At 37.0% G+C, this 72,089-nt stretch overlaps 2 protein-coding genes and 3 long non-coding RNA genes across 6 annotated transcripts; 2 read left to right on the top strand and 3 right to left on the bottom strand.

Moving 5' to 3' along the window:
- Nucleotides 22,450-23,600, top strand: LOC109822411. Its single transcript, XR_002242116.1, has 2 exons — nt 22,450-22,654; nt 23,379-23,600. It is a non-coding gene; the product is annotated as an uncharacterized LOC109822411 (long non-coding RNA).
- LOC109822412 lies at nt 23,787-25,049 on the bottom strand. The gene is made up of 2 exons (XR_002242117.1): nt 24,700-25,049; nt 23,787-24,092 (listed from the first exon to the last, which is right to left on the bottom strand). It is a non-coding gene; the product is annotated as an uncharacterized LOC109822412 (long non-coding RNA).
- On the top strand, nt 35,697-38,424 carry LOC109821556. Its single transcript, XM_020387735.1, has 4 exons — nt 35,697-36,153; nt 36,949-37,566; nt 37,675-37,955; nt 38,060-38,424. Exons 1-4 carry the CDS (start codon nt 35,837-35,839, stop codon nt 38,422-38,424), a joined length of 1,581 nt encoding a protein of 526 aa, XP_020243324.1. The 5' UTR covers nt 35,697-35,836.
- LOC109851215 lies at nt 39,060-39,673 on the bottom strand. The gene is made up of 2 exons (XR_002249721.1): nt 39,422-39,673; nt 39,060-39,334 (listed from the first exon to the last, which is right to left on the bottom strand). It is a non-coding gene; the product is annotated as an uncharacterized LOC109851215 (long non-coding RNA).
- Nucleotides 45,360-63,683, bottom strand: LOC109819892 (myosin-2 heavy chain-like). Of its 2 annotated transcripts, none has more exons than XM_020385859.1 (8): nt 63,544-63,683; nt 62,159-62,262; nt 47,916-51,185; nt 47,573-47,719; nt 47,298-47,456; nt 46,393-46,551; nt 46,094-46,234; nt 45,360-45,999 (listed from the first exon to the last, which is right to left on the bottom strand). In XM_020385859.1, exons 2-8 carry the CDS (start codon nt 62,228-62,230, stop codon nt 45,757-45,759), a joined length of 4,191 nt encoding a protein of 1,396 aa, XP_020241448.1. In that variant the 5' UTR covers nt 62,231-62,262; nt 63,544-63,683; the 3' UTR covers nt 45,360-45,756. The 2 variants fall into 2 exon arrangements, with proteins under 2 accessions (XP_020241448.1, XP_020241449.1); XM_020385860.1 differs by having other exon boundaries at nt 47,916-51,134.

Genomic DNA, 72,089 nt, shown 5'->3' with positions numbered 1-72,089 from the left:
TATTTAATTATTATTTTTAGAAGAGTATTTGTATTTTTCTCAACCTTCTAGAATTTTCTATGATTTAAAAGTTTAAATTTTATATTTATTTAAATAATTTTAATATTTATAAATTTATTTTGTGCAGTAAAAAATTCTAGAATTCATCCGTGTGTTATCAATACTATTACGTATCAATTTGAATAACACGTTGTATTATTTTTACTATTACGTATTATTTCTTATAATACATTGTATTATTATTATGTATTATTTTGTATAATTAGTTGTATTATTTCTATTATTGCGTATCAGCTGTCATATTAATACAACTGGTACGTTTTATTGTATAGATAATTTTCTCATAATTACTTATTTTTAAATATAAGTAATTATATTTTTTTATTAATTATTCTTGTTTAATTGTGTAATTTCTTGCATTATTTCTACTATTACGTATTATATGTTGTATTAGTACAACTTGTACGTTTTAATGTGTAGATAATTATCCGATAATTATTTAATTTATTTTGTAATTATTATTATTTTTAATTAGTTTTCAAAAACCATAAATTTTCCTATATAAATATATATATATATTCTTATGAGTTATGTTTCTCTCTCTTCCCACTCCTTCACCCCCACGAACCCACGAACTCCATCCCTCACGTTCCCCCCTTTTTTTCTCTCTCTCTCCATACGCCGCTCTCCATCGCGTCCAATCTGACCCGTGCTGTCGACGTCGACTTGTTCGACGTACCGAGGCAAGATTTTTTTCGCCTCTCAATTAGATGTTTTTACAATTATTATCGCTTAAATGTTTAGTTAGATATATTAATATTGTTAATATGCATATTTGGCATGGAATGGTGATATATGGTATTAGATAACATTTTTTAGTAATAAATAACAAGATATTTTATTGTATTTATGTTTGAAAATTAACGAGCATGAAATAATAAAGGTATGTGTTGTAATTAGATTTTATAAGATATTAATAATTTTGTATAATTACATCTAAGAATTTACGGACATGAAATGAAAAGTTAGGTGTTATAATTAGAATTTATGAAATATCGTCGAAAAGGAAATAAATTAAAGGTAATTTATAAAATAGGGAAATATTACTATTCATGTAGAAAAGAATTAACAAATATATATATTACATAAATATATTATTTTTTAAATTAGTTATAATGAGAAATAGTTTTAAAGAATAATTTTAGAAAAAGAATATTATTATTTATGATAGTATAACTGATAGCCGTAGACACCCCAGTAGTAAGATATTAATGAAGTCTATTTACGTTATATATATATATTACATAAATATATTATTTTTAAATTAGTTATAATGAGAAATAGTTTTAAAGAATAATTTTAGAAAAAGAATATTATTATTTATGATAGTATAACTGATAGCCGTAGACACCCCAGTAGTAAGATATTAATGAAGTCTATTTACGTGTGTTTTTATGCTGTGTAGACTCTGTTCATGCATTTCGTATTTCGTTCGCAGTTATTACTCATGCCTTATGAACTTGTTTAATCATGTTCGACATGTCATGTTATCATTGTATAGAATTAGTTTTATTTATTACCTCTTGTTGTGATTGGGAACCCTAGTAGTTCACGATTTAGTGGCCTCGTGTGTCATGAACAGACCTAGTGACATGTGTGGGTGTGTTGATTGATTTAGGTGTAACCAGAGATATTGTGGACTTTGATTGTTGACTAAAAGCAAGATGAGTTAGGATGGGAAAGTCCTTGTTCGTGTGATCGGATATAACTGTTGATATATCTTCTAGGCTTGCACCAGTGGATCGGTGTTGCCACTGGGGTTGGTTGGTTGAGTCACAGTGGATCAGTGTCACCACTGGGGCTGGTTGGTTGGGTCAAAGTAGATTGGTGTCGCTTCTTTGGTTCATGAATTTATTTGATTGTATGCACATAAGGGATATGTGAACAGTTAGTTATCCGATAAAATGAGCGTTGACTGTGTGAGATGTGAATCAGTGACCTGTTATAAGATAGCTAGTTATATAACCTTGTTATTTGAATGATCTATGAATTCTTATGAGATGTAGGACATTTGTATTTCTTTCATACATAGATCGGAAGTAATATTTAATTATCTACAATTTAAGACATATGGTATATACATGAGGGTTTTCTTGTTTGGATTATTTCGCTCGATGTACTACGTCTCTTGTTGTAGATTTTTAAGTATTAATTTTATCTAGTTGTATAACCTTGTTACTTGGATGAGTATTCTGATTGCTAGTTGCATGACCTCGTCACAGATTAATTTTTGGATTCTTTGATTACTATATACTATTGGTGGATTTCATTTAGTTTTTAGTTTTCCAGCTGCATGCTTCTATTTATTATTACTATTTTTTCCTTGGTCATTTGACCATTTATTTCTCTCATGCAGGATCTTATCGTGAGCCATGCACGCTGACGTACACCTATTTTATCTGGTGTACATCAGATTTAGGAGACGGATAGCCTCAGTTCACAATCGTACATGAGCCAGAAGATTCTTAGCAGGCGTACCTTGCAAACGGAGTAGATGAACAAGCTAAAGTATAGTGGTTTTCTTCTATAGTAGTTGTGGGACATTAGAACTCTTTATCATATTTTTTTTCTTAGTTTGATAATGGATTTTTGTATTTTTAGTAGTACTTTCTTTTATTATGAACTATGTATTTTTATTCTTAGTTGGACCATTTTTATAATAAGGGTATGTTTGACCCATATTTTTATGTCTAGAATGATCTGCTTGATGATATGTTTATTTCTTATTCTGAGTTGTCTTTATATTCTTGCTATTATGATCGGAGACCTGTGATTGAGATTTATGTACTTGATGCTTAGCGTATTGGATTTAGAAGAAAAGAAAAGAAAAAAATGATAGTGTATATTTCTTCTCAATCTAATACGTTACGGACTTGTTCACGTTCTAATTCCCTGGTATTTTGGGAAGCGGGGCGTGACAGTTTTTTTTGGTGGCCCATGCAGGTCACGGCCCCAAATCCTCACTAGTAAGAATATAGTGGACAATTTAGATACATATCATATTTCATCCGTATGACTACGATTAAATTCTTATACTATTATCTTAATAGCTATGTTTAATTCCTATTTTCCCAATATATTGTTTTGATTTTAACCTTATTTTTCTTTTATCCTCGTTTTCCTCTAGAACTATGGTAGGTACGCGTGGCTTTAGTAATCCGTCTAGTAGCAGTGCCCCGCCGCTCGAAGTGGACCCGAACCAGCTTCTGGCGATGATTCAGAGGTTGGTTACTAACCAGCAGCACCTGGCTGGGTAGCTGTACAGGGAGCCTTAGCATCAGCCTCCCCCTCATATAGAGTCCGGTGTTAGGGAGTTCCGGTACATGCGACCGCCTTCCTTCTCTGGTGTTGAAGGACCCTTAGCAGCGGAGGAGTTCCTGAAGGTCACTGAGACTATTCTCACGGTGACCCGTATTGCCCCAGCTGAATGGATAGACCTTGTGGATATTCAACTCACTGATACCGCCCGGATATGGTAGGTAGCTGAGAAGACCCATCTGGAGAGGCCAATCTTGTGGGAGATGTTCACCGAGCGTTTCAACAAGAAGTATTTCCCTCAGTTGGCTCGGGACGAACTCCTACGTAGGTTTGTTGAGCTCAAGCAGGGACGCCGATCAGTTGATGAGTATGAGGCTAAGTTCTCTTCCCTGAATTGATATGCTCCTCATCTAGTTGCAGACCCTACCATTAGGAGGTATCAGTTCTAGAAGGGTCTGGATAAGTATATCATGTTTTCTTTGGCTGATAGAGCACTTGTGACTCAGTATCAGTTCTAGAAGGGTCTGGATAAGTATATCATGTTTTCTTTGGCTGATAGAGCACTTGTGACTCACGATGCAGTACTAGATGCAGCACGCGAGATTGAGAGCATGCAGAAGTAATCTGAAGACCCACATGTGATTTAGAGCAGAACACCAGCAGCTCCAGCCCGGAATATCGAGCGTTCCCCTCCGAGGTAGCAGCAGGCTCCACAGCGACTTCAGATTACTCAGCGCCAGCCACTTTCTCCTGTGCATCCCTATCAGCACCCTAGAGTGTAGACCCGTTGCAAGTCTTCAGTGAAGTGTTCCTATTATGGCCACGCTGGGCATACCCAGTAGGAGTGTTGTAGGCGTCTTAGTCTGTGCAACGCCTGTGGATCCCCAGACCATGTCAGTCAGGACTATCCGCAACGACAGTAGGCCCGCTTGTCCCCACCTCTAGTTCGAGCAGCCCTTCCAGCTCCACCTCGACCTGCCATAGCAGAACCAGCTCAGCAAGAACCCTATCCTCGAGCAGGTCCTTTTCCTCCACCTGCCATAGCGAGACCCCCGAATACTCTGCGTAGCGCAACTGGATTGAGGGGCGGATATAAGAAGTCCATGGATTCAAGGCATCTCAACCAGATCCATGTTCACCAAGAGCCAATCTTGTCCAATCATGGACTGGGGGTTCCAATTCAAACCTCACAATCAGTGAGTAATTTTCCTCGAATCTTCACAATAGATTTGAGAGAGTTCATATCGAGAGAAAGACCGATGCAACAAGTCATTCGTTCATTCAATGTGAACGACTGATTCTTACGGTCCTCTCAGGATGTCAATGCTGCTCATATGCGGCCAAACTGTTGGTGTTCGATCAATTTACGAACGTTGCTTTGCCCAACCAACGACGACGTTCTCACAGGAAGAAGTCTCCAAAGACCGAATATCTTGGGGTCACTATCAATGTGATCGGCAGAGGAAAAGCCTCAGGTCCTAGTTCCGATGACTCTGAGACAAGTCGTTCACCGACCGTCAGACAAATCGCTAATGAGTTTGAAGGAATCTACCAACGCACTCGGATGTGAACAGGAGCCATTCCCCCTGTCAACTATCGGAGTTTAGCCAGAGGAACTAATTCCGATGACGAACACTCAGCCATTGCGGAGTCCCAATCATCAAGCTCTTTCGTTGGGCATGAGAGCTCTGCCCACATGGCAGAACATTCTGAAGACCTTTCAAAGAGACTTGATGAGCAGGAGTCCATGCTCAAATCTCAACAGGAGGCCATCAATGAACTCATGGCCATGTTGACTCAAATCGTCGCAGACAAGGCCAAATCTCAGGAGACAAATTCGCCGCTTAGGCAAGAATCTTCCCGGAGAGGAAAAGCGTCTTCATCCCGACCTCACACAGGCAAAGGGAAGGAAAAAGTGGTTGATGACACGGCTTCTGACCAAGAAGCCCACAATCTAGAATCTTCCTCTGATGAAGGAAAAGAGACGGAGAACGAACAGAATCTCCAGTCTGTCAAAATGGAAGAATTGGAAGCCCGCCTCAATGCTATTTCTAACAGAAGCGAGCTCCAAGAAGAGGGAGTTGTCAGACCCTATCCTGCCGAATGGGATACAGCCCCTTATCCTCCAAAATTCGAAGTCCCGACGCTACAAACTTTTGACGGCACGGGATCACCGAACCAACATATCTATCATTTCAAGTCACAGACTAGGAATGTGATATCAAAGGACGCCATACTGGCTCGATTATTCATTGGCACCCTCAAGGGAGTTGCCTTTGAATGGTTCAGAAAACTACCTGCCGGATGTATCCAAAGGTGGGTAGATTTAGAGAGACTCTTCCTGTCAAGATTCTTTGAAGAGGATACAGAAGTCTCCATCCATACCCTTCTCGCCACTAAGCAGAAGAAAAGTGAGTCCGTCAAAGCCTTCGTCAAAAGGTTCCGAACCATGGCTCTCCAGTGTTCGTCAGGCATGACACAGTCTACCCTAGTGGAGACCTGTCAGCACAATTTGCAAACCGACCTCCTAGCCCGAATCGGAGTTGCAGAATGTCGTTCTTGGAGACAACTAATCTCTCAAGGTGAACAAGATCAAAAGATTATTGCCAGGATTAAAGTTGAAGAACCAAGTAGGCAGGATCAACCTGAGCAATCGGACCAAGCCCAACCTTCACCTGAGCAATCGGACCAAGTCCAACCTTCTCAGTCAGAAGAAGATACCACGACTATTGAAGCTAATCCTCCTCAATAGGATGGCGAATCTACCAAAACTATCACGTTAACAGTTACCTCTGATAGTCCATCAATCTGCTAATCCGTTTCAATAGGATGGCGGGTCTACCAAAACTATCACGTTAACCGTCACCTCTGATAGTCCTTTTCCTCCAAATTCCCCTACCAATTCTCTTCAATAGGATGGCGGGTCCACCAAAACTATCACGTTAACCGTCACCTCTGATAGTCCTTTTCCTCCAAATTCTCCCACTAATCCTCTTCAAGTAGGATGGCGGGTCCACCTTTCTCCAAATTTCCCCACCAATCCTCTTTAAGTAGGATGGCGGGTCCACAAAACTATCACGTTAACAGTTACCTCTGATAGTCAAACTCATCAGATAATGGCCTACCAAATAATGTGCCTCTATTCCGACTTCATGGATTGTGCCCCACTAGGTGATGTGTCTTGTCTATCTCTTTTTATTCTCCTGCTAAGTCTTAATCAAGACTGGGGTTGGTTACTTGGAATCCACAGGATTAAGAGTAACGAATCTTTCACATCGTCGAGATAGCATTACACTTCTGACGATCATCACCCCATAGAGTATGAATTCAGTTTGCATCACTCCTAACTTATCACATTAACAATACACCTCTGACAATCAACTTATCAATCCTCTTCAATAGGATGATAGGTCCTCAAAATTGCTCAAATCGCAATCTTCCCCAGCAAGACACTAAGTCTTTAAAATCTTAGTATCAAAATTCATCGCTTCTGATGATAAACTCATTTAGCAATTCTCCCCAGCGAGACGCTAGTCCCCAAAATCTTGTTCAAATTACAAGTATACAAATCCTGTCACGTTAACACTAAACCTCTGACAAAACCCACTTATCAATCCTCATCAATAGGATGATAAGTCCACAAAGTTGCTCCAATCGCAACATCTTCTCTTGTCACGTTAACATCATACCTCTGACAATCCACTTATCAATCCTCATCAATAGGATGATAAGTCTACAAAGTTGCTCCAATCGCAACACAAATCCTGTCACGTTAACACTAAACCTCTGACAAAACCCACTTATCAATCCTCGTCAATAGGATGATAAGTCCACAAAGTTGCTCCAATCGCAACATCTTCTCTTGTCACGTTAACATCATACCTCTGACAATCCACTTATCAATCCTCCTCAATAGGATGATAAGTCCATAAAGTTGCTCCAATCGCAACACATTCTCTTGTCATGTTAACACTAAACCTCTGACAAAACCCACTTATCAATCTTCGTTAATAGGATGATAAGTCCACAAAGTTACTCTGATCGCAACACTTTCCACTTATCGACTCTCATCAACGGAGCGATAGGTCCATAAAAATATTGTTAGGTTAACATCACACCTCTAACAGTCAAAAACCCTAATGAACTTGTTAACCTTTTTTTTAACAAGAATAACAAGTTTTCATTATAAAATCCCCAGCGGATTAAATATTTTCTGGAATTATCCTAGTGATAATAAAGAAAATTTATGAATTTCACTCTAAGTGAAAATTCACGCCAAGTTAATACTACACCTCTGGCACTTCTAATTTTCTTTTAGTGTTTCAAGTGAAAATATAACACTAATAGCAAAGCCTACGTATTCAATATCGTAGCATGTCGTTATTGATAACGCTGAAATCCATGCCTCACACACATGGGGGACTTTATCCTGAATCCTAAGTAGGGATAAGTCTACGCCTAACACGCGTTGCCGGTTAGTCTTTTACCGTGAAAAGGACATCAAAATCCAGGCCTCACACGCATGGGGGACTTTATCTCGATCCCTAATTAAAGATAAGTCTACTCCTAACACGCGTTGCCGGTTAGTCTTTTCCTGTGAAAATGAAAAAGTATATGTATTCAAAATCATAGCATCAAGTCTAAGAGGGTTCATTCTCTTAGCACAACGTTACATGTGGAACGGACTTAGACAATCCACATGCTAGCCCGACTCAAACGGTAGTCGGTAAAGGCTTATCAAATCCGTTGATGGCTGAGGATTTGCCAAAAATCCTATACACGTTTGCAGGCCCATCAGCTTAATAGATGTGAGCCGAGACTTAAAATACCACAAGGAATCAACAGCTCCAAGATCAGAGTTGAGATCCAAAGTATTCCGAAAATTCGTCCCAGTCAACCACGAACTTTCGAAAACTTTGGAGGGGGTTCTATAGGCTGTCTAAAAATCACAATAGATAGCTGATCCCCATCAAACACCGATGATGGAAGTTACAATCTGACGACTTCCAGAAGGCTATAATTTGAAGACTTTCACGTGGATCGATGAAGGTTACAATCTGACGACCTTCACAACAATTGATAAAAGCTCTAATCAACAGCCTCCACAATCAATATCGGGAGTTACAATCTGACGACTCTCACATATCAGAGAGCTAAAGTAAAGATTACAAAATGACGATCTTTGCAAAACTTCGATAGAAAGAGACTACAAATCGACGGTCTCTTCAAATCAAGACGTGGAAGTCCTCCCCGCGTCCCAGCATCAAGATGCGCCGCGTTCATAGCCACGAACGCAGCTCAAATGCAACTCCAAAAGTTGCAAACGCAGCTCCAAAAGTTGCAAACGTAGCTCCAAAAGCTGCAAACGCAGCTCAGATTCGGCCGCCAACGCAACTTCCAAATCGCTGTAAACGCAGCCTTCAAACGCTGTAAACGCAGGTCACATCCAGCTCCAAACGCAGCTCAGATCCGCTGCCAAACGCAGCTCTTAAATCGTACAAACGCAGCTTCCAAATTGCTGTAAACATCCATTGCCAAACGTAACTTCTAACAAACAGCCAAATGAGCTTCTAGCCGCTGCGTCCGAGCTTTCAGATACTGCGTTCAAGCTTCCAGACACTGCGTTTGAATGCAGAATTCACGTCAGAACGCGGGCCTGCGTTTGACTCGTTCAAACACGAGCTGAACGGTTCCAAAACCGTTTCCCACGATCTGAGGGGATAACAACTCCACTCAGGAGTGATTTAAGGCGCGGTTACATCCCATTAGCCCCACTTAGGAGCGAATTAAGGAGGTGGTTACACCCCTTAATCCCCTATAAATAATTGAAAATCAATTCAGTTCAGGTTGGGTCGGTCTGTTGGAACTTCTTGGCAACAACAGGAGAGATCCTTGGGTAGGCTTTTGAGGAGATTGACGTCATCCCTCAGCAATATTCGGCAACAGGAGCTTTCTTCATCCTTGGCTTATAGACCGATTTCGGTTAAATCAACTCTTTCATAGAGTTTTAAACTCATTCAGAGTTCTCAACAACGTCAAATGGTGAGAAGAAGATCATGTTCCAGTGAAACAAGACGTTGGATCGTCAACGAGAAGCAAACTCGACGCGAGCAATCGAGGGAGGCATCTCATCGCCACCATGAAGAACCCAGAATTAAACAAAGGGGAGAATCCGGATCATTCTCTTCTCTTTTGTAATCAGGAGATCCAATTGTAATCGAGATCAAAGGAATACAAATCAATTTTCCTTCATTTCTTTTTATTACAAATTTTCCCACAAACAGAGGCAGAAGAAGCCCTTAAGGAAGCACATGATAGAACTTGTGGTGCACACCAACCCGGTCCCAAACTATGTAATCGCCTCAAATGATTGGGCTATTATTAGCCAACTATGGCTGCACACCAACCCGGTCCCAAACTATGTAATCGCCTCAAATGATTGGGCTATTATTAGCCAACTATGGCCAAGGACGCGGTCGTGTATGCACGACGGTGCCATGCATGTTAGATACATGACAACTGCATGCACTAACCACCGGAGCATCTACACGCTTCGGCTATATCTTTGCCATTCGAGACCTGGGAATGGACATTGTTGGTCCTATTTTTTCTCTATCAGTCAAAGATGACCACTTTATTTTAGCAATAACCGATTACTTCTCCAAATAAGCTAAAACAATTCCACTTAGAGAGGTAAAGATTAGAAATGTAATTAAATTTATCAAACACCATATTATCTACCAATACTGTATTCCAAGAAGAATCGTGCATGACAACAGCTCTCAGTTTGTCAGCAATGCATTCATCAAATTCTATGGAAAATTCAGAATTCAAGACATCTTGTCGACTGCTTACAATCCCACTACAAATGATTTAGCTGAGGTCTTCAACAAGACTATTATCAAGATCTTGACGAAGCTAGTAAAAACCAAGAAGCGAGATTGGGATGAAAAACTTGGTGATGCTCTTTGGGCCTATCGTACCATGGTCTGCACACCTACTAGAGCAACTCCATATTCTCTATTGTATGGGTATGAGGTTGTTCTCCCCTTGGAAATCTAGATTCCATCCATTCGCATCGCTCTCACAACAAGGATGATGAAGGAAGAACAACGTCAAAAATTTTTGAAGAATTCGAGATGTTAGACGAGAAACGCTTGGAAGTTCAACAATAAATTGAGCTATACCAAGCTAGAATCTCTAAAGCCTTCAATAAAAAGGTCCAACAATGGGTCTTCAAAGAGGAAGACTTGGTACTTGTCATTCGGTGATCAATGAGACTCAACTCAAAGAAGAAAGGCAAGTTTCAACCCAAATGGGAAGGACCGTTTGTAGTATATACGGTCTACTCAAATAGATCATATCATTTGATCACCCCAAGATGGTGATAAGATCACGATACTACTTAATGGGAAGTTTTTTAAGAAGTACTATCCTTAGTATATTCAGGATAACCTATCTGATGCATGCAATTTGAATTGTTGTACATATTACACATATTCATATATATCACTCCGTATCGATGATGGCGGTAATGCACTTCGACGAGAAGTTCCTGGAGAATATTACACATAATATTTTTAAGGATAACCCGACATCAATTAACTATTTAAGATGAAAAGTAACAGTCTGAATAGTTTTTGTTAATCATTATTGAGATGATTAAAATTCTCCCACTGTGATTCTAAGTTCCTTTAGAGATGAAGCACATTTCATTAGATTCAATCCAATTGGAATAAATCTTGTTAATTATTTTAAATCTATCTTGAAACAAACTCCTTGGTTATCAGTATTTCCTGATAACTAGAACTCCTTTATAAAGTGAAATATAATAAAATATTTTCTTTTCTTCTTTCATGGTTAAACTCTTACATCCCTCACTGTGTCTAGGCATTTAATATTCCCACTATTAAAATCGTGACACAATATTCGATATCCCACATTACATTAATTGCTAATCCATAGCAATTAGCAAACCTCTTGTGTTAGGGTTTCGCAAGAAAATATCGTTAAGAACTTGACACCAAAACCCCCACCATGTCCTTATTGACCAGGTGACCTTGTCAATCAACACCATTCTTGTTATTTTCATTACCTTCAAATTCCCACTTGGTCAAACCTTCAAACAGTTAGGACCAATACTAAAATCTCCTCTCGATTCTTTCCATGAACGAGAGGATCACTTAACTTGAACGACCATACCTTCGTACAGTTAGGGTCATATCAAACTCCCATGCGGTCAAACCTTTAGACAGTTAGGAACAATGCCAGAATCCTCTCTTGATTCTTTCCATGAATGAGAGAACCACTTAAATTGGATAATCAAACCTTCAGACAGTTTAGGGTTATCCAAATTCCACCTTTTGCTCACGTGAGGTAAAAGGTCTTTTCTGAGTCAACGACATGTGGCATGACTCAAATTCGATTCTTGGAGTGGAGATCTCACTCTAAGTTTCTCTCTAGATTCTCTAATGCACGTGCATCTAGAATCCTTCGACTCTAAGTTCACGTGAACAAGGAGTCCCCTCCGAAGAGAAAGATAAAAAATACATTCTTTCTTTTCAAAATTGGGTTCGTCTCTACCCCAAGAAGAGACATGTCAGGGTTTGTCTTTGCCCCAAGAGGAGACACAATAGGGTTTGTCTCTTCCCTAAGAGGAGACACAACAGGGTTCATCTCTGCCCCAAGAGGAGACACAACATGGTTCATCTCTGCCCCAAGAGGAGACACAACATGGTTCGTCTCTACCCTAAGAAGAGACACAACAGGGTTCATCTTTGCCCCAAGAGAAGACACAAAACTCCAAAAGTCTACACGTGTAGCCAGTTGTTATTACTGACTTAATGAAACCTAAATCTATGCCTATCATGCTGTTTGTTGGAAAATTTGCAGTAAAAGAAATGAAAGAAAATTGATTTGTATTCCTTTAATCTCAGTTACAATTGGATTTTCTGATTACAAAAGAGAAGAGAATGATCTGGATTCTCCCCTTTGTTTAATTCTGGGTTCTTCACGGTAGCGATGGAGTGCCTCCCTCGAATGCTCGCGTCGAGTTTGCTCTCCGTTGACGATCCGACGTTTTAATTCACTGGAACATGATCTTCTCCTCACGATTTCACGTTGTGGAGAACTCTGAACGAGTTTAAAACTCTATGAAAGAATTTATTTAACCGAAAGTCGGTTATAAGCCAAGGATGAAGAAGATCTTGTTGCTGATCTCCAAAGCTCCAACCGAAGGATGAAGGATCCTCTTTTCGCTGCCAAGAAGTTCCAACAGACCGCCAAGGATGAAGAAGATCTTGTTGCTGATCTCCAAAGCTCCAACCGAAGGATGAAAGATCCTCTTTTCACTGACAAGAAGTTCCAACTGACCGCCCTCCAAAGATCCAGCCCTGATCTGATTATCAAAAATCCGATCCTTAACTCTGTTGAGTTTGTTGTTATTTATAGGAGGATTAGGGGTGTAACCGCCCCATAATCCGCTCCTAAATGAGGGTTTAGTTACCTCATTAATCGGTTGTAACAACCCACGTAAGCCACTCCTCAAATTGTGGGTGAAGAGCGGTAGAGCTGCGTCCAGTGGCGATTTAAGCTGCGTTTGCAACTTTTGGAGCTGTATTTGAGCTGCGTTCGTGACTATGAACACGGCGCATCTTGATGCTGGTACGCGGGGAGGACTTCCACGTCTTGATTTGAAGAGACCATTGATTTGTAGTCTCTTTCTGTCGAAGCGTTGCAAAGATCGTCATTTTGTAATCTTTACTTTAGCTCTTTGATATGCAAGAGTCGTCAGATTGTAACTCTCGATGTTGATGGTGAAGGCTGTTAAACTAGAGCTCTCATCGGTTGTCGTGAAGGTCGTCAGATTGTAACCTTCAGCGATCTACGTGAAAGTCTTCAAATTGTAGCCTTCTGGAAGTCGTCAGTTTGTAACTTCCATCATCGGTGTTTGATGGGGATCAGCTATCTATTGTGATTTTTAGACAGCCTACACATGCATAGTGGATTTTATCTTGGTTCTTAATCAGAGATAAGTCTACGTCTAACACACGTAGCCGAGTAGTCTATTCCTGTAAGAATAATGAAGTCTACGTATTCGATATCGTAGCATTAAGTCTAAGAGAGTTCACTCTTTTAGCATAATGTTATATGTGGAACGGACTTAAATAATATGCATGCTAGCCGGACTCAATCGGTAGTCGGTAAAGGCTCATCAAACCCGTTATTGGCTGAGGGTTTGCTAAAAATCCTATGAGTATTATGCTTATTTATTCTAAACAGAATGAGTAATCATAATAGAGCTTAAACGATCATAAAGAAAAAAAACAAAAGCGAGGCTATCACTCAATGGGCAACTTGCAACGGCAGATTTGCTCCTCTAACTTAGAAAGCTTATCCTCATAAGTTCGCTCAAGCTCCACCTTCAGACCAACTTTTATAGAATCTTCAGTGGTAGTCAGAGTCTTGGTGACCTTCCTTCATCTCTACCAGCCGGTCCTCTTGAGGCTTCATCCTCTCAAGCATTTTATTATAAGCGCTCTCCATGCCAGTCAAGTCGCTTTCCACTATAGCGCGGGCATTCTTGGCGTCCTCAAGGGCTTTCTCAAGGCGGGCTATCTCTGCTCAGTGTGATTCAAGAGATTGGAGAAAATCAGCTTTAGTTTTCTCTTTCTTCTTCAAGCCTACTCTCATCTACTCAACACAAGTCTGTAACCTTTGGAGTTCAAGTTCAGCAGACACTCGGTTGTCACGCCATGCTTTTAAGCTAGATTCCATATGAGCGATTATATATGAAGAAGCACCAGTAGCTCAGAGCTCATTTAACTCTCCGAGTTCTTTCTCTAATAGCACAAGGTCTGCTATAATGGAATCAACCAAATCCATATAGCCTTCGTCCCTGATGCCTGCCATATGTCGATCAAGGAGTCACCTAAAATTGTTGAAGGCCAATCCCATGTGAAGAACCTTGTCAATCATCATGTTCGAGAAAGAAGCGAAGCTATAAAGCTCTGTGCAGATCACAGCCCTATCCGGATCTTCATCTGACATCAAAGCCTTGATATAGTCATAGAGCGATGAAGAAGGCACTAAAAGAAGGACAGAAGATCCTTCAGGTTGGCGCTCTTGTCTCGACCCCGCTAACTCAGTCTCATGAGTTGCTGGAGGTTATTCAAATTCAATAGTGGCTGACACACCAACTTCATCAATTGATCTCATGACTTGAGCAGCTGGGCTAGCCTCAATTCTAGCTGAAGCCTCTATAACCATCGGGTCCGAAGGGACAACTGCTTCGGGTTGGGAGATAGATGGTTGAACCTCAATAACTTCTTGCTCCAAACCCGAGATATTTAAGTCTTGGGGCTTCTCGGTAGCCTTGGGAATAGTAGCTATATCAGCACCAGTGTCTGGTCCTATAATCAAAATTCCCACATGGTTGCCTAAAATTAACAACTGAGTAAAAGTGATTTTGGAATAAGTTTCATACCTGTAGACGAACCAGCTTCCACGGTTAGTCCTGCAGCATGACTCTTACTCAGTTCTGACAGCAAATGAGAAATCAAGTTATGGTCAGACTCGGAGAAAGTAATCATCTGGTCAAAGTCGTGCTCAGGAAGATCTCTAACTATGTCATCATGGGCAGCCTCCTCTTCAGCCAGCTCCCCCATAACAACATCTGCACAAAAAGCCCAGTCGAGCCTCCTCTTCAGCCGGCTCCTCCATCACAACATTTGCACAAAAAGCCCAGTCGAGGATGATGAGTCCCTCCTCCAGTGTGCTTCCAATGCATTGCCAGCTCAACTCCAGTACATCTACAACATATACACAGTATACCAAGGGTAATTTCATGCCAAATTTGCCCTTGGAAGTCCAGCATGCACAGGGTAGTTTTTTTAGGGAATTCAACTGTAATTTAGCTATGAGCTCCTGACAAAGATGATCAGTTCAGCATCAACTCGATGACACGAGCAAGTTCAATTTTTCAAATATCAACACATCAGTTCTAGTTCTTGATTTCGACAAATGGTCAGTGACGTCGCAGTACCAAAAGTTAAGAAACCGAAGCAACTTATGGGTCCTTCTGCACAGTCTAATATTGGGCAAAAGTAGGGCATATCTTATCCAAAGTATTTCAGACACCTCGATTATAATGATCGTAAAATTTAATAATAGTTAAAATAATTTTTTTTAGTATTTTGAAAATATTTAATTATTATTTTTAGAAGAGTATTTGTATTTTTCTCAACCTTCTAGAATTTTCTATGATTTAAAAGTTTAAATTTTATATTTATTTAAATAATTTTAATATTTATAAATTTATTTTGTACGGTAAAAAATTTTGGAATTAAATTATTGTGTTATCGGTACTATTACGTATTATTTTAAATAATACGTTGTATTATTAATACTATTACATATTATTTTGTGTATTATGTTGAATTATTAATTACATATTATTTGTGTAAATCATTGTATTATTTTAATTATTACGTATCAGCTGTCGTATTAGTATAACTGGTACGTTTTAGTGTGTATATAATTATCCCATAATTATTTAATTTTAAATATAGTAAATATATTTTATTTATTAATTATTCTCGTTTAATTATACAATATACCTATATTTCGACTATTTCGTATAAACTGTTGTATTAGCACAACATGGATGTTTTTGTTTGTAGATAATTATTTTGTAATTATTTTAAATTTTTAAATACCCATAATTATTTTATCCCTAACCCAAACCCTAACTAATATTATATATAACTATATAACTGCCCTATACATAAGTGAATAATAGTTATTAACCCACCTATAATAATATATATGATACTGTTATACTATATTACATACGTATAGCTATATAGTATACTATATATATGAAGTATATTATTACGTAATATAATATAATAGCTACTAGTAATAATATAAAATCGCGTAACGCAAAACCTACCTCCATTATCACAAAAAAACGCAGCGCCTCTTCCTCTCCTCCTCTTCTATATTCTCCTCTCACCTCCCGTCTCAGCATCCCACGCCCGAAACCCTCGCCGCTTGCTACCGACCTCCTCTCCGTCTCGTCATTTCGCGAGCAGCCCATGGCCACTCCTCCGTCCTCGGTACTCTCCAATAACCCCCCACGACCACCAGGCCTCCTTCCCTCCATCCGCAGCCACGTCGTCCAGCCAAGTCCACTGCCACGCTTCCTCATCGCTCGCTGCTCTGCTCTTACCCTCCAGAGCTCAGCGCCACCTCCGTACCTGTCCTCGAACCAGTCCCCCTCACGCCCATACGTCTCCACGCCTCCTCGAACGACGCCGCCTGTGCCGCCGCTCAAACCCCTAGCTCCCCGTCGGCCATTTCCTCCTGCCGACCCGCCCAGCCGCTCATGACCGCCACTCCCTTCTCCCACTACGCACACCTCCAGCACCGACCCTCAGCCTCGCACTACTTGACGCACTCCCACGAAACCAAGGCACTACCTCCGACCCCCTGCCGTCGAGCCACCCCCAGATCCACCGGAGATTCCTTCCAGCCACCACCGCCTCGGCGTTCCGCGCCCTCCTAACCATGCACGTTCCTCCTCGTTAGATCCGACCCGCGCTGCCAGCGTCGACTCGTTCGACGCGCCGAGACAAGATCTAGTCGATTAATTAGTATCTCTTTTATAATTATTATTGTTAATTATCTTAGTTAGATATTTATTGTGGTTAATATCATTATTATGGTTAATATGTATTTTTGAATATCTGCATGGAATGATGATGTGTAATACTAGCTTAAATCTGAAAGTTAACAAGCATGAAATGACGAGCGCACGGGTGGAAATTAGATTAATAGTGTTGTTAATTATATTTTTAAGAAATTACGGACATAAAATGACAAGTTAGGTGTTAAAATTTTAATTTATAAAATATTATCGAAAAATAAATAAATTAAAGGAATTTATAAAATAGGGAAATGTTACTATTCATGCAAAAAAGAATATTATTATTTATGATAGTATAACTGATAGCCGTAGACACCCTAGTAGTAAGATATTAATGAAGTCTATTTACGTGTGTTTTTATGCTGTGTAGACTCTGTTCATGCATTCCGTATTTCGTTCGCAGTTATTACTCATGCCTTATGAACTTGTTTAATCATGTTCGACATGTCATGTTATCATTGTATAGAATTAGTTTTATTTATTACCTCTTGTTGTGATTGGGAACCCTAGTAGTTCACGATTTAGTGGCCTCGTGTGTCATGAACAGACCTAGTGACATGTGTGGGTGTGTTGATTGATTTAGGTGTAACCAGAGATATTGTTGTGTCATGAACAGACCTAGTGACATGTGTGGGTGTGTTGATTGATTTAGGTGTAACCAGAGATATTGTAGACTTTGATTGTTGACTAAAAGCAAGATGAGTTAGGATGGGAAAGTCCTTATTCGTGTGATCGGATATAACTGTTGATATATCTTCTAGGCTTGCACCAGTGGATCGGAGTTGCCACTGGGATTGGTTGGTTGAGTCACAGTGGATCGGTGTCACCACTAGGGCTGGTTGGTTGGGTCAAAGTAGATTGGTGTCGCTTCTTTGGTTCATGAATTTATTTGATTGTATGCACATAAGGGATATGTGAACAGTTAGTTATCCGATAAAATGAGCGTTGACTGTGTGAGATGTGAATCAGTGACCTGTTATAAGATAGCTAGTTATATAACCTTGTTATTTGAATGATCTATGAATTCTTATGAGATGTAGGACATTTGTATTTCTTTCATACATAGATCGGAAGTAATATTTAATTATCTACAATTTAAGACATATGGTATATACATGAGGGTTTTCTTGTTTGGATTATTTCGCTCGACGTACTACGTCTCTTGTTGTAGATTTTTAAGTATTAATTTTATCTAGTTGTATAACCTTGTTACTTGGATGAGTATTCTGATTGCTAGTTGCATGACCTCGTCACAGATTAATTTTTGGATTCTTTGATTACTATATACTATTGGTGGATTTCATTTAGTTTTTAGTTTTCCAGCTGCATGCTTCTATTTATTATTACTATTTTTTCCTTGGTCGTTTGACCATTTATTTCTCTCATGCGGGATCTTATCGTGAGCCATGCACGCTGACGTACACCTATTTTATCTGGTGTACATCAGATTTAGGAGACGGATAGCCTCAGTTCACAATCGTACATGAGCCAGAAGATTCTTAGCAGGAGTACCTTGCAAACGGTGTAGATGAACAAGCTAAAGTATAGTGGTTTTCTTCTATAGTAGTTGTGGGACATTAGAACTCTTTATCATATTTTTTCTTAGTTTGATAATGGATTTTTGTATTTTTAGTAGTACTTTCTTTTATTATGAACTATGTATTTTTATTCTTAGTTGGACCATTTTTATAATAAGGGTATGTTTGACCCATATTTTTATGTCTAGAATGATCTGCTTGATGATATGTTTATTTCTTATTCTGAGTTGTCTTTATATTCTTGCTATTATGATCGGAGACCTGTGATTGAGATTTATGTACTTGATGCTTAGCGTATTGGATTTAGAAGAAAAGAAAAGAAAAAAATGATAGTGTATATTTCTTCTCAATCTAATACGTTACGGACTTGTTCACGTTCTAATTCCCTGGTATTTTGGGAAGCGGGGCGTGACAGTTTTTTTTGGTGGCCCATGCAGGTCACGGTCCCAAATCCTCACTAGTAAGAATATAGTGGACAATTTAGATACATATCATATTTCATCGGTATGACTACGATTAAATTCTTATACTATTATCTTAATAGCTATGTTTAATTCCTATTTTCCCAATATATTGTTTTGATTTTAACCTTATTTTTCTTTTATCCTCGTTTTCCTCTAGAACTATGGTTTTCCCAATATATTGTTTTGATTTTAACCTTATTTTTCTTTTATCCTCGTTTTCCTCTAGAACTATGGTGGGTACGCGTGGCTTTAGTAATCCGTCTAGTAGCAGTGCCCCGCCGCTCGAAGTGGACCCGAACCAGCTTCTAGCGATGATTCAGAGGTTGGTTACTAACCAGCAGCACCTGGCTGGGTAGCTGTACAGGGAGCCTTAGCATCAGCCTCCCCCTCATATAGAGTCCGGTGTTAGGGAGTTCCAGTACATGCGACCGCCTTCCTTCTCTGGTGTTGAAGGACCCTTAGCAGCGGAGGAGTTCCTGAAGGTCACTGAGACTATTCTCACGGTGACCCGTATTGCCCCAGCTGAATGGATAGACCTTGTGGATATTCAACTCACTGATACCGCCCGGATATGGTAGGTAGCTGAGAAGACCCATCTGGAGAGGCCAATCTTGTGGGAGATGTTCACCGAGCGTTTCAACAAGAAGTATTTCCCTCAGTCGGCTCGGGACGAACTCCTACGTAGGTTTGTTGAGCTCAAGCAGGGACGCCGATTAGTTGATGAGTATGAGGCTAAGTTCTCTTCCCTGAATTGATATGCTCCTCATCTAGTTGCAGACCCTACCATTAGGAGGTATCAGTTCTAGAAGGGTCTGGATAAGTATATCATGTTTTCTTTGGCTGATAGAGCACTTGTGACTCAGTATCAGTTCTAGAAGGGTCTGGATAAGTATATCATGTTTTCTTTGGCTGATAGAGCACTTGTGACTCATGATGCAGTACTAGATGCAGCACGTGGGATTGAGAGCATGCAGAAGTAATCTGAAGACCCACATGTGATTTAGAGCAGAACACCAGCAGCTCCAGCCCGGAATATCGAGCGTTCCCCTCCGAGGTAGCAGCAGGCTCCACAGCGACTTCAGATTACTCAGCGCCAGCCACTTTCTCCTGTGCATCCCTATCAGCACCCTAGAGTGTAGACCCGTTGCAAGTCTTCAGTGAAGTGTTCCTATTATGGCCACGCTGGGCATACCCAGTAGGAGTGTTGTAGGCGTCTTAGTCTGTGCAACGCCTGTGGATCCCCAGACCATGTCAGTCAGGACTATCCGCAACGACAGTAGGCCCGCTTGTCCCCACCTCCAGTTCGAGCAGCCCTTCCAGCTCCACCTCGACCTGCCATAGCAGAACCAGCTCAGCAAGAACCCTATCCTCGAGCAGGTCCTTTTCCTCCACAACAGCAGGTTTATCAGGAAGCGCGAAGGCAACAACGACATTCATGATGATGACCGTGAAAGCTGAGGCGAACGACCAGGTTATTACCGGTAAGAATTTATCATCTTAGTTTTACTTGCATATGATTTTCCTTATTAGTATTGCTTGATGATATTATGATAGGATTTGTTTATGAGTACTAGTTTAGATGTATTTTTCTCCTCCTGTAATAGGCAATGTTCTTGTTTCTTCCGTTCTTGCTTTATTACTCTTTGACTCTTAGGCTTCCTATTTTTTCTTGTCTCGTCGATTTGTGAGTACTCACTCTCGTTTCATATCTCTATCCTTGGGCTTAATTCTAAGGATGGAATTTGTTTTAAGGGGGTAGGATGTAATGACTGTAAAATTTAATACTAGTTAAAATAATTTTTTTTAGTATTTTAAAGATTTAACTATTATTTTTAGAAGAGTATTTGTATTTTTCTCAGCCTTCTAGAATTTTCTATGATTTAAAAGTCTAAATTTTATATTTATTTAAATGATTTTAATATTTATAAATTTATTTTGTGCGGTAAAAATTTCTGAAATTAAATTTTTGTGTTATCGGTACTATTATGTATTATTTTAAATAATATGTTGTATTATTGTTACTATTACGTATTATTTCATGTATTATGTAGAATTATTAATTACGTATTATTTGTGTAAATTATTGAATTTTTTTTAATTATTGTGTATTAGCTGTTGTATTAGTATAACTGGTACGTTTTACTATCTATATAATTATCCCATAACTATTTGATTTTAAATGTAAGTAAATATATTTTATTTATTAATTATTCTTGTTTAATTGTACAATATCTGTATATTTCGACTATTTCATATCAATTGTTGTATTAGCACAACATGTATGTTTTTGTTTGTAGATAATTATTCTGTAATTATTTTAATTTATATATATATACCCATAACTTACAAACCTTACGTCTAAATAAAAACACGTCACCTCTCTCCTTCGCTCTCTCACCCTCCGTCTCAGATCACGCCGAAACCTAACCGTGCACTTTGCACCACCGTCCCTCAGTTTGTCGCTGAGCAGCCCCTCATTCCGCGCCCCACTCCTCCGTCCTCGCTCTCACCACCCACAACCACCAGCCTCCTTCCTCATATGTCAGCCACCCGAGCCCAAGCACCCCACTTTCCTCATCCGCCTCGCTACTTTTCGCTCTCACCCTCGGAGCTGCCGGCCGCAGCCTCCACCTTTGCACTTACATCTTAACCATCCCCTCGACGCACAGTCGTCCCCGCGCCATCGCTCGACTGCCGCCACCTGTGCCGCGCCTCAACCCCAGCCCTTGTCGGGCTTTCCCTCCTCGCGTCACGTCAGCACCTCTGACGCCTGCACCCTTTCCCTTCATGCCACTTCCTGCGCCGCCTCCTTCCTTCGTCGCCGTGCTCACAAACTCCGAGTACTCTGACGCCCCTGCTTGTTGAGCCGCCCCAGATCACGAGAATTCCGCCGCCACCTACCGCGTCCTGCCCCCCTGCACATTCAGATCCGACGTAATGCACACTGCGCCACACTGGAGTTCCATGTGATGCCGCGCTCTATTCGCGTCTGACCGACCACACCGCAGGCGTCGGACTCATTCGTTACCGAGGCAAGATCTCGTCGCTTAATTAGTATCTCTTTTATAATTATTATTGTTAATTATCTTCATTAGATATTTATTATGATTAATATCATTATTATGGTTAATATGCATTTTTGAATATATGCATGGAATGATAATGTGTAATACTAGCTTATATCTAAAAGTTGACAAGCATGAAATGACGAGCGCACAGGTGGAAATTAGATTAATAATGTTGTTAATTGTATTTTTAAGAAATTACGAATATGAAATGACAAGTTAGGTGTTAAAATTATAATTTACAAAATATTATCAAAATAGAAATAAATTAAAGGTAATTTATAAAATAGGGAAATGTTACTATTCATGTAGAAAAGAATTAACACAGGCAGTTTTGCAATGAACCCCCTCCAAGACCAAACAAATCAACCCCGTTTCCACATATTCCTCCTCCCCAAAAGCCAAGCCCCAAAACCAGATCCAGATCTCTCTCCCCCCTTCCAAGACCCTTCTTCCTCCTTGAAACGAAGGCTCTCCAAAGCAGATTGAACCCCATCTGCCCCCCTCCAAGACCCTTCCTCCTCTGCGAGCCTACTCCGTCTATCCCGATCTCTTGATCAGGTAAAATCCCTCTTCTTCCTCATATTCGTTTCGGCTGTTTCCTTCTCAGGTCTCCCTCTTCTTCTCCTTCTCATTTCTTCTAATACACCCTCTCTTCTAATTAGAAGCTGGAAAATCTTGAGAAGCGTTTCTCCTTGCTACGGATGTATGTTTGCAATGTTAATTTGTGTAATGATTCACCTGTAATGTTCGGCAAACAAAAGCCTGATCCAAGAATGTTTTATTAATTTCGAAGTTTGGTGCTTTTATAAAATTTTAGTGAGCAAAAGTTTTAGACAAACAGAAATTGATGTTGAAAACAAAATTAGTTGTACTTATTAGTATTCACATCACTCCTCTTTCTTGCCTTTTTTTTGGTTGTCCAAATTGCATGTAGAGTGCCACTGAATGCTTCATCCACTTAACTGGAGAACTATATTAGAAGTGGAGCACAACACAGAATGCAACGAAATTATGTGAGTGAACGTGGCTTATAGTGTTTACGAACGCCAAAGCATGTATTTTGATGCAGATACTCATGTTCTTGTTCAACATGATGATTTTCACAGTCCTTTTACACATGACCTAAGAGAGCAATACAACTTTTGTTTACGAGTGGAATACATGATTTATTTTGTTAACTACTTTATGAGTCTACTTCTTAATTGATGTCAAGGTTGTAGTTTCTTATGATTTTTTTAGATAACAAGTATATGTATTAACTGTTACTGGTTTCTTGCTGCAGAGAAAAAGATTGACGAGCTACACAATCGTTCTTGATCTTCATCTCATGTGCTGTTGATTTCTGGTGATTTTTGTAATGTGATCAAATACCATTTTACAACACCTGAGGATTTTGTTGAGCATTTATGTAATCTTCTTCAGTTGTATAAGACTATAATTTGATGTGGTGATTTTGTTGAGGAGTGGTCTTATGTGATCATTTATGTAATATTGGCTTTATTGATGCTCGCTTGCTTTTGTTTTTTTAGCCAAAGAGGCAACAACACATCCCATGGTCACATGAGATGATGGTATATTATTCCTCTTTCTATTGTCGTCGTTGTTATGATGGTATATTATTCCTCTTGAAACAGAATCCTCTATAATATCAGACCACTGACCAAAATAACAATGTAAAGGAGATTTGACATGATCCAAATCAAGTAAGCTCTTGAAAAACCAAAGTTAATATTTGTTGTACAAAAAATTAATGCGCTAATGAAAGACATTTACATAGGAACGAAATTCAAACAAAACCCCTCTGAGCTTAGTGCAGTGCAGTAAATTCTGTATGCGCATGCAAAATTTGGAGACTGGTGCTTGAAACAAGTCTGTATTGACTCTGCGGCATTTGTGAATTTATCAACTTGAAATTTGCATTCCTCTCAATTATAAAAAAATGTCACATCGTTGACCTCTCTTCACAATATAAAAACTCTTTCTTGCCATGGATAACCTGAAAATTTGTGCTTTAAAAAGAAATTATTAGTAGATTACAAGTGTGGTAGCAGATACATACATGTTAGGAAACTCTACTGTTTTCAACCGATGTATAAACAACATGTAATTGGATTCAATCATGACATGTACATTTAAGTCTAAACAATTAAAGATACATTCAATAACACATAGTGGTGCTATCATTTTCCTAACACATACCTCTGTTAATAGACATATATCTCCCAGTGAAAATTTGCATACAAAATCAACACAAACACACAGCTTTGAATTACAAAATTCAATAAAAATTCACTTATCCATTACCCTCTTCTGACCTTTCCATCTCAATCGGTCTAACAACTCACTCTAAAGCAATGTTTTAAAAGAAGTATGTCAACGCGTCTAAACATAGTCTCGTAAGCACCCACTAATTTCTAAAAAATTGGTCTACAATGATAAAAAGAATCAACCCGGCTCCATCTATCAAACTAGGATCCAAACCAAGGATAGAGGATGCAAGATCTAATCCAAACGATATTCTTGGAAATTTCAAATCAAGCTAGCAAGGTGGTAAAATAAATAATCAAGAAATGGAATTTTAAAGAAAATAGAAAAACACCAACCCCTATAGAAATATGTAGGATCTGATGTGGTAGTGGCGCCACTGGGCATGGAGGTGGGCGGCGATTTGACGACGGAGTGGGAAAGTCACGGAGGAAGAAGGGTCTTGGAAGGGGGGAGAGAGATCTGGATCTTGTTTTGGGGCTTGGCTTTTGGGGAGGAGGAATATGTGGAAACGGGGTTGATTTGTTTGGTCTTGGAGGGGGTTCATTGCAAAACTGCCAGCGCTTTTTTCTAATCAACAGCGGAAACGAATCGCACGCATCCACGTGGACTGCAGTGCATTGAAGGGCCAACGCTTCCCTAGTTTTCGCACGTTGCTGTGCGAAATATTTTTGTATCCGAAGAAAACTCTCTCTCTCTATATATATATATATATATATATTACATAAATATATTATATTTAAATTAGTTATAATGAGAAATAGTTTTAAAGAATAATTTTAAAAAAAGAATATTATTATTTATTATAATATAACTGATAGTCGTAGAGCACGACATTTCATGTGCAAAACGACATCGGGTTCCAGTTTCCTTTTACCGTATTATTATGTTAGAGATTATTTAATTACAGCATCGGGTTCCAGTTTCCTTTTACCGTATTATTATGTTAGAGATTATTTAATTACAGATAGCTTGCATGAGAAGTTTGGACACCCTAGTAGAAAGATATTAATGAAGTCTACTTATGTGTGTTTTTATGCTGTGTAGACTCTGTTCATGCATTATGTATTTCGTTCGTAGTTATTACTCATGCCATGTGAACTTGTTTAATCATGTTTGACATGTCATGTTATCATTGTATAGAATTAGTTTTATTTATTACATCTTGTTGTGATTGGGAACCCTAGTAGTTCATGATTTAGTGGCCTCATGCGTCATGAACAGACCTTGTGACATGTGTAGGTGTGTTGATTGATTTAGGTGGAACCAGAGATATTATGGACTTTAATTGTTAACTTAGAAAAGCAAGATGAGTTGGGCTGGGAAATTCTATGTTCATGTGATCGGATATGACTGTTGATATATCTTTCAATCTTGCACCAGTGGATTGGTGTCATCACTGGGGTTGGTTTGTTGAGTCACAGTGGATCGGTGTCGCCACTGGGGCTGGTTGGTTGGGTCAAAGTAGATCGGTGTCGCTACTTTGGTTTATGAATTTTTTTGATTGGAAGCACGTAGGGGATATGCGAACAGTCAGTTATCCGATGATATGAGCGTTGACTCTGTGTGAGATGTGAACCAGTGACATGTTACAGGATGGCTAGTTACATGACCTTGTTATTTGAATGATCTATGAATTCCTGCAAGATGTAGGCTAGTTGTATTTCTTTCATACATAGATCGGAATTAAAATTTAATTATCTACAATTTGAGACATATGGTATATACATTGAGGGTTTCCTTGTTTGGATTATTTCGCTTGACGTACTACATCTCTTGTTGTAGATTTTTAAGTATTAATTACATCTAGTTGTATGACCTTATTACTTGGATGAGTATTCTGATTGCTAGCTGCTTGACCTCGTCACCGATTGATTTTTGGATTCTTTGATTATTATATACTATTGGTGGATTTCATCTAGTTTTTAGTTTTCCAACTGCATGCTTCTATTTATTATTACTGTTTTTACCTTGGTCATTCGACCGTTTATTTCTCCCATGCGGGATCTTGTCGTGTGTCATGCACGCTGACGTACACCTATTTCTCTGGTGTACGTCAAATTTAGGAGACAGACAGACTCAGTTCGCAATCGTACATGAGCCAGAGGATTCTTAGCAGGAGTGTCCTACAAACGGAGTAGAAAAACAAGCTGAAGCGTAGTGGTTTTCTTCCATAGTAGTTGTGGGACATTAGAACTCTTTATCATATTTTTTTCTTAGTTTGATAATGGATTTTCGTATTTTTAGTAGTACTTTTTTTATTATGAACTATGTATTTTTATTCCTAGTTGGACCGTTTTTGTAATAAGGGTATGTTTGACCCATATTTTTTTGTCTAGAATGATCTGCTTGATGATATGTTTATTTCTTATTCTGGGTTGTCTTTATATTCTTGTTATTGTGATCGGGGACCTGTAATTGAGATATATGTACTTGACGCTTGGTGTATTGGATTAAGAAGAAAAGAAAAGAATAAAATAATAGTGTATATTTCTTCTCAATCTAATACATCATAGACTTGTTCACATTCCTATTCCCCGGTATTTTGGGAAGCGGGGCGTGAAATTTTTTTTTGGTGACCCATGCAGGTCATGGTCCCGGGTCCTCACTAGTAAGAATATAGTGGATAATTTAGATACATATCATATTTCATCCGTACGACTACGATTAAATTCTTATACTATTATCTTAATAGATATGTTTAATTCCTATTTTCCTAATATATTATTTTGATTTTAACGTTAGTTTTCCTTTTATCCTCGTTTTCCTTCAGAGCCATGGTGGGTATGCATGGCTTTAGTAATCCGTCTAGTAGCAGTGCCCCGCCACCCGAAGTGGACCCAAACCAGCTTCTTGCGATGATTCAGGGGTTGGTTACTAACCAGCAACACCTGGCTGGGTAGCTACACAGGGAGCCTCAGCATCAGCCTCTCCCTCGTGCAGAGTCTGGTGTTAGGGAGTTTCGATACATGCGACCGTCTTCCTTCTTTGGTGCTGAAGGACCCTTAGCAGCGGAGGAGTTCCTGAAGGTCACTGAGACTATTCTCACGATGACCCGTATTGTCCCTACTGAATGGGTAGATCTTATAGATATTCAGCTCACCGATACCGCTCGGATATGGTGGGCAGCTAAGAAGACCCATCTAGAGAGGACAATCATGTGGTAGACGTTCACAGAGTGCTTTAATAGGAAGTATTTCCCTCAGTCGGCTCGGGACGAACTCCTACGTAGGTTTGTTGAGCTCAAGCTGGGAGGCCGATCAGTTGATGAGTATGAAGCCGAGTTCTCTTTCCTGAGTCGATATGCTCCTCATCTGGTTACAAACCCTACCATTAGGAGGCATCAGTTCTAGAAGGGTCTGGATAAGTATATCAGGTTTTCTTTGGCTCGTAGAGCACTTGCGACTCACGAGATAGGAGAAACCTACACCAAAAGGAGGATTGGAAGACTTGGGGAGTTGTTTCACTATTTGTGAGATAATCCCCGCCGTCTCGCATAGGCGAGATAGTGTTTGCTATCTCACCTATACAAGACAATCCCCACTGTCTCGCATAGGTGAGACAGTGTTTGTTGTCTCACCTATACAAGACAGTGTTTGTTGTCTCACCCATACAAGATAGTGTTTGTTGTCTCACCTATGCGGGATAGTGTTAGCTATCTCACAAATAGTGAGATAGCCTCCCCTATTAAGGTAGAACTTTTGTGGGCCCACTTGACCCCTGTCAAGTCAGAGGAGATCATCCAACAAGAAGGAAAGCAAAGAAGAACACAAAACACAACTCAAAAAGGACTTGGAGCTGTCTTACAGTTAGTGAGATATTATCCACTGTCTCGCATATGCGAGACAGCAACGGCTGTCTCGCCAACTACGAGACATCCTCCCAAGTCTTCAGCACATTTTATTTGGTTTTGTGGGATCCACTTGGATCCATAACTACTTGAGAACACTCATTAACGTTAATGGGCAGTTTCACCCTAAAAATATGCCCACTACCCATGAAAAATGTGGCATTTAATGCACTTTAAGTAGTAGGACGGTGGTTACAAAGTGCCTGCAACTGTCCCATTTGGCTGAGATAGTGGACACTATCTCAGAAGCATGAGACAGTGTCCAAGGGGTTGTTTGCATTCTTTGAGTTATGGTCTCCTACCTCTATATATACCCCCTACGCACTTGTGAAGGGTACCAAGGTGGACCAAGGTGTGAACAAGCAGAGTGAGGCTGGTATTTGGCGAACATTGAGAGCAAGAGAGAGTTCTCATTCACTTCCAAGCATTCTCAAGAGTCCTTTGGTGTTTCCTTGAGTTTAAACTTAGATTTGATCTTAAGAAGAGTACTTGTCTTACCTCGCTTAGACACTTACTTCTGTTATTGTTTCCCCGTTGAAACATTAACTTCAAACCTTCTTCGTATCTGACTTAGAAATGTTGCTCGGTGGTCAACGAATAACGCATCCCCAGCACAGGCAAAGAATCCCACATAAGCAGAGGCTACTACGTAAGAGTTTCTATGTGTGTTACTAGGGAGTGCGATTTTATTTTCTTTGTAAAGGAGAGATTTACACGTGTAAAGCTTATTCTTTTGTTTCTTTTAAATGACTTAATGGTAGCAACAAAGAAAATTGTTCCCGAAGCAAATAACCCACATTCGGTGAGCTTGCGGATTTCCTTCTTGATTTGTTCTATCAACTCCGAACGGAAGCACCATTGCTATTGTTTGACCGGCTTAACGCTAGGGTTAATGTCAAGATGATGTACAACCACGCTGGGGTCTAGACCCGGCATGTCTTCATAGCTCTAAGTGATAACATCAATGTACTCTTGAAGGAGAACTATGAGTTCTTCCTTTTTAGCGGATGATAGACTTTCACTGATAAAGATGGGCTTATGGTTGATTTTGTCACCTATGTTGATTTGAATCACTTTATCTTCGATGGGAGTTTCTCTTACTTCAAAATGTGACTCCCATTGCTTCTCATGTTTCTTTGCCCATGAATCGTCTTTAGGATCTTCGAGCACCTTGGATTCATCAAGATCCATGGTTAGGTTGTATGAGACATGTTGGTCATGAATTCACTACACAAGACTCTGAGGCTAACATCAAGATCCCAATTGAACGTGTCTGAAGAACTACTTAGGAAGTCATCGGATGTTGGTCTTGCTTGTGGCTTGACTTTTGAAGAGATGTAACTGAGTCCTTGTTTAGTTTAATTGTAATGATTAAAAACTTCACCTTCTCGTGTAAAGGGGATCAAAGGGACTCATAGTCCTCTATTGAAATTCAATTCTTATTTTGCAGTGAGGCTATATCCCATTTTTACCATAATTTGTTAAGATTGTTAGCTGTATCGGGAGAATTATGACGTTGCCTTAGCTTCTTCATCGAAGCTCTGTGTGTGAGCTTGTGACTCAAGTTTTCTGAAGATGATTGGCTTCAAAGTGTTCTCTATGGATAGAACCATGAAGGTGGCATCCTCTAAGTTGTCCAGCTACTTGTGAGCAGAGTACAACTCGTTCATCAGCATATGCAATATTGGTTCTAAGGCTAACCTGGTCATCAGATTTTCGACTCTTGAGTTTTCAAACTCAGAGTCTAAAGAATAGTCGTAAGAAAACTCTTCTTCATTGAAGATCCAATCGCTTTGATCTTCGACGGATTGGTCAATATAGAGGTCCTATAGGGTAATTACAGGTGGATCTATCTCCCAGACTGAATCGTCAACGGGATCTAACTCAACATTTGCTTTTTTACTGCTATCCTCGTCATTGGGGAGGACAATCTTAATTGTTTGACTTGCATTAGACAAGAGAGAGTAAGTAAAGTAATTCTCCACCCCCTTTAAAGGATGCTTTTCAGCATCAACTCTCTGTTGGACTCCCTGTTCATCAATATATTTAAAACACTGATGAAGTGTTGAAGGGTTGATTTGGTTAGAGTGGATCCAAGGTCATTCAAGCAGAAGATTGTAAGGTGTTTTGACGTCGATGACATAGCAAGTCACTTTCATCTTCGAGTTTTCGATCTAACACTTAAGTCAGATTTTTTTAAGAGATCAGCTACTGGTGGAGTTGAAGCCAATATGGTTGCATACGTCTTTGAGAGCTTGTAAAGGGGGATTCCCAAGAAGCTCAATAGCCTTCACAGAATTATACTCAACGTGGAGCCTGTATCGATGTGAATCCTCTCGATCCTTGACAACCTTATATACCCAGTGTAGTAAAGGGGTCGGTTGTGATGATGACCTCTGATCAACATGTCCTCCAGGGTGAAGGTGATGCACGGCATCTTCTTTCGACATTGATAGCATTGCTCGGGTCCTTCATCTTGAGGAGGTTTGATCATGTGGGCGAGAAATGCCTCACTATCATTCAGGGCTTCTTTCAAAGCCTCTCTCGTATTCTTAGACAAACGTAGTAGTTCGAATAAAGTGATACGATATGGAATGTTAGTCAATTGTGCCATGATATCATATTTGAACGGGGCCTTAGGGTCTCTTAGAGGACGATGTAAGGCTTTATAGAACCAGGTCTCCTTTTGTTTGGCTATTTGGGTTGTTTGAACATTCTTGGCTGATTGTAATCCCTTAGATAATCTTTGTTGAATCGTGTCCCTGTCGTGGCTATCTTCTCTTCCTCCGAGTCGGTGAGTTAAGTGACATGCATGGACTCTTGTTCAATGATTGTGGAGATGGTGTAAAGCCTTCATCTTTTGCTTATTCTTAGACTTCTGAAGAGTCCATTCTTTATCTTGAAGAATGACAGAATGTACCCATATTATTTCTTCTCTCGCTATGGTAAGAGGAATCAAGCCTCGGCTTTACTGGTTTTAGCGATCATGATTAACCACCTCCATTCTTGCACTAGGAATAGGGATTGCGCCATCTTGGGCTTGAATTTTTGGCATAGAGCCAAATTAGAGGGTTACCTATGTTATCGGTGACTTTCTTTTGCTCGGGTTTGAGCTTAAGAATTCCTGATTCGACGAATGTCTGGATCTTGCCCTTGATGTTGTAGCAGTTCTTTGTTGTGTCCCAACATTCTATGATAGAGATAGTAGTTGCGGTCATTGGTCTTTCTGACTTCTTCTGGGGATTGAATTTCTGGAAGCTTCAAACAATTTCTCTTGTTGAGGACGTAGAAGATGGCGACTGAATGTTCATCCTTGAACGAATAATTGCGCTGGAATTTCTTCCTTGGCTCTCTTTGTTGGTTGTTATTGGGATTCTAGACTCCAACTTTGAAAGTCTCTTTGACTTTTGGTTGTGATGCATGTCCTTGTTTACCTCTGTTGCCCTTGAAGTTGGTGTGAGGCTCAAATTTGTTCAACCGCTCTGACGACTTCTCAGGTATCTCGGCCTACTCCATCAAATCCTTCCAAATATGAGCAGTGACAATGCCCATATGAGCTTCAATTCATACCATGAAGTTGTGCCGATAAGTTTGAAGCAACATCGATAAAGGCATATCTCGACATCGCAATATCAGGTTGAGGTATCTCTCAATGTATTCCTTGACTGTGTCATTCCCACTTTGTTTCTCAGAAAGGAGTTTGGCCATGGTGACGTCAAATTATTTCTCATGAAATTATGAGAGGAACTTTGATTCTAAATCTGTCTAGGACCTGATTGAACCTTTGGGCAAATTTTTGAACCAATCAAAGGCTACCCCTTGAAGGGTGCTAATGAAAAGACGTGCCTTAATGTCATCATTACCCACTACATTTCCAGTTTGCTGGTAGAAGTAGTTTATATGTTGGTTCGGTGAACCTTTGTCATCAAATGTGTGAAGCGTTAGTGGCTTGAACTTTATTGGGTAGGGAACCATGTCTCATTCGACGGGATAAGGTCGGGTGATTCTAACTTTCTTGAGCTCAATTCGTTGAGAAAGAACATTGAGTTATTTCTATATATCTTCCAAGGCTTTCGCTTCCTTATTTGGCTTTGAAGGTAGAGACGTTCCTGACCTTGCGTGTTCAGAGTCTGCATCATCTTTATGTTCTTGGTCATCTTCAAGAGTATTTTCACCAAATGGCCTTTTCCTTTTGAAGAACTCCCCTGAGGATGAGAGGCTAATAGAAGTTGCTTAGCCATCTCTTCCAAACATTCAATTCGCTCATCTGAATCTTTCTTCTGAATCACCATTTGAGTCAAAAGTTTGCCATGTCTATCGCTCATTATCGTTCTTGACTTGAACTAGGGGTTAGATTCGATGTCATGACGGAGTTGGCTCCACTAGTAAAAATACATTTTGACCGTCTACATTAACATTAGATGTAACATGACCATACCTGAAAAAAGTTCAATAAATCATAGGTAAATATACTATAATCGTAACAGATACGTCATAACCTTAACGAGCATGACATAAAATTCACTTATATAAGACAAGTGTAATATATATTCCATAACCTTAACAAATATATAAGAATGTTAACAATTACATTATAATCTTAATAGTGTTCACCATCAACTTAATATATACATTAATGGGTTAACTTGTACTGCAAATATTTAACAAGCATGTCATAACTTTAGCAAGAATGTTATAAGTTTATCTAATTCCAGGAATGAATGTATTTGCTCATTACTCAAGGGAGTAGTTGATAACAATGGTGTATGTCATTAGATCTATCTCATAAGTTTCTTTTATATAATCATTTCGTTCTACTATAGTGTATTTATAACAAGCTGATTGGAGCAAGTTCCCCAAAACATGATTGTTCTTCAACTTTATTCCTAAGTCCATTAGTTTTAATCTAAAGTTTTCCGATGTGGAACACATCTGGAATAGAGAGCTTCTGAAAAATATTCTTTCATTGGTTCTCTAATTCCTTTTTCGCATTTGAGATTATAACGAATTGGTTAGAGGATTTGTATAAGTCAAGCCTTTCATAAAGTATGGGCCTCAAACCTTGGAGGAACCATTTTTAGTTAATCAAATTCTCCTGATCGCACATGCAGTAAGCTAAGGAAAATATCCATTAATATCCATCATATGTTATGACACTAAGGAGTATATATTGATATCAATCTTTCAAAAGGGTAACATCTAAAAATATAAGGTATATGCACCCACTCAAGAAATCATTTATGTAAGCAGCATAATAAATAAAGAGTCTTGTAAACCTTCCTTCACTCTATTCAATGCAAATATGGCTGCCTAGATTTGTCTTATTTACCATGGGCTCATACTTATAATAGTAATTAAAAAATATATCATTTTTAGTCGACATGTCTTAGTAAAATTATAAACTAACCATAAATTTAACAGCTACAAGTAAAAGTAACAACTGCCTGTTAATATTAGCACCCAATTATTATACTTAACAGTCACATGTGAACATTAACAGTTAATGATTTAAGTTAACATGAATTTGGCAGCATTCACATGTTATGGGTTAGGTTTAATTTGTAACACATATACTGAGTAGATAATTACCTTAAAATTTTATCATTGTAGTTGATCATACAACTCATAAATATCATCATACAGCTGCCCTTGTACTCTCTCTTCACACGACCATGTCTTACTATAATAAATCCTAAGTCCGTACTTTGTTAGGAACTCCTTTTTCACGTCAATAAGGTAGATTTCTGGTCGCACCTTCAACAATGCTTGCAATTGGATTGTAATAAATTTGCAGGATACCCTAGAGCGATCTATAGTGTTGTCATACATCCCACAATTGTGTTTGTTCACAAACTTGTTGATCAAAAGTCTCATTTCATTTTTAATAGGAGAGGTAAACAATATCCAAGAGTAGCTATAAGTTTCCTTATATTGGTCAAAAAAATCCAGATACGTTTTGATTCATTCTTTGCAAATTCAAAGTTAAAAATTTTGGCCATAGAATAGTATGATAAAGCTAATGTTAAGTCACCGACGCTTTCAAATTGTTGTCCCTCTTCAGTTAATGCAGTGCCTACCATGCAGGAATCATGACAGTGTTGTTAATAATGTTATCAATCTCATTACATTCTCACTACACGAATTATCAGTGGGAATCCTCTCTAAAATATGACTTGCAGCAGGAGTACCATCATTACACTGTGAGTCAATATAGTAATAATATTGTACAAATTTAAAAATCAGTCAAATCCTAATATCGACACAAAAAATAATAAAAAGTGTAATGATTTATTGGTAAACTTATCGAAAAAGTCTAATAGTTGACGAGTGATTTTTAAAACTAACACCTATTTGATAAGCTTAACAATTATGACATATAGTTAACATGTATCTGTCATACATAATATTAAACCCGAAGTGTTTCTCTATACTTAATATTTCTCCAAACTTTGATCACAGAATATTTCTCCAAACTTTGATCACAGAAATCATAACTTTTCCAAAAGCTTATCAATAACTTACATCTCAGGAGGTACCTTTTGTTTTCAGAAGTGAAAGCCTCTATATCTACATTAGATTGCATATGGATCTCCACACATCCAATATTATGGATATGCTCCACTATACACTTCAAATCATTTTCATTCTCAATCGCAAAACTGATATTGGAGTTCCTTTTAGATTTATATATCATTGATAACGCATCATATGGAACTTTCAACCTCTTTGAAACATCAAATTTCAATTTAAAAAAGTTCGTTGAAAACGTTACCACTGAGAATACCTCTTTCTCACGTAAGAACACCATATAAATTAGAGGCTATTTTGCCATTAATGAAGGGGAGTTATGAGGAGTAATGAATGAACTTTTAGGACTTGAGAGGAGTTATAGAACATAAACCCTGACACCATAAATGAGAGAACACAGTCATAAACAAGTGAGGCTGAGAGAAATTTGGGTTCTTAAGTGAATCAATAGAGGGAAATCAACCAAAATTCCCTCCAATATTCCCGTCTTATTGCATTCAATGCGATCTCGACTAAGTGCCCCAATCACCACCAGATCCGAGCGGAGATCTTTCCCTTTTGATGAATGGAGTGCATTTTTCAGAGTAATGGGTAAAACACATATACAAATGGACTACGTGTGAGCTGAGGGGCTGGGGTACATAATTTTTGGTTTTTTAAGGCTAATACACATGGACCATAATAGGATGTGTTGGACCACGTTGGTTTTTATTTTTTGGGAAAAATGTGTCCAGGCCCCAAAAGTGGGAACTTCGTGTGACTAGCCCCCCTGTACTTTGCCCCATGTGGAATAGCCCCAAAAAATGGGCTTTAATGTTTTAAGCCCCCTCCACGTCAGCTTTATACTAAAAGCAGATGGTATTTTACAAAAAACCCGAAACTGCCCTTCTCTTTCTTCCCCAGACGAGTCCTGGAAGTCACTTCTCATTAATGCGATATGATGGGGAAAATGGAGGGAAATTTCCCCCTTTTTTTACTCCATCTAACTAGTTAGTTCTCCATTACTCCTCCTCCTCAGACCAAAATTCTCTCCATAACTCTCTCCATCATGAGCAATAACTAGTTAGTTCTCCATTACTCCTCCTCCTCAGATCAAAATGGCTGAAAAGGACATCATCTGCATTGTCTCTTCGCAGTATAAAGCGGTATTCTTGAAGATTAATTCTTCAACCACCATCTTGGATCTTAAGTTTGATGCGGCAGAGATGTTAGATCTTCCATACGAGTCATTAATTTTGGCATACGAAGATCAAACAGTTGGAAGCTTAAAATTTCTCATTGAGAACGATGGTGATCTGACGTCTATGGTGGAGCATTGCCACAATCTTGGACTGAAAGAGGTTCACGTGCAAGCTTTTAAAGAAGGAGATGATTCTTCGAATAAACAGGAAAACGAGCAAGTCCGACAAGACATGTAGGTTAACTGTAAAATCAATTAACTTAAGTTCTAATCGTCTTCTTGTTAGTTCTATACTAGGTTTAACTGGACTTCAGTTCTAATGTTTTATTTGTCATTAAGCAGTTCTTTGTTATGCTCCATACTAGAGTTCTAATGTTTTATTTGTCAGTTCTAATCGCTATTTTGTTAGTTCTACTAGAGTTATTGCTAGTTCCACTATAGTTCCCATATTGTTAGTCCTAATTGTTATAAATTAGATATAACGTGGTATAAATTAGACAATGTAGGTATAAAATAGAACTAACAAGCCATCAGTTAGAACTGACACTAACACACTACAGATTAGAACTAACAATGTGCATATTATTAGAACTAACACGCTACAGAATAGAACTAATACTGTACAGATTAGAACTAACACTCTATAGAATAGAACTAACACTGTGCAGATTATTAGAACTAACACGCTACAGAATAGAACTAACACTCTACAGAATAGAACTAACACTGTGCAGATTAGAACTAACACTGTGCAGATTAGAACTAACACTCTACAGAATAGAACTGACATGTTATAATTATGAAATAGCTTGTTATAAAATAGAAATAACTTCGTTAAATTAGAACTAACCTTTAATGGCTATATTGTTTGTTCTAATAGCTATTATGTCAGTTCTAATCAATGCACTGTTAGCTCTAATGGTTATATTGTTAGTTCTTTTAGTTCTAATTGATTCTAACAGCAAGCAATTATCGTTTTTGCTTTTTAGCTTTTGCTATTATCTGTTGATACTTCTATTATTTCTGCAGTTTGAAATCAAAAAGTGTAGACTGTGGCCCGTCGGCGTTGTTGACCACAAGTGTTCCAGATAAGAATCCCAATGACAATCCTTCCGGAGATGATGTCATGACGATTGATGACATGATTAGCAGATCAGAGAGGATTCCTGCTTGGTGGCACACAGCTTTAACCGGTGAGGGACAACGATTTGAAAGTGCGAAGGAGTTAAGATTGGCCTTGCTATACTACTCCATGGCAAAAAAATTCGAATACGAGTTTGGGAAGAATGAACCGAAGCGTATTCGAGTGTTTTGTTGGTTTAAGGCAGCAAAAAATTGTCCGTGGATGTTATTTGCCTCTCCACCAAAAAATGATAATAGACTTGAAATCAAAAAGTTTGTGGACAATCACAGTTGTGGGCAGCATGACAATAATGCTGGTCAATCTAGAGCCTCAAGGCGATTCATTGCTACCCAATTACAACCCACGTTAAAGGTTCGACCGGATATACGGCCTATTGACGTTCAAAAGGAGTTTCTAAGCTCGTATGGGATTAGGGTCGATTATAGTAAGATTTGGTGGGGTAAAGAAAGAGCACAAGAGAAATTATATGGTGATGCCCATGAGTCCTACGATCAATTACGATGGTAAATAGAAGATGCTATATAACAAAAGACAAACTAATTTTCTTTATGTGATGTTGATTATACTAATTTTTCAATGTTGGTACTAACGCTTAATCTTCAATTTTCTAGGTATGTAGAAGAGGTCAAGAAGACAAACCCAGGTAGCTATATTCATGTTGAACAAAATGAGGGGAGGTTTACAAGGTTATTCATATGCTACGCCGCCTGCATAAATGGTTTTTTATACGGCTGTAGACCACTCTTATTTTTGGATGGTACCTTTCTTAAAGATCGATTCAAAGGCATACTCCTAAGCGCCGTAGCATATGATGGAAATCAGGGGATATTTCCATTGGCGTATTGTATATGCGATCAGGAAAATAATGTTAACTGGAAGTGGTTCTTACAAGGTTAGTTCTATCCCTAGCCATGTTAGTTCTGTTGCAGGTTATGATAATTCTAGCTCATTCATTGCTAACTCTAATTCGTGTATGGTAACCACAACTCTTTGTAGGTTTGTGGTCTATTCTCTATGAAAGGCCAGATCCATACAACCCTCCACACAAGCTAGTGATAATTTCAGATGCGGATAAGGGGATCAGAGAAGCAGTTAGAGAATTTTTTCCAGATTCTATACACTCTCGATGTGTGTTGCATCTAGTTGAGAACTTCAGGACAAAGTTGAAGGATTTGGGATTCAAATCAAAAGATACTCAGATCTTGGGTAATCTATTGCAATCTGCCTGTTACAAATATACTAGAGCAGAATGGAACGATTACATAGACGACATTAGACTGGTTGACGAAAGATCTTACAATATTGTGATGAACTACGCTCCAGAGAACTTGGCCAATGCGTTTTTCCCTGGAGTTAGGTAAGTTATAAGCTATTTCATTACATGACTATTATAAGCCGCTGATTTGATGGGGCCATGTCCTAAGATTGAAGCGGTAGGCCAGCATCTCTCGGAGCTCCTGCACCGATGGGCGGCCTCTATCAAGATTGAAGATGGCGAAAGCAGAAAGATGTCGTATGGTGCTGGAGGTGTTGGCCGGGACGGTAAGCATCCTCGGAAGGGCACTTGCGGTAATTCCATGATGACAATCTCGAGTGCTGTGTCCTGTCCCATGGCAGTGTACACAAGAAGGATCCCCAGCCATTTGTGAGGGTATACGATGAAAATAGATGACGCTGGGTTGTGGTTTTTAGCAGGGGGAGGGGTTTGCAGAGGCGCCTACGCTGGGGCCGGTAGAAGAAAGGTGGTGACCATACCTATCGATGGAAGTTCGTATTAGGTATTTAAGTTAATTAATTTATTTAACTGACTTGTGAACACGCGAATATATGATGTGACATGTTTGTGTGATGGAACCGTCGCTTCGAAAGAAGTGAGCAGCTGGAGGTCTGAAGATAACTTAAATAATTAAAAAATTAGAACTGGCTCTGAGATAGAACTAACGAGCATGGTATAGAATAGAACTAACGTGAATGAGTTAGAACTAACGAGCATCACTAGAACGAACATGGTACAGATAGAACAATACATCTGATAACAATCATTTTCAATTACTTAAATATACATACATTATTGTATTTGTATGAACATATCATTCATCACTGTACACTGTTTCTTCTTTATGTCTTTGTTCAAAACCAGCCAGTAATAATTGTGCGGCAAGTCTTGCTCGCATAGCTTCAGGGATATCGTTCGGAGGATTAACCAGCAATGTTGATCGTCCTTCAATTATGGATTTTACAAAGAGGTAGACGAACACACCACAGTCAAAGCTGCAACATAGAGTGAGTTCATTAGACATTTTCGGTCCGTTCGAATACTATAACACAAATTTGAACAATATAGACATCGGAACTAACCGTCCTCTTTGTTGCTCGCATTTGATGGCTTGATATCTAAATATTTGGCGCACATTATCTTCAATAAAATCAGCATGATGGGCATCAAAGAAGTTTATGATTTTATTAACAGGCTCCATCCAAGCTTCGTGCCCAGCGGAGCTGTAATGCTTGACGACTTTATCTTTAAGGTCAACTTCTACAAGATGCCAATGGTCGTCCCTGACCAAAGGGATCAAGAGATGCTCTATGCGGAATACGGTATATTTGTCAATGAAGTTCAAATAAAGCTCGTAATTGTTCACCTCAAAGCCATAGAGTGAGTGCTGCAAACACATCATGTTTGAGTTGAAATTAAAACAAACATGAGCTGCGAAGGCTAACTAACACCGTATTAATTAGAACTAACACGCTACAGAATAGAACTAACACTGTGCAGAATAGAACTAACACGCTACATAATAGAACTAACGTTCTACAGAATAGAACTAACACTGTACAGACTAGAACTAACACTGTGCAGATTAGAACTAACACTGTGCAGAACAGAACTAACACTCTACAGAATAGAACTAACACTGTGCAGATTAGAACTAACACTCTACAGAATAGAACTAACACTGTGCAGATTAGAACTAACACTCTACAGAATAGAACTAACACTCTAAAGAACGGAACTAACATGACTTATGGTAGGTCTAATTTGATGCTAACTAGAACTAACGTGACTCATGGTATAACTAGCATGGATTACACAAGATCTAACATGAATTTCAATCAAAACTAACGTGGTGAAATTAGGAATAGCATGTTCTTACAAGAAAGAACACCGATACCACTCCATATCCTTTGCCGTATGCCTCCTGGCTAATCGTGTCCAAAACTGCTTCTTCCACCTGTAATTGTTATGAAACATTAAAATTCAATTTAAACAATATAATTTGAATTATTAAGGAAGTATATGTTAACCTTGTCGTCAAGGCGGCCACCACGAAGCACATATAACAACTCTTCCCTGTTAATAGTGCTGTTGGTTGTTACTATAACATTATATCTCCTGGTATAAATTAGAACTAACATGAATTAGAACTAATATGTGGAGAATTAGCATATAAATAGTCAACTGAAACTTACTTGTGAATCTTCTGAGAACAAAATTTGGTTAGGCTATCAATTTCAGCTTTGTCGAGTCTTTCTGCTACGGGAGATGGTATCTTTAAATTATGTACAAAAGCACCTGTGCTATCTATTATGCGTAAGTTAAACAATGTAGGGTCTGGAAGCTCATTATTCAGCTCTCCCAATAGAGCTTCCTCTTCATCTGTCATTGGCTTGAAACTCAACGCATCAAAAGTGGGGATTTGAATACCGGGATAAAAATGAGTAACTTTTTCAGCTAGTTTTACTTTTGGTTCAGGACTTTCAAGTATATCTATACTAATTTTTTCCTTTTTCTTTCTTTTGCCTTCAGTATATGGTGTCCTCTTGAATTTAGATCTCTTGCTTACCCTTTTTGCCTTTGGTCTACGCTTTGCTTTCACATTGCTCGTTAGAACATCTACAAGTTTGTCCACATTATGTTCAATATTCACAAGATCCTCTTCCTCCTGTGCTTCCAACTTATCTACATTCTCCTTGCCTTTATCTACAATATCTTCCTCCTTATCTACACCATCAACAGTATCCTCATCAAAACCTTTGTTATCTACAATAAAATTTTCATTTTCCATATGCTCCTCTTCCTTGTCTACCATATACTCCTCTTCCTTATCTACCATACGCTCCTCTTCATTATCTACAATATCTTCCATATGCTCCTCTTCCTTATCTACCATATGCTCCTCTTCCATATCTACAATATGTTGCATATGCTCCTCTTCCTTATTTACACTATCATCAACCTTAGTATCTACAGTCTGGTCAACCTTACTATATACCCCCTCCCCTGGAGAAGTAACAGGCTCCTCTTCTATTGCCTCATCGTCAGCAGGATGCTTTACATCCTCTTCAACAATCTTATGTACATGTTCTTGACTGGTGGGCTCTTCCTTATATACACTGCTTGTTTTGGACTTCTGTTCCTCTTGAGCTCCCCGTCGCTTCTTCCTAATTTTATTTGCAATTTTCTGTTTGATATTTGACTTAAGCAGCACCGGGTCTATAACCTCATCATGTCTTCCACATTTTTCAATTATCCTGTTAAGCCTGTTGATCTCAATCATGAATTCTTTACAATATTTGCTCTTGGTCTGCTTTGTAGCATCAAGAAGTCGCTTGAGAAATTTAGCAGAATTTCTCCAAAATGTGAGTTGCTGCTCAATGGGAAGAACATTGATCTCCTCTTCATCGTCAAAAGCAACGTCAATATGCTTTGCCATGATCTGTTATTGATACAAGATTATAATTTTAAGTAGGATTAAACATAATTAGGATATTCTTTGCAGTTAGTGTGAAATGAGTACGACTTAACATAACAGGATACTTACGTAACCTATTGAGAAGTTCTTAGTAGTTTCTTCCTGCAAAGTCTTCCTCTTTGCCTGACGCTTTTGCTGAAGAACTTCATCCCTTTGTTCAGCGGGAAGTGGATGAACATGACCAGGAGAAGCGACCTCCGCAATAGGCCTATGGACAAATGTTATTGACGCTGACTTAGCCTTTGAAATAATTGTCGGCATCCTCATAGATGCGATTCTCTCCTCCCCTGATGCCCAATTTGTCATTGGAGGTCTGGAGGTGTCTAAGAGGGCATATTTCTTTATGCCTGTCATCTCGTAGTACGAAAGCTGTACCAAATAATATATTTACCATTAACATTTAATACTAGACTAGACCAAAAAGAATAAAATATGGCTACATCTAGAACTAACATGGTGTAAATTAGTACGTGGTACGACATGAATTATGATAGAACTAACATGACCTATGATAGAACTTACATGGGTGCAGATATAAATGGGTGCAGATAGAACTAACACTCTACAGAATAGAACTAACACTGTGCAGATTAGAACTAACACTCTACAGAATAGAACTAACACTGTGCAGATTAGAACTAACACTCTACAGAATAGAACTAACACAGTGTTAGTTCTATTCTGTAGAGTGTTAGTTCTAATCTGCACAGTGTTAGTTCTATTCTGTAGAGTGTTAGTTCTAATCTGTCTGTAGCGTGTGAGTTCTAATCTGCAGATTAGAACTAACACTCTCCAGAACGGAACTAACACTGTGCAGATTAGAACTAATACGCTACAGAATAGAACTAACATAGAATAAGTTAGAACTAACAATGCATAGGTACGAACAAGAATGAAAGAATAGAACTAACATAGAATAAGTTAGAACTAACAATGCATAGGTACGAACAAGAATGAAACAAGATCAGTAAAATATGGAACTTACACACAATAGGAACTAACAATGCATAGGTACGAACAAGAATGAAACAAGATCAGTAAAATATGGAACTTACACACAATAGCGTCATGCAACCTGGGACATATGCGACCTTTTGCTTCTTCTTTCCCTCCAAAGCAACTCCAATACCCCTGATAATTTCATTATAAAAGAACGGGGCCCATGCAACAGAATTGACCCTCTGAATGCTATCCAGGTACCTGAGTAAGGGTCTAGGGATACCTTCCCCTGCTATGGGACTCCATATCATAGAGCATTGGTACAAAATTTGTAGCAGAGCAAAATCCTCGATATCCCGCTTTTTGGTAGATTCAACAAGCCGTTCAAGTAGCCCTTCAAGATGTTTACGTTGGCTGGTTTCTGATTTTTTTAACTTCTTACCCTCTTCAGAAATGAAAAGCTTAGCGAAGTATTCCAGCCATATTCTGCTTCTTGAGTCCCTATTGTTCCTTATGTCCTCCCCATAAATTGGGAAATAAGTATGGTTGTGGACCCATTGCAAATCAAAACTAACATTTTTCATACCCCCACTTTTTGAATCAGGTATACAAAAGGTGTTATTATCTCTATCGAAAAAGCTCAGCAGCAGCTCAAGGGTGGGCCGATCAGGCGCAGGAGCCCCAAACAAAATGTAGTGCTGAAATATAGAACCGCAGTATGCATCCCTATGCCACTGACGGATCTTCGGGGCAAGGCGCTTCATAAATGCCCAATAAGCCCCGATATTGGCCGTTAACCTTAGTGTTTCTGCTGAGCCTGTTAGAGCAATTTTTTCCCTGCAAAAAATTTTCGAATTTGTAAGTTCAATAAGACATATGAAACAATATTAGACCTAGCACTAACGGGAACAAAATAGAGCTAACACGTAGTGTTATAGAACTAACAATGGACTCAAACTAGAACTAACATTGGACAAAGCCTAGAACTAACAATATTGGGTTAATCTGCATTGTCTCTTCGCAGTATAACATAAGCCTAGAACTAACAATATTGGGTTAATCTGCATTGTCTCTTCGCAGTATAACATAAGCCTAGAACTAACAATATTGGGTTAATCTGCATTGTCTCTTCGTGGTATAACATAACACTTACTGTTTTTTTGAGGGGGGTTCTTTGGTACGACCAGCCATTGTCGTCCTCCTTTTCTGGTCTCGCCATTGTAATGCCTCCTTTTGCATTTCGATTAGGGTTTTCGTAGCTTCCGTAGCTTCCTCAGTGCTGCCACCCGCAGATGAAGCGCCTTTTCCTTCCAACTAGGCTCGGTGCCCGACCTCGTAGTCGTTACTGGATTCTTCCGTAGACGACATTTTTCCGGTGAAAACCCTAGAAACGTTGAAATCCGTACAGAAATTAGGAAGATGAAGAGTTTTTTATGGCGGTGCTAGGTGGAAGAGAGAGAGAAAGAGAGGGAGAGTACTTGTAAAGGTGAGGGGCACATTAACCCAGCTCAGTCCCATCAGAGGGCAAGATCGTAACTTCCTCTGGCTTTTTCTGAAAAAAAAGTCAATTCGAGGCCTCGTCGCAAATACTATGCGTATTTGGGGCTATTCCACATGGGGCAAAGTACATGGGGGCTAGTCACACGAAGTTCCCACTTTTGGGGCCTGGACACATTTTTCCCTTATTTTTTTGAGGTCTCGGGTTTTTATTTTTTAAGGTCTCGACATAATTTTTCATTTTTTATATGTAGAGAGAGAGTGTGAGAGTAAAGATGCTCGCATTCTCTTTTACAAGGTGGTTAACCGGCTTGCCCTAATCATAGATGATCATCCGCATAAAGAATCTTTATGCGAGGACAGCGTGTGAATATTTTTTATTAGGGTGGAGTGGAGAATTAGCCTTAGGGACTATTTAGTACGATTTCCATAAATAAACTAAATATATATGCAAAAAATAGTTTCCAAGTGTTTCTATAAATTTTTAGGGAAATTCTTTTTGGTAGTCTCAAAAAGTTGGGGTTTCTATCTTTTATACTTTTCCTAGTTTAATTCAAAAGCACAAAATAGGAAAACTCAAAAAGAAGAGAATTATTTTCGCCATTCCTTTCCGTTCACTTGAGAGAGAAGAAAACGTTTCTATAAAATAGAGAGAGGTAATATCTTATAGATAAGATAAAATTACCTTAGATAGAATAAAATGGATTTTGTCAGATTTCTACTTGATTTGCTCTCAAATAGAGAGGAAGTTGGTTTCTACAAAATATACCCCTTTTTTCTACTTTGAAGAAACCCGTCTCTATGAAAAAGTTGGTAAACCAAACTGAATTTTACGAAATCTGTAGAAATAACTTAATTATGAAAATGTCACTGTCAGATGTTTCCATAAAATTTTCTATAAACGTGGCGAATCAAACAACCCCTTATGAGAAGCCTCCACTCTTATAGGGTGGTTTGCATCGTAAACAAAATACTTAAAATTGTCTCAAAGTACTTAAAATTGTCTCAACTGTTTCCATAAACATATGCTAATTTATCACTTTTCCCCCTGCCTCCCAGTCTAGGATACTTAGGGCAATCAAAAGATCCAAAATGCTACAAACATATTGCAAGAACATAAAATAACTGATATGCAGACCTCAACAAAAAATATCACAAGCACAGACCTAGTACCATTTACTTACAAGGCATTTAAAAAAAAAAGAATTACATCACAAATCTGAACTGCATGCAGAAGCCCCTCATGCATGTACTGGAAAATGGATAGGAATTAATCAAAAACAAATCCCCATCCGATCTTTGCACAACCAAGAACTTCTCACCAACAATCATCATAGCTTCTCTTAAGAAATGATGACCCACAAAATCAAAACCCCATTCAAAACTGACCTCAAAATCTATTATTTCATGACCTTGTTTTCCCCTTCTCTCTCCTGTTCTTTTTTTTCCCGGCTTTACGTTACATGACGAAGAAAAGAGAAGAGACAGAATACAAACTGAATACTAATATTTCTTTCCCAGAATGATGCCGATGACCACAGACACCAAGGCAACACCAAGGATGAACTTGAAGGCCATGATCCCTGATGGTGGACTGAGAGGAGTCACATCTGCTGTAGATCTATGCACTCCTTCGTTTCCTTTGTTCCTTTTTGGTGTGGGTGCTGATAAATTATCAAATGGAAGCTCTCTGGATCTAACCTCTGTTCCTGCATTTGAACTGCCTTCTATAGTTGCATCTTTAGGCTGCAAACATAACAGATTTGTCGAAACATTTTAACAATTTTGGACATGATTTCAGTGGGAAAAGATCAGGGTGATCTTTATTAGCTGAACTTGCCTGCTTCGAAGATTTTGCATTCTCAAGTTTGTTCTGGAGATCAGCAATTTTCTTTTCTAGCTCGACATTCTGGCTAAGTTTATGTTTCAAATCAATGAGCTCAACATTGAGAAGATCTACCTTTTTGCTTTCTTCTGCAACCTGAAAGACAAATGTAACAGGATATTAAGATTATTGATAAATTTTAGGCATTTATACCCGGCTGTAGAACAAGATTCTATATTAACAAAAGGAATAACTTCCACAATGAGTATTAATAACTAATTAATTGAGTCGTCAGCAAAAGACATAGTTTGAACCTTTTCATTATATTGTGTTTCAGCTAGTTGCAACTTCTGCTTCAACTCCTCCACTTGCTTTTCTAGAAGAACGGCACGCTGATGCTCAGCTTCCATCTCTCCAAGGGTCTGTTCTCTCACAGCATCTCTTTCAAGCACCATTCTGGATTCTGATTCTTTCTATTAAAAGGGAAAAGAAACCAATTCAGCGTAAGGAATGTGAAAATGCCACCAACATCAGATAGAAGTTAATATGAGGTGAACAAACTCTTTTTTCAAACCATAAGGTATGCATTTATGCACTATTGTGAACAACTTGTCTTTCATAACAAGCCCCACCACCATTCACCATTTTCTCTCATCTCATCAGGTAAATCTTTCGTATTCATAGAAACACGCTAGACTTTCTTCGTAAATTTATTAGCAGAGGTAAAAAGAAAAGGTAGAAGAGTTGAGCATACACCATAACTTTAGTTAACCAACATTCTAACCTCCCTTGTCAGGCAGTCAAATATTTGTCTGTGGCAACACATTGTCACATATGAAGGCCTTGAGTTGTGTCATGTCCTGACCTTATAATAGAACTTTATGTATTCTTATCCATTTTAATTGAATATGAAATACATGTGCCTGTTTGTGGACATAGATATACAGATACTTTGGCCATAATAAAAAAAGAATCAAACTATAAATCTGGCCTTTCAAGAAAAGTTGTAGCTAGCCCAATTCAAAACCCTTGACCATTGAAAGAAAAATTTAAAATACATTGATAAAGGATACAATTACAATCTTACAATTGGAGGACACCAGATGAAGGAATTATATATGAAATTCCATGATCAAGCACTCTTTAAGGCCACCAAGACTGAAGTTTATGCATGCAGCAACAATTGAAAGGGGGAAAAAATCAATGGTTGAGAACAAACCTGCTCTGCTATACTGTTGTGAGCAAGAGTGAGTTCCTCCCGGAGCAGCTTTAACTTTTCGTTGAGACCATCTCTTTCACAGAGTATATTTGAGTGTTCCTCGAGTTTAGAAGATATTGCTGCTTCCTCCTCTGAAGCTGCTGTTCTCATTCTCGCAATCTAGTAAAAGAGTATTCATAATAAGCATACTTAGGGTGCAAGGAAAAAAATAAACTGAGATGGCATTAAAATTAAAAGCAAGCAATGCATGATATTAGAAGAGACTCTTTTGCTACCTCTGATTTTAGGCTGTCTAACTCAGAATTAAGAGAGATTTCCCTTGCCTTTTGTTCTTCCAACCGCACTGTAACTGACTGTAGTTCTTCTTTCGCATTCTGATACATTGTATTGAGCGTGTTGTTTTCTTCCATAACAGAGAATATCTGGAAAGGGAAAAAAAACTATCTTCTTAGGGGGGGAAACCTATCTTCTTAGAATTTGAAGTCATTTCAATTTTGATGTCTTACATGAACTCCCCACAAGGCAAACCATGCTTTTTTCAGAATAGGATCTATATGCACTTTTTTATAAATTGAATGAATTTTTTTTTTTTTTTTTGCGGAAATATTATATAGTAACCTGGGATTGGAGCTTGTCCCCATCAGAAGCAAGCTGTTGTGTCAGGTCTTCTATTGTCTTTTTCGATGACTTAAGCTGCAACAATGCATCCTCTTTGTCTGCAACAGCTGCATGCAGTGATGTCTCTAACTCATTCACTTTTGTCTCATATGTTGCCAGCTGTTCGGTCTGAAGCATGTTTGCTCGGGCTAAACCTTCATTCTCTGTTTCAAATTGATGAGCCCTGCCTTGCATCTCCTCAATAGTTGTTTTCAAGTTCTGCATTTTAAGTAAAGCCTCCTCCAACTCCACATTCTTATTTTCTGCAAAAGTGTTCACTTCTGCAAGTTGTTCCTCATGCCTTCTCAGTTGTGATTCACGTGCTAGCAGCTTCTCATTCAGGGTTGTTGCTTCAGAGTCTCTCTGAGTAAACTTCTCAATAGCTTCATGTAGTTGGAGTTCTGTTTCTCTAAAGCGCAATTCAGTTGCAGAGTTGAGTTCCAAGCCTCTTGAATGTTCATTAGTCAATTCTTCTATAGTTTTTATATGAGAAGCCAGTTTCTCAGCAGTTGCCTCCTTCTCTGCATGAATGGAGCTTAGCAGCTCATTAAGCTCATTAACTTTAGCCTGATGGACTTCCAACTCTGATCTAAGCTGTGAATTTGTTCCTGCCAGCAATTCATTCTCTGAATAGGACTGCTCAAGATTTGTTTCAGAATCTGAGAACTTTTCTTTAAGTTCCTCAACTGTGTTCTCTAAAGCAAAAAATCTTGCTGCACTTGCTTCCAGTTCTGCCTCTAATGAGGCAACTTTTTCAGCAGCTTCTACTGCTTCACGCTGATGGATTATTACTTCCTCTTCAAGGAACGTTACCTTCTCTTTTAACTGTTTAGCTTCTGAATCTTTAAGAGTAAGGCCACTGATTGCTTCTTGGAGTTTGAGCTCTGATTCATTTCGAAAAGATTCATGATTTGACTCTAGCTCCAAACATCTTGTAGAAGCTTGCTCTGCTGTCCTTCCATGGTGCTCTAACTGCTCTTCAGCAGACTTGAGTTTCATAAGAATCTCATTCTCTCTTATACCTGATGCCTTGAGCTCTTCCTCGATGCTTTCCAAGTTCCCTCGTGCAGATTTCATCTCATTTTGCAATTCCTCAATGAACTTTTCAGCCTGTGAAAGCTTTTCGCTTGAGATGTTTGACAACTCTTCAAGTTCATTCTTTTCTTCGGTAATTTTGTTCAACATATCTGTCAATTGTCTCTCCTTCTCATTTGTTTCTTGGACAATAATTTCTAGGCTTTCTGATTTTGTTTTATATGCTTCCAGTTCTGTAGAAAGCTCAGAAACTCTGCTGCTGTATTGCTTTGATTCTGCTTCAGCATCTCTGTATTTGGCTTCTGCATCGCTTGCTAACTGTTCCAGGTTTTCATTTAGTTGGCGTGCATTTTCCAGCAACAGCTCTAATTCTTCCCCGTTCTTCCAGCATCTCCTGCTTGTTTGTGATTGAGACATGCTGAATGCAAGTCTCTGATGTGCTGCAGCTGCTCGTCCTTCATGTGCATCACGTACTTCTGCAAGATCCTTTACCTCCTGTTCAAGCTTTGAGCTTCTAGAATCAGCTTCACTCAAAGATGATTCCAGTTGGCTAATCTTTTCTTTATCTTGCTGGATCTGGCCTTTCAATAGCTCCCTTTCTTCCTCAAGATTGCTTGATTTAACAGTGAGCTCCAATATTTTCTCAGTGAGCAATTTAATTTCACTTTCTGCGCCAGTGAATTTTAATTCTGCGAGAGCCATCTGTTCCTCAAACTCTACATTCTTCTGCTCAGCAGAAATCAACTTCACCTCTTTTTCTCTCAGTTGTTCCTTAAGCCCCTCTTCAGCTGCAGAGGATGATTGAATTAGACCTTCAAGCTCAAGGTTTCTCTGGGAAGCAGTCTCTGCAACCATTCTGGATTCTCCATGAAGCTCTTCAAGTGACTTCAGCCTTTCCTCAAGCTCTGCATTGTAAGAGCGAGCTTGTGAGAGGAGTGAATCTGTTTTGTTAAAGTTCTGGTCTGCAACAAGAAATTTGTCCTCCAACTGGCCACATAGTTCTTTTGTAAGGGATAAGTTTGTGTTTAGATCAGCCACAGTACTAAGAAGATCTTCCTTTTCACCTGTCAATTTCTTGAACTCATCCTGCAAGCTTAGCATCTGCATCCCTTGGTTTCTCAAACTAGCCTCAACATCTTCCCTGGATTTAATCTCCTGTTGAAGTTTCAGCTCAGCTTCTTCCAAGTTAATAATCTTTGACTGGATTTCATCTCTGGATGAAGAAAGCATGTCCTCAAGCCCTAAAAACTCTTCCTTCATCCTCTCTTGAGAGGATTTATGGACGTCCAATTCTTGAGTCAGTTCCTTTATAATATCTTCCTTGGAAGCAAACTTCCGCTCTAACTCTAATACCTGAGATTCTGAAAGCTTTAACTTTTCCTGAACTGCTGAAAGTTCCAATGTGGAACGATTGAGTGCTTCTTCGACTTGCATGTGTTCTGAAACCTTAGTATACAGGCCTTTAAGTTCTTCCTGCAGATTACCTATCTGATCTTCCATATCTTTTGCACTGCATTTTGCAAGTTCAAGCATCTTCTCCAACTCTGAGGCCCTCTTTGATTGTATGTCTGCATGTGAACTTCTCTCATTTGACAATTCCTCCAATTTCCTTGCTTCACTTGCTGATAATGCCAGCTCCGCTTCAAGCCCCTCCAACTTCTTTCTAGAATTCTCTAGCTCAGCTGACGCTCCATGGAATGAATCCTTCAAGTCTCTCAGTTCCTTTTGCTTCACATCTAGAGTTCCCAATGCCTCTTCAAGTGATGCAACTTGCATACTATATTTTTGTTCAGCTGCTGAAATCTCTTCTTTCATCCTGTTGTTATCAAGTTCAAGTTCTTCACCGTGCTTACTTATTGTATCAAGTTTCTTGTTAGCTGAATCAGCCTCAGATTTCAACAACGCTTTCTCGGATTCAGAATCATGCAATTCCTTGGTGACCTTTTCAAGTTGGATCTCAAGAGATTTGATCTTCTCTCCAGCTTCCAACAAATTTATGCTGGTTGCTTCATTGTTTTGTATCTCTTCCACTTCTATAGATCTGTGTGATTGGGAGTTCTCCTTCGCATCTCCCACTTCCTTCTCCACCTTGATGAATTCCCCGTCCAGTACAGCATCATAATCTTCTTTGCTTGCTTCTTTTTCCTGAAGATGTTCGTCATTGTTGATTAAAATATGTCTTTCTGGTTTGTCTTCCTGTTCTTAGACATGTCAAGTAAGGAGGCTGGTAAGAAATAAGTATATAAACAACATAAGTATATTGAACATGTATGTGAGTCTAAATCCTGCGCGGGTTATCTTCAACTGTTAAATGTTGTCAATGCATGATTTTAATACTGTGACATTATAACCTGAGATCTTGTAAAATATGAACTTGATTGCAGAATGAATAAGCTAGATGGAGCAAGCAATATATTCATACCAATGAGCAAACAAAAACATCCACGAGATTAATGCATAAATACAATATTTACCTAACAATATCTCTCTTGACAAAGCTTCCAAACAGATCTTCAAAATAAACAGTTCAGAAAAAGAGAAGAATAAATCTTTGGAAGATATTTTTAAGAAGACAGAGGAAGAAAAAGATTTTTTTTTGGGTACTATAATCTTTCAGCACTCCATGGCAAAAGAACCATTACTGTCCCGAATAGAGGTTCCACTTGCCTTGGACCTATCTTAAAAAGCATATAAACATATAGTTATTCAATCTTTTTTCATATTTTTGAATGAATAATTAATTCAATTTTGCTTTTGATTCTCATAAGCAGCTCTTTTTGGTGGCATTCTAAAGTTTTTACACAGATTCTTCACGACACCTCTAGGGTCATTGGTATAGTCAGGCAAAGTAAGGAAAACAAGGGTGTCGTTTATAATGATAACTACCAACATCATTAAGGTTGTTTGAATTTCTTGTCCATTAGCAAATCCCCCCCACCCCCACCCACCCACCCCAAAAAAAAAATTAAAGAGCCCCAGTCAAAAGCAAAAACAAATCTAAAAGGGAAATTTTGGTATGTTATAGTTTAACTGTTATCGACTTTGTAGTATTCTAGCCCCTAGTTTTCATATTTTTGAATGAATAATTAATTCAATTTTGCTTTTGATTCTCATAAGCAGCTCTTTTTGGTGGCATTCTAAAGTTTTTACACAGATTCTTCACGACACCTCTAGGGTCATTGGTATAGTCAGGCAAAGTAAGGAAAACAAGGGTGTCGTTTATAATGATAACTACCAACATCATTAAGGTTGTTTGAATTTCTTGTCCATTAGCAAATCCCCCCCACCCCCACCCACCCACCCCAAAAAAAAAATTAAAGAGCCCCAGTCAAAAGCAAAAACAAATCTAAAAGGGAAATTTTGGTATGTTATAGTTTAACTGTTATCGACTTTGTAGTATTCTAGCCCCTAGGACACTAATTAGCAAAAGTAGTTCCAGCAGGTACCTTCAAAAATCATACTCAAAAGGTAAAAAGTAAAAAGATTAATGTTATTATGCTAACCAGATCCGACCCTTTAATTGATCAAGAGGGGCTGGAATGTGGAGATTGCATAGTGTATATGTGACAAACACGGGACATAGAGCATTACCTCTGTACCTTACTGCTTTGCTTCTTGATGTAAGTCTGTACTTTTGTTGCTTAATAAGATTTTCAAATGATGACATGAGAATGGAACAAGGAAAGTAGGGGAGAAAAAAAAAAGATGCATATGACGTGTTCAAATTTCAACTAGTAACAGTATGTTTTAATTTCCATGTTTTTAATTTTTTATTTTGAGACAAAACTTAAAACAAACTGTTCAGACCATACTTTTCCTCTGCATCTGTTATGTGTTGGGAATCTCATATGTGAATATTTCATATGCGTATAATCCCACAATGGAAAAGTTAAGAAAGAATAGTGAACTTAAATAGATAGTTGGGATCAATATCTTAGGTGAAGATAGGGAAGGAAGGTTAAGGAGAATGGTTAAACTAGTTAACCCACCATGACAGGTTAATTATAATTTAATGTTGCTTGGATTATATCGTTAAAGTGAAGGGTGAATATTTTGTGTTTGCCAATTAAAGAAAGGTTAAAGATATTAATCCTGCCAACTTTTTTAAAAGTACCAACTTTAACATTATCAAAAATAAGAAAATTACTATTGATTGTCCAAAAAATATGTTCCAATTCCCTTTCCAAAATGCAAGCACACAACAAATTAATTACTGAACTATGTTCATAATTTTCAAAAGAAAAGTTGTTTTTGGCAAAGCTTTCAATAGGTACAATGTCGACTAGTAAAGCAAATTGTACAGGTTATGTTCATCCCCAAGCGAAAAGCAAACATTAGATGAACATGTTCAAAGTTAACAAGAAGCAAAACATAAGACAATAGCCACAGGGAGGCGGGCATTGAAACATTAAAATATTAAAATAGAAATAATAAAATATTAAAACAGCCTCCACTTAGCAATGGCGGGTTCTTACAATTTACAATTAATAATAATAAAATATTAAATTACACACTGTTCTTGTATAGCCATGGTGTATTAAAATATGAGTGGTGTTAGGGGCACACCCCCTACCATACCACCAACCACACCCCCTCTCCCATCGCTACAGTACACCGGGCCCCACATGGGATTTTAAAATTTTTAAAATCCTATGTGGGGCCCGGTTTACTGTAGCGATGGGAGAGGGGGGTGTGGTTGGTGGTGTGTTAGGGGGTGTGCCCCTAACATTATTTTTAAAATATTACAATATTAAGTAGTCCTAACCCAGTGAATATTGAAATATAAAGACTATTAAACTAGCCACCCACAGATGGCTCTCACGAATTACATTTATAATATTAAACTACATCCTTTGTCCCCCCACGCGAAGCAGGTTAATTCTTACACCACCTACATATGCAGAATAGGTAACCCGTCAAAATGATGGATTACTGGTCTTAACCCGTTGGCACATGTTAACAAACCTCTCAACCACAAATGAGTTTTTGCTAGGTTAGTGAAAGGTAAAACCCTTTAAACCCTCCACACAATCCTTTGCCAAACACACCCTTATAGACTAACCTTTTAGGTTAATTTGGTTCCTATGCTCTGTTTAAGGCTCATCAACTTCTGGTTCGGCTGATTACTCCACTAAAAGTTATATCAAGGTTCAGGTTGTGGTCTAGGGGAGAATGGAACCCATGTGAAGCCTGAAGGTGCTAGAAGAATGATGAGGTCAGGTTAGACACCAGGTCCTGGATGGTGGAAGATTCTAGGATGGTCGGGTGTTACGCTGCTCATATTTGTTGGTTTAGTCCAAGTCAGGGTAACTTAGGTCTAGTTAGCCCACGTGTTGGAAGTTACTACAAGTGTTGGTAGCCATGTTCCACTTGAATGGTTGCTGGTTTGGACCAAAAGTTAGGTAACCATGATGGATGGTATTCGGAATTGCTCATAGGAGGGTGTGGTTAGACCACATGTCACGGAAGGCCCTACGGATATCAAGTAACGAGGTCGCCTTTCCATGCGGATATCGAGTAGCGAGGTCACCTTTCCATGGTTGTCAGATCAAACTAAGTTAGCAAAGGGCCCATGCTTCTCGTGGATGATTGAGTTATACTCACAAATGAAGACGGAGATGGTGAATTTCATATGTGAGTACAATCCCACATTGGAAAAAGAAAGAGGGGTGGACTTCAATACAAAGTCAGGAGTCTTTGAATCGATAACCAATAGCTTAACCTTTTAGGTTAATTAATTTTCTTTCTAGCCTCTGTTTAACACCCATTAATTTCCTGTTGGGTCCCATTACTCTCCAACAATGTGGAAAACCAACGATCATGATGTTGTTGGAAAAGAGCAGCTTGAGGACAATAAAATTGCAGTGTGAAAATGTTGTTCATTGTGCATGTCTGGTCACTGCTGCACTTATCAGGGTCAATTTGTGTAGGCAATGAAATAATAGTAAACAGAGTGTATGTTATTTGGTTATTTTTCTGTCTTTTGAATCCTCATTTCTGGTTTCTTTTGATCACCACAACTGTTTCCTTTTCATTTAATCTGTATGAGACTATGTCGTTTATGGTGATCTTGCATGTGCATAGTAATCGCTACTCATGATATTATGTTTGGGTTTTCAAGATTGAGACCTCTCCATTCTTGCTCCCTGTAATAGAAAGATCAGAATCTGCCAAATCTACTAAAATTCTAAGGGAGTACTATACTAGATCTGACCGAATCAATGAAGCTTTCCTATATGTTAGCCAAATCACAAGACATCACGTAACTAACAACTTATAAATAACCTCCTCAAAGATTTGACAATTCTAAACTTTGAAGGTGTTTTTTGCAATTTTCTAAACTCTTAGTGTTTTCTGCAAATTTAAAAATTATAAAATTTCTAGTTTACTGTTTGCATCTTAAAAAATTTCACAGTTCATTTTGTAAATTTTTTATTTTTTAGGGAGTTTATTGCAATTTTTGAAACTTCAATTGTGTTTTCTGCAAAGTTCAAATTTTAGGGGATTGTTTGCAATCATATATTGTCAATATACTGCTTATAGGTTTGAATTTTCAAGGTGTTTTTTGTAAATTTGAAGTATGAGTGTGTTTTTTGTAATTTTCAAAAATTATGACAAAATTCTCAAAGATTGGCATTCCTTATTACCATTCAACAATGTACCACTTCCAAGGTGCTTTATGAGAATTCCAAAATTTTAAAGGGGTTTGTTTGTAATTCTTATTTTTCACTGTGCTTTTTGTAGGATTGAAATTCTTAAAATGTTTTTTCGTAAAATTAGAAAATTGAGGGTGTTTTTTGCAATTTACAAAACTTGTTTTCTTCAAGTTCCATTTTTAGGAGGCTATTTGGAGTTCCTAGAATCTCATTATACTTTTGTAAGTTTTGAGAATTTTAGGATTTTTTGTGAATTTCAAAAAAAATTCATATGTTTTTTGAAATTTTCAAAAAAAATTGTTTTTTTTTGCAAATTTTAAGTTTGGTCAGCGACTGCTTGTATGTTTTGAAATTTTTAGTTTTTTTAAGTTTTGAACTTTCAAAAAAAAATTATTTTACTAAGTTTTATATTATTAAGGGTGCTTTTATAATAATTGTTTTGGGGTTATCTATAATTTTTCACTTTACAAGTGATCTTGTCAATATTTTCAAGTTTCAAGAGACTTGTAAGTTTTAAAACTTTTTATTGGGTTTTTGTAGTTTCACATGTTTAAATGAACCAAACCTCAAATTTTCACCACCTTTTTCTCGTACTCTCTAACTTGATTAAAAGTTTACCCTTATATGGGTTTATCCTTGGTGAAGTTTTAGAAGCATAACAAACATGGGTAAAGATGGGATAATGTTTAACATGGTAAACTTTACCCCCCCCCAAAAAAAAAAAATAATAATAATAATAATAAAAATAATAATAATAATTACCCATGTACCAAATAAGCTCTCAAATTCATCAGTTGGCCAAATTGAATATCTTTACAGTTCAATGTCCAATCTGGATAGAAAATCTGAGTTTCAGTTGGTCTGTTTACTAACCCTAGGGTTGTCAAATGGGTGGATTTGGGTGGTTTTTGGATGGGTTATAAGTGCGCTCATTTGCCCATTTACGACACATTTAAAATTTGCTAAATGAGTCACTTCTCACCCACCAATTTATTAAATAGGTGGTCCATGAGTGACCCAATAACTCATTTAGTTATGATGCTTTTATGTGAAATCACACCCTCAAAGTTAAAAAAATGAAAAACACCCTCGAGAGTTCAAAATTACAAAAAAACTCTCAGAAATTTCTAAACTTACAAATGACAATGTAATTTGGAAATTTCAAGCAGTCCCCTATAAATTTAAAATTTACAAAAACACCCTCAAAGTTTTAAAAAAATGCAAAAAACACCTCAAAGGTTTATAATTACAAAAATCACCCTAAAATAACAAAACCTACAAATGACACATGAAATCTAAAAATTTTCAGCATCCCCCTGTAAATTTAGAATTTGCAAAAAACACCCTTACATTTCAAAATTCCAAAAAACCCTTTAAATTTTAAAAATTGCTTAAAACGCCAAAAAATTCCAAAACATGAAGAAAAATACACTACAAATCTGGTAATTACAATCATCTTTTGCCGGTTGTGTTCCACAAATTTCTAAATTATGCGTGTTTTCTGCATTTTTTTAACTTTAAGGGTATTTTTTATAATTTTAAAATTTACAGGGACTGGTAAAATTTTTTAGATTTCATGTCATTTGTAAGCTTGGAAATTTCAGAGGTTTTTTTAACTCTTGAGAGTGTTTTTTGCAATTTTTAAAACTTTGAAGGCGTTTTTTGTAAATTTTAAATTTATAGTGGGGTGCTGGAAATTTCCAGATTTCACTTGCTATTTGTAGGTTTTGAAATTTCAGGATGGATTTTATAATTTTAAACCCTTGACAGTGTTTTCTACAATTCTTTAAAACTTTGGGTTTTTTTAAAAAAAATCTAAATTTATAGGGGGCTGCTAGAAATGTCTAGATTTTGTGTTATTTGCAAGTTTAGAAATTTCTGAGAGTTTTTTGTAATCGAAATCTTGAGGGTGTGTTTTGCAATTTTTTAAACTTTGAGGGTGTTTTTCACATTTTTGGAAACTTTAAGGGTGTTATTTGCAAATTTTAAATATATTGGAAGCTGCCGAAAATTTCCCGATTTTATGCGTATTTGTAAGTTTATAAATTTCTGGGATTTGTTTTTGTAATTTTGAACTCTGAGGGTATTTTTTACAATTTTTAAACTTTGAGGGTGGTTTTTGCAAATCTCAAATTTTCAAAGGGCTATTGGGAATTTTTTAGATTTTATATGTGTTGGTCATTAGTTTACTTTTAGATGTTTCATGTAATTTTAAGTATTTTTTGCAATTGTTGAAACTTTGAAGGTGTTTCTGAAAGAATACACATATAAATGGGCAAATGGGCAGGTAATAGCCCACCCATTTATGACCTATTTATCTTCAATAGATGCAATCCCACCCATTTATGACTCATTTAAATAATGGTTGGGATTGGATGGGTCATTTAGTGGGTGGGCATGGGTGGGCAAATGGTTTGGGTCAAATTTATCATCCCTAACTAACCCTAATAATGATAGATATGCACGATCCTCAGGTGAAGAGCTTTAGAGGTACAAGATCTTGAAATACTGAAGGCCTTCCTAACAATAGTCATCAACAACATTGGCCATTATTGGATGGCTCAGCTTGTTAATTGTTTGCAAAAAAGAAAGTACCACAATCTGTTAGCTATGTTCTGAACTTCGATGTTGTGGAGCCTAAATACATGTATCCAGATGCATTAGATGTGAAATAACTAAATTTTATTTGACATGAAACCCAAAAATGTTACTTTGAGCTTTTGGAAGTAAACCATCAAATACGAGTAACCAAAACTAAAGATAACAGAATAAATGGAACGTTTTGTGGAGAAAAAATGTTACCAATAGACACAACTGGCATTCAGTTGAGCTAAAGCACCTTCTGCTTGATGTTAAAAATAATATTCCAAAAATTTAGTCGGTTATATCTTTTCATCATGACTCATGAGCTACTGTTAGTCAATGATACAATTCTCTTATGCTAGTGTCATTGTTAAGTTAGACACACTTCTCATCGACCTGTGACTTCTAAAAGCTAAACTTTCCAATTCATTCTTTGGGTAACTACAAACTAATGGCAAATGTGATGTGTTCCTTTATCTTAGTGTGCCACATTAATCGCGAGATTTTCAATGTTAGTCCATATGTTTTTCCTTATCTTTTGTTAATCATAGGCACATGGGAAATGCAAACATATGATAAAGTTAAAACTAAGCATTCTTTAAAAGGAATAAAAATTTAGCAATAAAAAAGTGAATTTGAAGAATTGGTATATGCATATGAATTTGAAGAATTGGTATATGCATATGGATATTTCGGCAACCATAAAAACCATCGGACAAAAACCTGATAGATAATTTAAAGTCTACGATTAAGAACCAGTCGTATTATAACCAAAATTCAGGCCATAGTCAATTGAACGAAAGTCTTAAGGTTCAGCACAACAAAAAATAATAATAATGAAAATAGCCAAATATGATTACTCACTACCAGTCAAAGCAAACAAAACAAAATTTGGAAATAACTATTATAGGACCTGTAGTAACGAATACTTGTACTTTGCATGTATTATTTGTGTATACAATGTAATGAATTCTATAAGCTTAGACATCTACATCCAAGTACGTAGTTAACACATGCATATTTTACTCGTTCTCATGTATACACACAAATAGTACTCAAATAAAGTGTATGCCCTTCTTTGCCTACCCACTGTATCTTGTAAGATTGGGTGTCTTGAGGATGCAATTTTTAAAGGCTTACACTAGCGGTGCAGTTGTTATACTGTAACTAGCTCGTATTGAATCTCGAATGTTAGAAATATCGACCTGGACATACCCATAACGGGCTAAATAAAGGCTTACACTTTATTTGAGTACTATTTATGTGTATACATGAGAACGAGTAAAATATGTATGTGTTAACTACGTACTTGGAAGTATCTTAGAAATATCGACCTAGACATGCTCATAACTAGCTAAATGAAGGCTTACACTTTATTTGAGAACTATTTGTGTGTATACATGAGAATGAGTAAAATATGTATGTGTTAACTACGTACTTGGAAGTAGATGTCAAAGCTTATGGAATTCATTACATTGTATACAGTGGGTAGGTATATTATCTGTTATACACACAAATAGTACTCATGTACGTATTTAACATATACATATTTTACTCGTTCTCATGTATAAACACAAATAGTATAACAGATAATGCTCAGAATTGGAAAAATAGAGTGGTACCTTCATTTAGCCAATTTATGGGCATTTTCAGGTCGATATTTTTAAGATTTGAGATTCAATACGAGCTAATAACAATATAACAACTGCACCGCCAGTGTAAGCGTTTAAAAACTGCATCCTCAAGACACCCAATCTTAGAAGATCCAGTGGGTGTGTACATTACAAGCCTAACATGATATGAAGTGACATGGAAATAGAGGCACCAGTATAATAGGCGGCTAAGACTACTATGGCCGAATGTAATCCTTTTGGCCTTAGATCTAAGTGAAATTCACTTCTACTCCATTTTCGAACTAGACCAAAAAATTTTAAGTTTGGAAAGTACATTTTAATGGTTGCTACCAAATTTGAGCCACATACTCTTAAATCTCTATCTTGAGTCGCAAATACCAAATGGGTTTAAGTTCCTTGGGGTTGTACTAATGAATCTACACAAATTTGGTATGGCAAATTGAGTAGCTATCAAAACGCATGGGGCTAGTTTAGTCAAAAAATCTATTTAGCTTTCAATCCCAATCACATATTGATCTCTCCCATTTCTATTCTAATTTGTTGAAGGGGTGGAGTGGATTGTGAAAATTATAGGTTGAATCCCTAATACAGTTTTTACATAAAATAGGAATAACTAGGATCCAATGTTACAAAAGACGCTAGGCGGATTAGGCGTTTGAGCAAGCGGCTAGGCACCTAAGTGTACGCCTAAGTGGCGCCTAGACATTTGTCTATTTTTAAAATTATTTAATTATAATAATTAATAAAAACATGTATTAAATTCATATAAATTTGCCAAAAAAGATAGCAAGCTTAGATTCACAATAAACCATGCATACTTAAATACTAAATAGCTAAAATAATAACTAACAAGATTATAGAAAGCATTATGAGGCCTAGGCGTTGGACCTGATGCCTAGAGCTTGGGAGGTTTTTTTATTTTTAAATTATAATAATTAATAGTAAATGTCAATGTTATAGAAGGCTTAGGTGTCGGACTGGTGTCTAGATGGATTTCTTTTTTCATTTAAGTGGTGGCCGAGGAGATAGTGAATGTGTTCATATTTGGATGTTAAAGGAGTTTGAAGGAGGTTGAAGGACGTGGAGGCTGCAACATAGAAAATCATGATCAAGATGTAAAAAGTGCAGTTCGCGTAAGCAGATAATGCTCTCTATACACTCCCAAAACCTAGGTGAGCAGCCTAGGTACCGCCCATGTGCTAGGCGCTAGTTAAGCGGCCTAGATACCGCCTAGGCGTAGGCGGACTAGGCGGAGGCTTTTTAAAATAGTGCTAGGATCCCACGTCCTTTCATCATATGTTTTTACCAGGTTTGAGCAGTTCTCCTTATAGCATTATCAGGTGAGATAAATATCAATATCAAGATAAATGACATGCTGATTTATTACTCTTTCAGAGCTTCTAATGCAAAAGATTTCCAAATCACTGAATTGTGCATCACGACAACATTTATGTTCTATTTGGCCATCTCGCATAATCTACAAATATATTTTAGCCCAAATAGAGCATCACAATTGACATTAACAACATATGGGCTGGAAAATCAGGATTTCACAACAAACATTTGCCATATACACAAAATACTTACGCATTTTAGATGAGTCTCTAACTTAGATATGTTTAAACCTCGACTATGCACATACATAACCACGGGAATCTACACTAATTAGTTAGCTTAGGCCCAAAACATCAGTGAACACTCTAGAAATAATCTTCAAAAATAATATTAATATTGGACTTCGAACAAGCGTCACTGGATATTATATGTAACAATAACCAATGATGAAATCTGTTTTTAAACAATACACTGGTGAGTTTAATAACGGGATTCAATGGAAGGAGGAAGAGGGAATTCTTTAACAATTTGTTACTGAGATAATAATGTACCAGAATAATACTTCCCTTTAGAAAAAAACTGTAGGCCCTTCAAGAACATTCCTTTACAATTATCAAATTTGTTTCACAAATGTGTGGTTTTCAGTTTCTATTGGTAGTTTCACAGTGCACCATTACCAGTCCAAGAAATTACCGTCTTTGAACTAGGATAATTACAGTCATAACAGATTACTTTCCAATTACTGCCTTTCAGGGCTCAGTCAAAGGCCATAGGAGGCCCATTTAGAAATGAAACTGCCATGCAGTCATAAATCAGCCACATATAACCAATAGCAAACAACTAATTCTAAGCAAAGTTAAGTTATTCCTAGCCAACAACCAAAGTCAAAATTTTAGCCGGGAAAAGAAAAACTAGCTCGAACATGATCAACTCAAATAGGAAATTATGCAGAAACCATTACCACTACATCAATCTTATTCTCCGATAGCTTCACTTCGACATCTCCAGAACTTGCATGTTTCTCTTCTTCCATTTGTGCTAGCAGGTAGTCTTTATGTACTTACACTGCAAATTAGAAAGAAAAGATCAGTGTGTTACAGAAAGGCGCAAGGTAATTCGAGACTAAGAAGAATCTAGCAAGAAAACATTGGGATATGCAGTCCACATTCCATGGTTTTCATGAATTTAGTAGCTCGTCAGATTATGCTGTTTGCTGTTCTCCATGGATACAGCAGATCCCAGGATACAAACTCACAGAAAGCATGAAGTTATTAGAAGCAGAATAATTGCCTCGTTGACCGCACCAGTAGGGGACACTATGGGATCCTAATCCAAACATAGTATACTTCGCCTCAAATTTCTTTTTCTTTTTTTTTTATTTTACTTACTAAACTCCAAATTTTCACCATTTACTAGTAACACTTAGGGCCTCTCCAACCGGACGCTAAAACACTAAGTTAGCGTCCGGTTCTCACTCCAACCGAACGCCATCGGCCCCGCTAAAATAGCGGGCCGCTACAGTGTTGCGCCAGAAATGGCGCAACACTGTAGCGATAGCGCAGTTTTTTTTTTCTAAACTTTATTCTTTTATTCATATTTTCTTTTCTTTTTGCTTTTTTCTATTAAGATTTTTATTTTATTCATAAAATATATTATTATTATATAATTATATAATTTGTTAAATATTTTAAATAGATAAAAATGTTAAAAGATAAGAATAATAAAAGGAAAATTCTTTTTTGTATAACATTTGGTGTAATGGGTTGGAGATGGAATAGTGATTTGGTGTAAAAACTACACCAACTTAGTGTAAAAACTACACCATTTTGGGTTTTATGGTTGGAGATGCTCTTATTAATCAACTTTGACGATTTTATTTTATTTTTAACAATTAAGATCCAGGAAACTAAACTTGACCAAAGAACAGCATCTAAACTTAGAAATAGAGATAAACATGAGCTTTCTCAAAAATTCTTGATCCTTAGGTATCGAAAGCTTTGGTCCTTTGGATCAGATCTTTCCGAAATTAGTGAAAAATCTCGCATAATGAAATGAATTCAGATTTAAAACGCTACTGGAATCAACGATCTGTGATCTGATTCAACACAGTAAAGATGAGACTTCACAGTGAACCGATCCAAAAAAAAGAGCTAATAGATGAAGGAAAATTAAACTGAGTACTAAAAATAAAGAAAAAAAATTAGATTTCTCACAAGATTCAAAGCGATCGGTCGTCTCAAAAACAACAACTTCGTGCTTAGACTCAAACGCGATCGCATCAAAAAAGATCTACAAACTCAAACTAATACGAAACGATAAAGAGAAAATTAATCAGTAAACGCTCACCTTCAGATCGATCAAGACTCAAGAGGCGATCAACTCTCACTTTCTCTCCCAAACTTTCTTCCAACCTTTAAGTTTTTTTTTTTTTTTTTTTGGTTAATCTTTAGAAAGTAGAGAGAGAGAGAGAGAAAACGTTTTTATACGAGGAGTAGCTTCACCCCAGACGCAGCGTGGACGAAATCGCGATGTCTACGGCAGGCTGCTATTCTCACCTTAACGCGGTGGCGGTACCAACACAATCATTTAATTTCTTCGGGATTAGCATTTTCCATGATTTAGTTTTATGGAAAACACTACAGACACACCTCCAACCATACCTTGGGGCACACCCCCTCTCTCAGCTACAGTGCACGTGCGGGGCTCACTTTAGATTTTTTTTAAAATCTAAAGTGAGCCCCGTACGTGCACTGTAGCTGAGAGAGGGGGTGTGCCCCAAGGTGTGGTTGGAGGTGTGTCTGTAGTGCCACCCTAGTTTTATTTTTCGCGTGATCGATAACGATCAGGAATCAAATAAATGTTTAATTATACAGTTTTGCTGGGGGTTTCGTGCATAACGTACGTGGGGGCAGGTGTGGCACACGTGGGGATGAGGTGGGGCTCTGTGAGCTGGAAAGGCTTAAACTTTGTCCTGCTAGGTTGGTAGGAGGATCCCTTACAGTAAACAAAACACGAAGGTGTGATACGGGCCAATGAGAGTGTGCCACCTGTTTGTTTCCGTGAACAACTTGCAGAAAGAGAAAATGGAAAGGTGTCTTTTATCGAGAATGACGGATCTACAACTGGAAAAGTGCAATTCGTTTGTTTATTTCACAAATCAAGTAACCTAATGTCAAGATTAGATAATATTACATTTATAATATTATTAGAATCAATGGGTTTTTTTTTGGCATCATACCCTTCAGATTATTACTAGTTATTACATTAAGTACGGAACGCAAGCTATGATGTAAACAAAAGATATTCTCAGGATCAGTTCATCTTTTACGGATGAATTAGCAAAATGCGTATTCGCTTCATATTCATAATCTTATATGTAAGAAAAATTCTCCAATGACTCAAAATATGGGACCAATAGGGGGGACAAGTGAGGTGTCCCCCTCCTATTGGATAATGAGTTGGCCATCATTAATGATGGTCAACTCATTATCCAATAGGAGGGCGCGACACCTCACTTGTCCCTCTATTGGTCCCATATTTGGGTCCCTGCTAGACAAAGCTCCGCAAATCTTAAGTTTTAGATTTTTCTACTCCAAAAATCTTAAACTTCATATGAAATTTGACTGGGGTAAGTCTAATTAAGAAAGGATTAGAATAGTAAATCTTTCCTCAATCATTTCATAGTTGAAGTCATTTGGTTTGGAGTCGAAAATATTAAAATTTAAGTATTTGAAAAACATTTTCATAAATATCAGAGATTTTAGCGGGTCGTTAATAGATATTGATGGTTTTGGGGCGTATAATCAATTAGCACTAAAATCTCTTTTTTTTTGTTGTTGTTTGTAGATGCTTTCCTACTGAGAAATGGATTGGAGTAATCTCACCTCCCACAGATTAAGAAAGTTGAAACCTTAAATACAATGACATGTAGAGTTTCTTTTTTGCGTCAGATACAACAAGATATTTGGTGGCGTCCAAACTTAACCGACCAGACCGACATTACCGACCAATTTCCTCTCTAAAAAGCTGACCAAAGGCATCCAAGCAGGACCAGCGCCCCGCTTCTATCCTCAAAACAAAATTCCACCATTAATAACAGCACCAGCCTAAAAACTCTCCACTTTGGATGAGAAAATAATCATGTAGTGAACCCCATTTCTCTCCTTAAACTAAACAAAAATTAAATCATTCTTCTTAGGATGTGATTATATGATTATACTTGTCACGTGACACTACGATTCAAACCAAATTAATTATTATATTTATTGTTGACGGTAATCAACACCTTGATGAGAATAGCCCCAAGCATTCATCACTGTTGTTTAAAGTGTGGCCTATTAGTATAGTCGAACAATCGCTGGCCATAAAGATATTCAATAGATAGCCACGAATCTTCCAACATGGAATCAATCACTTTTTCGTGTTCTCTTCCAATAAATATTAGGCGTAAAGCTCTCATATCAACAGCTGCATTGGAAGTATTTTTATTAATATCTGATATCAGCTGGCGCGATCTTACAACCTATTTAGTGGTGGTTCAATTTTTTTTTTTAAACAATATTTTATTTATAACAAAAACAAAGAAAAAAAAGAGAAAGAAACATATATAAAAGAGAATGGTTAGGCTTCTCTTCATAAAAAATATGATTAGAATAACTAAAGAAGTTGAAAATTATGATTTCAAAAATAAAAGAAAGAAAAAGAAGAAGAAAATCTAGGGGAAGCAAATATTGAAGGATAAAAATAGAAAATATGGGTACTTAAAAAGAAAACTCTGCTTGCCAGGGATTGAACCCAGGACCTCCAGCTTCACCGAAGACAACATCTACTTAATACTCTGCCGCTAGGACAAGGGGTTCTTTGTTTGTTTATTTGAGTTATATAATATATAAAGGATAGTTTCAAATCTGAGGTGGTTCAAGTGAACCATCTTGAACCAACATGGGTCCGCCACTGTCTGATATCCACAAATCACTAATTTGAACATCATATGGTTTTTGCTAAGGTCGTGATCGTCATAGCAATTTCCTACCCCTACTAGAGTCTAGACTTATGAGCAAAGCATTATTTCTCAACAAAATCAAAACCTATTTACGACAGTCAACAACTTGTCTAAGGTCTGCTACTTGAATCTTGTCACATGGTTGTGTAGGCACACGACTACCACCCCGCGCTACTTCTTGTAACAACTCTTAACATCCATTTTAAAAGCATTGATTACACTGAGTTATGTGTGTTTGCACTAATACAAGGTTCTGTTTATACTGATATTTTAACTACATGCGCTAATATTATTAAGTTCACGAATATTATATTACACATAAAATTGATAGTTGAACGCGTGTCTTTCTTCTCCTTTCTATACTATATATACTAGTGAGGACAGCGCGTGCGCTGCACGAGTTTGCTCCATTCAGTGGTTGCACATCGACATTTCTATTAAGACCCTCAATTAACAAGTCATTACAAAAAGCTCCATTTACTTGCTAATTCTACTCTTTATTTGAAGATCTAATTTCATGATAATTTACATATTGGGAACCTGGTAGCACTTTCAATTATTTGACGGGCTAACTTTTAAAATAGCATAAGATATCTAGACCTAGTAGCAATTTTGATAAAAAGTAAAAGTATATATTAGGAAAAAAATTTCATTGACATACCTTTCCGAGTTTTAATGGACATTGTTTCACTCATAATGTTTCAGAAATATATCATGACTTTACATATACATTTCAATATTGTTTGGTTTAGTTAATCAACTTTAAACTACTAATTAGTGGTAGGCTAGCAATAGCGGGCCTGTCACGTATATGTAACCAATTATAGACAAGATTGTTTAAAGAGCCCCCAAGTTTTACTCCCTATTTGTAAGAAACTCCTAAGTTTTTATTTTTGACTAAGAAGCCTCTAAGTTTTACCCCTTTTTTTATCAGGCCTCAACTTTCCTTTTTTTTGACAATAAGACCCCTAAGCCTTACCCTTTCATTCTGACAAACACAAGAACTAGAAAACACATGCACTGTTACTATTGCGGCTTTTTTTGTCTCTTTATGTGACTTGGTGGTTTCAAGGGGTGATTTCTTTGCGAAACAAACACAAAAAATGAAATATGGGAAAACTCTTGAAATGTCATGATATCAAATGAAATGTGACATTTCCATAAACACAAAAAATGAAATATGGGAAAACTCTTGAAATGTCATGATATCAAATGAAATGTGACATTTCCATTTCTTGTTTTTTTCGGAATTGAAATGTCATGATATCAAATGAAATGTGACATTTCCATTTCTTGTTTTTTTCGGAAAACAACCAAACAACCACTGAAAATAAGGGAGATATTTTAATTAACAAAACGTAGGGGTTAAGCAGTTTGGAGGGCATGTTGAAAAAATAAGGAACATTTTGGGGGGTTTTGTGACAAGCTCTAGTTGTCCCAAAATGGGTAAGCTTCAAAATGTATAAATAGAAAGAAAGGAGAGGAGAGAGAGGCTTACGGGCTTGAGAAGATGAGACGGCCAAGAAAAGAGCTACAAAATGAGTTTAGGAAACTGTAGAAGCCACCATCTTTCTTTTTACTATATTTCTTTTACTTTTTTGGTTAATAGAGATGCTAACATATATCTCGTATTTATAGTCAGGCACAAGATAATTGAGGAAATTGAGAGCATATATATTGAAGATTTACTATGGATATAGCGAAAATCTTATCACAAGGATGAGTGCACATAGACTTTATACATAAGTGACATTTGCTCACTATATCTTTGAAAAACTATTGTTAATTAACGATTTGTTTGCTTCCGTGGGTACTTACTAACTGTATATCTTTTAAAATGTAAAATTAGCCTAGTTTACTATACTAGATTGGATGCACGTGCATTAACGTGGTTCAATATCATTATTCTTTTTTTCTATTTTCTTACTTAACTCGAGTGAAATATTTCTTATTTCACGTGAAAATGAAAAATAATTTATGTCTTTATACGTATATGGTTAATCAAAAGTATCAAAATTACCATAACCAAAGTCAAAATTACATGGTCAATTCACATTAAGTACAATTTACAATAAACAGTACATGAATATCAAAATCTTTCTATGAAAAAATATTTAAATAATTTTATTCTCATCACAATACTATGTTTTCATTTTATAATTTGCATGAATTCACGATATTTTATACCCTTTACAATTTTAATAATTACTTTCCACTTTAATGTGAAATCCCATGAAGCTAATAGACTCTTAAGGAAAGATCATATACCAGTAACCATGGATCTTAATTATAAGAATTTTTCCAATGTAATATTATTATATTCTATATGTTTATGTTCTAGATTGGCCAAGCAAGCTATAAAAATGATTAATTAATATATTTCATGCTAATATGTATGTATTTCTTAGTAAAGTAACTTGTTATTTCTTGAGACATAAAATTTTCTTAAAACTAACTTTGACTATATCACGTAATTGGAGATTTACTCAGGTCTTTAAATTATATTTATTTTTTAATGAGAATGATCGAAATTCTTATTTATTTAAAGATCCTTCTCCATCTCATTCGATTTCTCTTGCAATTCAGAACTTTTTTTAGCTCAACTGCCTCAGTTACACATTCTATCAGGACTCATCTCTATTTCTTAGTACCTAATAGCTAGTGTTATTCTGATGGGATGTAGTTATTTTTATTTAAGTCTGGTAAAATAACTGCAAGTGGCGAAGACCCTAAATCTTTTGAAATGATATATATTGAATATCTCATAATAAGATACTATTAAACTTAAACAACAGTACATATTTGAGTAGTTTTACTCACATAATTATTTTTAATTAACATACATATTGAACATCTCAAAGGATAGCAATTGGTAAATACCCTAAATATTTTAAAATGATATATATTAAAAATCTCATGATTAAAACATCAGAGGAATTTAAATGTGGCTAAAACAAATTTATACCACTTTTCACGTGTATCTATAAAGTAAAATATTAGAATAAAAATATTTAAAATAAAATGTATTAAATTAGAATTTAGTTTTAAATTAATAGCCCTTACTTGAATAATTTTATATTCATTTTACTTAATATACATATTGAACATTTCAAAGGTCTAATTATCTAAGATTTCACCTTTCAAACTATTTTTTTCAGTCATAAAAAGATTTTAAAAACAAAACCCTTTTGCACTGGGTTGCTCGCTTAGAGTAAAATGTTGCATCTTTCCTATTTGATATAGTAATTTATTAAGCAACAAATATATCTCATGCAAATAAAGTATAATATTTTAAAAACTAAATATCAACAAAAAAAACCTGTTAACTTTGGATGATAATTAGATAATCCTGCATAAATATAAAAATATCATAGAATTCACTAAATTTTAGGGGTTATTAGAAAATCCCTTTAATTTTGATATTTTATTAGGAGACTACTCTAAAAACGATAATTTTAGAGAATTTTCTTATAAAATCTCAAAGTTGAGGGGGCTTTTTGATAAAGGGATTTCTTATAATCACTACTTAATGGGATTCTATGTCTAAAAAATAATGGAATAATTTTAGAAAAAACCCCTCAAATATTTTATATGAGGAAACCCCCTCAAGTTTAAGCATATTTCAGATAACCCCCCTCAACTATGAAACTTTGAGATAATCACTTGAAGTTTTCTCACTTAACCCACCTTAATTATAGGGATTGTCTATGAAAACCCCCTCAACTATTTTAATTTGAGAAACCACTCAGATTTGAGCGTATTATAGATAATCCCCTTCAAGTTTGAAAATTTAAAAAATCCCCATGAACTCTTCTCATTCTATGCCCTAAAAACTAACATTGTTGACCTTATAACCCTATAAGTTTATATTTTTTCACTTAACCTGAATGATTTTTTCGCAAAAAAATCCTCAAACATTAAGGTTTTCGTAATTATTGAATTTTTCAAGAGGTTGATTATAACTTTTAGATTTTTATGAGATTTGCTTCTAATTATAGACTTTTTGGGGGTTGTTTGTACTTTTCATATTTTTGGGGGTTTTTAGTAATTTTCTTGAAGGTTCTTTGTAATTTTCTAATTTAAAGAGTTTGTTTATGATTTTTTAGATTTTTAAGGGGCTGTTTACAATTTAATTTTTAATTTTCTAATTTAAAGAGTTTGTTTATGATTTTTTAGATTTTTAAGGGGCTGTTTACAATTTAATTTTTTTAGGATGCTATTTTTCATATTTTTTATGATTTTTTAGATTTTTAAGGGGCTGTTTACAATTTAATTTTTTTAGGATGCTATTTTTCATATTTAATTTTCATTGGATTTTTTTGTAATTTTCATATTTTTATGGATCATTTATTACTTTCGAATGAAAAGAGTGTTTTTTACATTTTTAGATTTTCTAAGGGTTTTCTTTGCAATTTCATGAAACCCTCAAAATTGACATAAAGGTAAATCTCACCAAACCCACAATAATTTTACAATTTATAACTAAATCTCAAATATTTTTAAAACACTCACTAAACACCCAAGACTTTTTAGTAGAAAATCCTCAAAACTAACATCATTAATTCATGTGTAGTCAAATAACCAAAGTACACTAATAATCCAATAAGTTTTATGTTTTTTTACTTAAGCCCCAATAATTTTCAGTAAAAAAACCAAAATAATGGTTATTTATAATTTTAAGATCCTTGCAGAGGCTTGTTTGTATTTAATATGATTTAGAAGAGGTTGTTGTAATTTTTAGATTTTAGAGGGGTTTGTGTCTAATTTTTGATTTTTTAGAGGGTTGTTTATACCTTTTAATCTTTTAAGGGTTTCTTTGTAATTTTCTAACTTAAAAGGGTCAATTTATTATTTTAATAATATTTATGGGGTAGTTTGCAATTTAAAATTTTTTAGGATGCCATTTGTCATATTTTACTTTTTATGGGATTTTTTTAATTTTCATATTTTTTCGTATGTTTGTTTGAATTTTGTATTTTTAAAGGGGGTTTGTTTACATTTTTTAGATTTTTGTAATTTATGATTTTTTATGTCATTTATAATTTTAGAATTTTAAGATTATTTTTTTTAATTTGAATATTTCTAAGGGTTTTTTGTAATTTCGATTTTTTAGTGGCCTATATGTTTTTTTGAAGCTTTCAAAATTTTCTAAGTATTATTTTTAATTTTAGAATTTTTAGTAGCTATTTATAATTTTTCCTATTTTTTGGGTTGTTTATCAATTTATGGGCTAACTTGCAAATAAGATCGATTTTAGAGGTACATACTATCCGTGAGGGTTAATTTTAGCCAATGTGATATTTTTAGGCAATGCCATTTTGGAAGTTAAGTGCAAAGTTTTAAAATATTTTGGGTGTTTCTTGAAATTATCAAGCTTATTAAGGATTTAATGAGAATTCAGATATTTTTGGAGTTTAGTGCTTAATTTAAAGTTGTGAGAGGTTTATTGAAATTAACTTTTTAAAATAATGGAGGAACAATGACAATTTTTTAGATTTTTTAATTATGGATAGTTATAACTTTTTAAAATAATAAATGAGGAACAATGACAATTTTTTAGATTTTTTTAATTATGGATAGTTAGAACTTGTTTAGAATTAACAATAATTTGATTATCAGAATTTTCTACTTTTTTATGAATAGGGATTTTTTTAGTAATGGATATGAATAGTTTTAATTTAATGAGAATTCTTAGGAAGATAGAATTAATTGGACACATGTCATCTTTTAATAGGATAGAAAATTAGTTTCACTATTTTATCTCTTTTAATATTAAATTTTGGTTAAATATTTTACGTTTAAATTATTTGAATATATTAGGATAATATTAGAATGTAATATCCAAAAAGGTTAAGGGTAAAATAGACCATGAAAAGTTTTTCTCAAACTT

This window comes from Asparagus officinalis, chromosome 8, assembly GCF_001876935.1.
Source record: "Asparagus officinalis chromosome 8, Aspof.V1, whole genome shotgun sequence".
Lineage (NCBI taxonomy): Eukaryota > Viridiplantae > Streptophyta > Magnoliopsida > Asparagales > Asparagaceae > Asparagus > Asparagus officinalis.
This window is presented reverse-complemented; position numbering and strand designations above follow the sequence as displayed.

What these genes read in the sequence shown, in the direction of transcription:
- LOC109821556 (XM_020387735.1), top strand. Translation starts at nt 35,837, where the DNA reads ATGGCTGAAAAGGACATCATCTGCATTGTCTCTTCGCAGTATAAAGCG. An exon ending in GAGCAAGTCCGACAAGACAT is followed by an intron (nt 36,154 to 36,948) that starts GTAGGTTAACTG and finishes TTATTTCTGCAG; the next exon opens with TTTGAAATCAAAAAGTGTAG. An exon ending in CTGGAAGTGGTTCTTACAAG is followed by an intron (nt 37,956 to 38,059) that starts GTTAGTTCTATC and finishes AACTCTTTGTAG; the next exon opens with GTTTGTGGTCTATTCTCTAT.
- LOC109819892 (XM_020385859.1), bottom strand. Translation starts at nt 62,230, where the DNA reads ATGGAAGAAGAGAAACATGCAAGTTCTGGAGATGTCGAAGTGAAGCTA. An exon ending in TAGACAGCCTAAAATCAGAG is followed by an intron (nt 47,457 to 47,572) that starts GTAGCAAAAGAG and finishes CTCTTTTACTAG; the next exon opens with ATTGCGAGAATGAGAACAGC. An exon ending in AAACACAATATAATGAAAAG is followed by an intron (nt 46,235 to 46,392) that starts GTTCAAACTATG and finishes TTTGTCTTTCAG; the next exon opens with GTTGCAGAAGAAAGCAAAAA.